A 72,089-nucleotide genomic window follows, 5' to 3' on the forward strand; every position below is an offset into this window, starting at 1 on the left:
TTAAAGCATGATCAATACCACAGTGCCTCTGCAGTGTAATTTGTCCAATTCTACATTCTAAAATACTTGGTTGATCCTGCCTGTTCCTATGCCCCCCTATGTTTCCCCCCTATGACCCCTGTAATCATGGCTGCTGATCCATGATATAACGGTCAGTTTACATCCCTTCGTCCCTGCCTGTCATTTCCTAGTCTGTTTGTGAGAACCAATGTCCAAACCTGCTCCTCCCCTCCTGCTGCTATTCACCTGCGGCTGTAAAGCGAGATTTATAAATAACTGGCATCCCCCTATTGTAGCAAGATATAAATTACTTTTGGTCAGTTTTTTTCTTAATTACAACCCTAAATACTTTTTTTGCACAGTGCTTGTGATCATGTGACTTTCCTCTGCTGGCTGTCATACATCAGAGGGGAATCTCAGCCCCTCCTGCTGCTTTCCTTAGACTGGGGAAGGAGGACGAAGGGAGGTCACGTGACCGCACAGCAGCTCTGTGTAAGAAGGTATTTAGGATTATAATTTAAAAGAAACTGACATACAGTACTTTACAGTACATTTGGCTACAACAGAAAGAATGCCAGTTATTTATAAATCTGATTTTACAACCACTTTAACTGAAGCTCTGATGAATATGGAGTTTTTCCTGGTCCTCAAATCTTGTTGGATGTCTTTTAGTGTAAATATATTAATTTGGACTGTGCTACCATTTGGTCTGGCGCTTCTTCTATTGGTAAATGTTTTTTTCTTGCAGAGCTTGGGCTTCCTGGTGATTGTGGTTTAAATGGTATTTCATTGTTGGAAAAGTTCCTCTGTATAATTTCCCAGTCATCCATATCTCAAAACATGTCTAAATGTAGAGGGCTATTTCAGCTTTGCTTACCCTAGGCCTTACAGTTTTTTCTTTCCGCAGTCAAAACCTTCAGTGGTTTCGCCAAAGTGAGAAGATTCCTGCATCCTTCCTTGAGCTTACTTCTCCACAGAGCAAAAGCCCAGGAGGAAAGAAAGTGAACAGCATGTAGCTTAGATATTTATTAGTTCTCCCAGCATACATTAGTAAGTTTCCTAGGTCCACTAATTGGCTAGGCTATCAGATCTTAATAACACAGAAACATATCTCTCTAGCACACCCTGCTGAAGCAATCTTAAACAATATGTGGCAGAGCAAATACACTCTGTGCTTAGAGAAACACTCCTGTTGAGGTACAGTTAGGCTGCTTTCAGCCCACTGCTGAATCCAAAATTTTTAAGAATACCAGACGGAATTTAGTAAATATACCACATCTTTAGTTACATGTTTTACAATATCGTAAGTAATCCGACTCTCAGCACTAACATATTACTGCAGCACCCAGTCTTAGAGTATACCTTTTAGGGCCTCATTTAAAAGCATTCACATGACCTTTCCATGACCATACTTCTGCTAAAAAAAACACACACTCAACCAACAAATTAAATTCAAGTTACTAACCATAGCCTACAAAGCCATCCATAACTTGGCGCCCAGCTACATCACTAATCTGGTCTCAAAATACCAACCAACTCGTTCTCTTCGTTCCACCCAGGACCTCCTGCTCTCTAGCTCCCTTGTAACCACTTCCCATTCTCGCCTCCAGGACTTCTCCCGAGCTTCTCCCATCCTCTGGAATAATCTACCCCCGTCTGTCCAACTATCTCCAACTTTGTCTACTTTCAGACAATCCCTGAAAACACATCTCTTCAGAGAAACCTATCTGGCAACCACCTAACAATTGTACTCTAATTATCTCCATCAGCCCATCCCCGACAGTTATTACCTCTTGTATCTCTTGACCGTCCCTCTTAGATTGTAAGCTCTAACGAGCATGGTCCTCTGATTCCTACTGTATTAAAGTGTATTGTATTTGTACTGTCTACCCTCAAGTTGTAAAGCGCTGCATAAATTGTCGGCGCTATATAAATACTATATAATAATAATAATAATAATATAATACATACTGTAGATGTGCTGTACAAAGATGTGTTGAAGTCTTAAAGCAAGTGCAGCACCAATTATAACAATGATGAAGAAAAAAGCACAGGGAAGAGGAAAGTCCAGTCACCTAACTTGTCAAAGTCATGTGAGCAGCCTCTCCTCTAATCAGAGAAGGCCTTGCAATCAAATAAAAATACAAACCTTTATGTAAATGCCTAAGGAGAACTCACTCCGCCTGACTTGATTTTGTCCTGGCAACCGGACTGGATGTCCCTGTACTGTTGCATAACACAGCATTGTATTCTGTATGTAGCCTGATATGGGCACATTTCTTAGTAATGAAAATACGTAATTTAGAGGAGCTTACTCCAAATTAACTATTTAAAGCAAATAAAACCTGGAGTTAGGCTTTAAATAGGACAGGGAAATATAGACTTTGGTATAGAGCAGGCCCGGATTGGCTAATCGGGAGCACCGGGAGAATTTCCGGTGGGCTGGTCGATTTTTTGGCCGCGAGGGCCGTTGTCATGGCACTGGAACAATATTCTTTCCAGTGGCAGATCACTGAGTACAGGGACACCGGAGCTCTGATCCCAGCTGGGGGCGGGCTCTGGGGCATGGTCATGTAACCTCGCCTATTCCGCTCCTCCCCCTGCACTGCTTGTTTGATAATGTGCTTGTGGTCCCTGCACCCCCTTGGCTGGCTGGGCGGAGTTAGTGCTGTGACATCCAATAGCGCTGCCAGTGACTGTGTCAGACCGGTACAGTAGGGCGGTGTCTCGGTCAGGTCCGCCATTGGCTGTGATCTGAGGCTTCGTGTCAATGGGGGACTCCGGAGTTTCTCTGCTGGTGGGTGACACAGGGGAGACAGTAGGTGCCGGTGCATGGAGTATCCCTCCGGAGTTTCCTGCTGGTGGGTGACACAGGGGAGACAGTAGGTGCCGGTGCATGGAGTATCCCCGCTGTAATGACAGAGGGATGGGGGAGGTGTGGTCCGTATCTGTATATAAACTAAAATATGTGTAAGTACCTGCGCTTATGATTTTGTGCTGTACAATATCAACATATATACTACTATTTTTATGTGGGAGTGAGCTGCTGCTGAGAAAAAAAGGGGGCTTCCTTTTTGTGATGTAAAATATGTAGTTGTATCAGCGTTGCTCATAAAATTTTTCCATAACATGTGCTGTAAAAATATTGCTCAATATTCCAAGTGCTACTATTATGACAAAATATTCTATTCACCTATCTAAATATAATAATTATTAAATAAATGTGCAATCATATAATAATGTGAACAACTCTCTGTATAAATATCAATATATCAATAGGTGCTAAGTGCCAATCATATAAAGTGTCAAGTGATGTAAACCAATATATTATATTATATAAGTGACCATAAATAAATAAATAATGTCCCACAGGGATTTATCCCATAAATACAAAAAGTGCACCGTGCTCAGTATTCCAAAAATTGATGATAGCAGTTCCACATAAAGTCTCTGTGCACACACAACCAGTGCTCTGTGCCAGGTGCTAACCCTCTCGGTCCCTCACTCAGTGGGTCATAATTATATGAGCGCCTGTAGATATAAAATCCTTGAGCTGTACAGGGCTCCTCTGCAGATAGACTCCGGGTATATGTGGGGTGGGCTCACACAATATTCCTAACAGGTAACATAGCTTCCAGATTCTCTGGTTATATAATGCTCCCCAATAGGAATGCCATAAAAGAGAGAAGATCCTCCATAGTGTAATATGTCTAGTAAAGCTTTATTCAATATAAGTAATCCACTTACATAAAACCAAGTAAAGAAATCACTCTTCTTCCGCGTGGTGGAAGCTCCTCTCACCACTCTCACTGTACCAGAGAGTTGTTCACATTATTATATGATTGTACATTTATTTAATAATTATAATATTTAAATAGGTGAATAGAATATTTTGTCATAATAGTAGCACTTGGAATATTGAGCAATATTTTTACAGCACATGTTATGACAATTTTTTATGAGCAGCGCTGATACAACTACATATTTTCCGTATCTGTATATGGCGTTATATCTCATAGACTGCTATATACACATCAGTTGTGTCACCCACACATAGATAGCGGTCCAGGGGAGCTCAGTGTTCAGGGAGCAGAGGAAGATCAATACTACCCCGTCCTGAGATAGGCTACTAATCCCCTGATTTCTACCCCCCCCCCCATTGCCTGCTATTGGTACAGTCCTTATCTCTTTAGTTATGTGTAAATTATAAGCTGCACTGGATATGTGGGAGGCCAGAGGCCTCCAATCAATAGGCTGCATTCACGTCTCTGTGAAAATTACAGACACTGAGGTGGCACCATTGCAAACTTATATTCTGAGGTTTTAATTACATTATTTTAATATAGTCAGACGTGAACTAAAGTGGGCCGGTCTAAGGCATGAAACTCCAGGGCTAAAAATGAGTCCCACTCCGGCCTTGGTATAGAGTAACATTGCAATTCCCAGTAGATAACAGTGTCTGTTCTCCATTATAAATAGGAGCCTTAGGCCAGCCGTACATGGATCAAAATTTGGTCGTTTCAGCAGGGACCAGACTCATTTCGATCCATGTATGGGCAGGCTCATTGTACCCAAGTTGATCCATTGGTTGACTATGACTATAACCGCTAGCAGTAACCATTTTATTCTACCAGCCTGGAAGGCTCCCAATGTCCCCCCACTGCCAGAGTACAACAGCACTGCGGGAAGCATTTCCCCATCAACACCTATGGTATAAGGAAAGAAAACCAAGTAATCTATGGCCTGCCTTTGTGATCATTGTCTAATTGAAAAAAGGCCTACCTCTTTTTTTTTTACTCTTGGATTGCTATCATTTAGTATTGTTGGAAAGATTTGGCTTCAATTGAGGCTGATTAATTATTGATTTTGTGTTTTATTATTTTTGTTTGCTGCATTTCCTGACACAGGCAGGGTAATTTTTTTTTTACAAAAGTATCACTACCACTAAGCACAAGTGCCTCTCTTTGTAAAGTACAGCATTTTTTGGTTATTATTTTTCTTATGGTTATAATTTTTAAAAGGATTTCAGCAAAGGCAGTCTCCCTATTTCTCTTGTGATATTTTCCTTTTAAAATGGTGTTGCTTATTAAAAGCAGTTGATGTTTAGAGCACCCACATTTTAGCTTGATTGTGCAGAAAGGAAAAAAATATTTTAAAGGTTGCTATCCAAAGCTTTACAACACACTTTCAGTGTTGTCATTTACAGGGTGCAATAGAGGTTATAAACACTATGCGTTAATGCACACTGGATCTCAAAGAAGCTGCTCCTACAGGCTTTTAAGCTTTTTGGAGCTCTCATTTTTTTTTGCCTAGAAACTCCCCTCCAGGTTAGCCAATGTGTCCAGGCACACTTTGGCTTTTTTAGGAGTTCATAGGAATATGCTCTCACAAACAGAAAAACCCCCACCAAACTCTTGTTTTTGAGAGGAGCTTTCGAGCAGAAAAACACCTAAGTGCCAAAAAACGCACAAAAAAGCGTGAAAAGGCATGAAAAAGCATGAAAGAGCTCAACAAAAAGCTCAAAAACACACACAGAAAAATAGGAAAAATGAGCTGAAGGGAGGCTCCTGGCCCCCATTCCTGGCTGAAGCTCCACTTTGGGTACTCTCTACTCACCGGCCGAATCCGGGGTTCCCAACCTAGCCAGCAGAGGGCAGTTGGGGGGAGCTAGGGCAGCTCGGTTGGGGCTGCCTGGGGGAGGCGAGCATCCAGCGGGGCATGGAACTGGCCTCTTCTCAGACACAGTGTACACCATCCATGCTGGGGGGGGGAGGTCTGCGCTCTGTCCTTGTCTTCATCCTGCACTCAGTAGGTCAGCAGTGGGGACTTTTTACTTCTCTCCACCAGGAATCCTTTAGGCATGTCTGTGGCATAAGCGGTTCAGCCTTTTTAAGGGAGCATCAGAGCAGCCGGGGGGGGCATTTGCCCCCCTGACCCCTGGCCCAGTCCTCCCCTGACTGTGTACTGTTAACAAAATATTTACATTAAAAGTTATTTTTTACATTGACTGGAAGTTTTCATATCATTTCTCTTGGTGCTGTATTGATAGCATTATGATGAGCAGGAGCTGAGGTTTCCTATTTATGAGAATCTCAACCATCATGCACTGAATAATATACATGTGCGAAGATCTTCTAAAGGTATCATCTTCCCTAATTAACAGAGGTGCTTGTATATGTGTACCTTTCCCGACTCATGAAATGTAGTTACATAACGCTATTCCTGCATTGTTTATTGTACATCTCTAACCATATAAAAGAGCTCTTGCCACGGAGATATATAGTTAGTTAAGCAGTTATTGGTCAGGGATTTCAGTCCCCTCTGCTGCGGTGTATATTTCATTATCTGTAGATTGTGGCTTGGTTCATTGCATTATCTCTATTTCTTTACTATTGATTACTGCTGTCTTCTTCATAAAATTCATGTCAGTGTCCTTTTTATCACACATTTTTAGTTACTCTCCTCTGTGTCCCATGGCAATGATGCTGCTGCCACAGTCCCATTGATCTTAGTGCTGCTGGTCACCACGCTTTGGATTATCACTGGAATAATGTCATTATTGGCAGCACACACTGTGCTGTCACATGACTGTGTCCTGGATGTCATCTCTCTCCAACAGAGCCTAGCATCGCAGGCTTGCATTGATCTCCACGCCACCCACATGCTGACAATAACTGTGCTAAATAATTTAACAATGGTGGGCGTCCCAGCTGGGCAAACGGAACAGTGAAAAGAAGGACAAGGACCAAAAAACACCTATACAATTGATAGAATTAGTGTAAGCTGTAACACCATGTACACTGATGTCTAGCTGAATTACTGTGGGTTAAACCAGCTGGTAAAGATGTGTGTGCTTCAAATCCCACATGCGAGCCTGTAGCAAAACATTCATTTCAAGAGCCGTTGGATTTTATGATTGTTGCTGATTTTTTATCTAATATGGCTCTGTTTTTTGGCTCTGTTTTGTAGCAATTAAACTATGCTTATTTCTGAGAAAGCATGCAGAAACCAAAATTGTTGCAGACAAAGTAGATTTTTTAATATACTGTATATACATACATACATGTACACACAGCATATTGACATGCATTATATGTTAAAGCTCCACTCAAGGATAGTCTTTTTGCCCCCCTACCTTGTGAAGCCAGAAAAGAAAACCCCATTGTGGCCCCTTGCTGCTGCCAATTCTGGTGCAGGGACCACAAAACAAGTGCTGCCATGACTTTCCACAATCCACCCATCACTTACACCTGAAATTACATCAGTCTACTTCTCTCTCCTGAGTGGAACCCACCTCCGATTGGAGGTGTCACTGCCTGCATGACGTGGACACCCAAAGAAGGACTCCAAGCAGGAAGTAAACAAAAGAGAAGAAGACTTGGGGCTGAAATGTCATGTCGATAAAGTCGGCAACCAAGTGAAGATAAATAATATTTCTCTTTATTTCGTCCAAGGAGTACATGTTTTCCAAATAAAGCCAACAGATCTCTGTTTGAAACATGTTTACTCCTAGGATGAAATAAAGAGAAATTCTCACCTGGTTGCTGACTTTATCTACATTGAAGGACTATTATGTTGCAGGGCGAAGACCACGAGTCAGGCACGATGAGTGGAAACTGAGAGCTCTTGCCAGCACTGATTGCATCTCAGATAGCAAGCAGTTGTGCTGTAAGTTTGAAAATGACTTGCTAAGCTATTGCTAGACTTTCCAAGCCTCACAGGCTTATTGCACAAGTCCGCATTGCATGACTTCAGATCAACTTTTCATGCAAACATTCTGCAAGTCTGCTGCAAGCTCAGGTTTCAGCTATGTTGTGCAATAGTCATCCCACCTCAGGGGTCACTGTGGTGGAATTTTCATACAGAGCTTATGTTGTAGACACAGCACTGCAACTTTGCTCCTGCTAAAGACTTACCATGCAAATTTGCTACAAATTGGAAACGTGCTCGGCAAGTGTACAACTTGCCAGTGAAAATGTGCAGCACGTTAATAGACTTACAATTCAACACTGCCACACATGTGTGGCAAGTTATCTCTGCTATCTGGGATTATTGGGCTGCAGTGCCATTATCTTGCATATGTGTTTGAAATGCAATGTAACTGCTGGGGCATTTAGATTATTTTTATCACATCAATCACCTTAAGGAGGGAAGAGACATAGAAAGATATAGGTCAAGGGACAAATTTAAATCAGTCTTAAGTACCTGAATTGAAACTACAGGCAAAAAAAATAAATACATTTCCGGACCTCAGTATACAATATATACCTCACTTATTATTTACCTTAAAATGGACCTGAACTGAGAATTTAAAGATTTGCACTGTTATCGTGCACAACTTACATAAAAGAACATAATTGTACAATGACAAATATACTTTTGTTTTGAATTCCTGTAAGGGTGCCTATGCTCTCCTGTGCCTATATAGCTATATAGCTGCTATTTTTGAGGCACTGCCATCTGAGACTGTTAGTAGGGATGATCGAACTTTTCAAAAGTTCGGTTCGACCAGAACACCTGAACTTCCCGAAAGTTCGGCCCGGATTTCAGAACCCCATTAAAATCAATGGAACCCGAACTTCGGTATTCAAAAAATACCATTTTGAAGCCCTAAAACCCAATAAATGCCCCTAAAAAGTGCCTAGGGTTCTGGGTCATGCCCCAGGGACTATTAATCACACAAAAAAAGTTCTTAAAAATTGTCATTTTTGATAGAGAGCCAATTATTTAAAAAATTATTGAAAAAAAATTAGATTCCTTTGGATTTAGTGTCTGGGGGGTCAAAAAAGTGTACCTGTGAAGTTTCAGCTCTGTAGCATGTCCAGAACCAGAAAAAAAAAGTTTGTTTGTATTAGAATTGCAATAGAACAGGATAGTGGTTCCGCTATTTTCACACCTTGCCGGTTTTATAGCAGGCGTTTTTTTGGGCATTTTTTGGGGGTCTTTGGAGGCAGGCATAACATCAGAACTTCTGTGTAGGGGTATATATACACACACACATGTATGTATATATACACATACACATATATAGGTGTGAAAGTAGCAGAAACCTATGCTTGCGCTAATGAAATAATTAACACCCATAGGGCTTCTCTGCTATAACACCTACATGTGTGTATATGTATAAATACATATAAGTGTTTGTGTATATATATACCCCTATACAGAATTTCAGATGTTTTGCCTGCCTCCAAAGACCCCCAAAAAATGCCCAAAAAAAACGCCTGCTGCAAAAACACACCTGGGCGTTTTTGTAGCTGGCGTTTTTTTTGGGCATTTTTTGGGCATCTTTGGAGGCAGGCATAACATCTGTAGTTCTGTGTAGGGGTATATATACACACACACATGTATGTATATATACACATACACATATATTGGTGTGAAAGTAGCAGAAACCTATGCTTGCGCTAATGAAATAATTAACAGGCATATGTCTCCGCTCCGATAAAACCTATATGTGTGTATGTACATAAATACATATATACACACACTCTTATATGTATTTATACAAATACACATATATAGGTGTTATAGCAGAGAAGCCATATGGGTGTTAATTATTTCATTAGCGCATGCATAGGTTTCTGCTACTTTCACACCTATATATGTGTATGTGTACATATACATACATGTTTGTGTGTATATATACCCCTACACAGAAGTACAGATGTTATGCCTGCCTCCAAAGACGCCCAAAAAATGCCCAAAAAAACACCAGCTACAAAAACGCCTAGGTGTGTTTTTGAAGCAGGCGTTTTTTTGGGGCATTTTTTGGGGGTCTTTGGAGGCAGGCAAAACATCTGAAATTCTGTATAGGGGTATATATACACACACACTTATATGTATTTATACAAATACACATATATAGGTGTTATAGCAGAAAAGCCATATGGGTGTTAATTATTTCATTAGCGCAAGCATAAGTTTCTGCTACTTTCACACCTATATATGTGTATGTGTATATATACATACATGTGTGTGTGTATATATACCCCTACACAGAAGTTCAGATGTCATGCCTGACTCCAAACATGTCCTCAAAAAAGCCCTATAAATGCCTGCAACAAAAATCAGGGTGACAGGGGCGAATAAGTGTTCTAAGAGAAACGATCTTTTCTCTATAGCGGTTACCCTGACATGGAAGGGTTTTGTCACCCTGCCATAGCAGTCAGAGTCAGTTAACCCTACACTACACTACGGTCCCCTTACACTTAACACTTTCCCTACAGAAACTAGATTATTAAATCTAACTATAGTGGAAAATAGTACCCTAACTGCACTAGATATCCCTTTCCTCACACTAATAATTGCTAAATGACACTTTGAAGCAGAAGTAACAGAACTGCTTCCACTCTCTTCCACAGCCCTGTATTAAAATGGTAGAGATTTGGCGGGGCTATCTTATATACTGGGGGGCGTATTCACTAATGATTGGCCTCTGGACCCCCTAGTCACTCCAATCACATTCCTAGCATTCTTCTGCCCCTCAATTGGCTTTTACTGATGGTTTTGGTCCAATCACAGGCTTTTAAAGCCCAGTTCCTGTCCCATTGCATTTTGGTCGGTTCTGGTTGCCGAATTCCAAACTTTTTTAGCAAAAAGTTCGGAATTCGCCGAACATCGAACAGTCAATGTTCGGGTCGAACCAATGGTCGACCCGAACCGTTCAATCATCCCTAACTGTTAGGCTGGCCATACACGGTATGAATCTCAGCCGGAAGCCTTCAGCCGGAAGGCTTCCCCCTGCTGACCCACCCCAATCACCCCCCCCCCCCCCCCCCGCCAGGAGCAGACAATGGCCCAGCAGGAGAGATTACCGCATCAACTTTGTCTGTGTTGATGGGAAATAAAGATAATTTCTTTCCTGCGACCGGTGGTTGCAGGATGGAAATTTGCTCCATGTATAGCCAGTCTTAGTCTCATGAAGTTTGGAGTAAAATCTGGTGATGTCTTTACTGTGCTGCTGTGCTTGCTGGAAAGGAACCTCTGCACTGTATGACAATCCCTTTGTGGAACTGTGCTTCCTACATCTATCCTACTGCTTCTTGAATTTACCTCTCCAGTTATCAGATCAATTGTCAGAGGACTAGCTTTGACACAAGAAAAAAAAAAAAACTGCCTCTACCTAATGACCAATTCCACACTCCAAAATGTAGTAGTATCAAAAATGCGTCAAAAATACAACCACATTGCATTACAAAATCACACTGAAAATTAGGTTAAATTGCTGTTGCACTAGTGTGAACCTAGCCTAGCTGACATAATTGTAAAAACCAATAAAATCCTTAATTGTTTCATTGTGTTGACCCACCCTCAGTGTTATTGGAACAAAGCTAATAAAAAGACAATGTCAGTTTTTTTTTTTTTATTATTATTAAAATAAAATTATTATGTGCTGTCAAGTCTCCCCAAATTCATGTGACCACATAGGTAGTGTCTTTCCAGAATGACCTGTCTTCTGTTTGGGTCATTGGTCTTCACAACAGCATGTTCATTCATCTTTTTGCTGGCTCTCCTCTTCTTCTTTTCCTTTTAATTTTTCAAGTATAGTTGTCCTTTTCAGTGGTCCAGTAGGCAGCTTCAGCCTAGTCATTTGGGCTTCTATTGAAAGGTGGGGCTTGATTTTTTGAAGATCCAATTTGCTTGTTCTCCTTGCTGTTCACGGTGTCAATAGAATTCTTTACCGACACCAAAGTTCAAAGGCATTAATACTCTCCTTGTTCTGATTGTTCATTGTACAGCTTTCACATCCATAGATAGTGACAAAAAATACCCTAGCATGGACCATTAAGATCCTTGTACTTATAGACACATTAGTACTTTTAATGATCTTTTCTAGGACATTCATCCTTGCTCTTCTATGGACCAGTCTGTATGTTATCCCTTTACTGTTTAAAAACTTAATTGAAAATTACAGTTCCAAAGAGGGAAAACTGTCTATGTTTTCCATGTCTTCACCATCAACAGCTCTTTCATTTTGTCATAAAGGTAAAAATTCATGGAATCCTCATACCATTCAAAAACTCAATCAATATTGAGGATGGTTTTCCTAATAATACTATTACCGTTCGGTCAATTTAGATCGGGAGCCTCAGTGACTATTACAATTATAGAAATAATTCAAAAAACAGAGTCCTGCATAGGCAGAGCTCCAGCAGAAAAGTTGCAACCGAGGATCAACACCGGATTTAATATGCAAAAAAGTTTTATTGAAAAATAGACTGGCACATTAAATACAACTGCTAAAAAATATTTCCAGCAAGCAAAACCCTATGGCACCCAGTGCAAACACACATTAAACCCAGTCAAACAACACAGCACATAAAACGGGCCTCACGCATCCATTCATACATTCCAATCAGAACCTTTTAACTCTATGCAAATATAAATATATAGGTGACCATGATCCAAATTATTCCAAAGGTTAGCTAAATAGCATAATCAGATATGAGGTGTGTCACTCAAGTATTGCAATAGAGGGCTCATGGCACATAAAAAGCTCAAAACAATATTAAACCTTCGGATATTATACTTTTGCACTAATGAGGATAAATATAAATCAAGCAGTGGAGAACAAATCCATGTTCCTTTTAAGGCTTCTGTAGAGATAAAGCCACCTCTAGATGGCACAGTCATATAGTCAATTCAGCCTTCAGTATCCAAAAGAGCATAGTGTTCAAGTCAAAAGCAAAACCTTGAACAGAAAAAGAGAGTAATCCACAATAAAAGTCAGGGTAATACTAATGAAATCCTACCCTAGGATATTCAGGGTGCAGTAAGACAATTTGTGTGGTCAAGATTTCAAATAGACCATTAATGATGGTTTCAGACTGTAACCCAGTGATCTGGGAGTCTTAGCATACAGTCCTATATTTGAAGACCCCTATGTATACTGTCTTTTAAAGCCCATTGGGTAGAATAAAAGTCCTCCAACAAAATAAGTTTCATAGGTGCTTAACTGAGATGGTACCGCTATGTTCCTGCAAGTAGGGCAGTCATTCTTAACTGGACAGTTTTTGAGGGTCAGAGTATCAGATGCTTATACATAGGCGGTATCAGAGGGAATTCACCCGTTTAGCAGTACAGCCTCTCAATTCCTCTGAACTGGACCCCTTACCCCTACCCACAAAGCACGTCAGGTTCCAGGTAGAGATCATCCATTCTGGTCAAGGAAGCACCTTTACAGCCGGAGGTAAACTGTTCAATTCATGGTTGCGGTGTCCGGAAACAGGAAACAAAACCGGAAGTTCAGAGAGCTGTAGCGTGGAACGCAGATTGGAGCACAGGTCCTTCGCACCAATGACGTCAACGCATTTTGCGTTCTTCACGTACACTTCGTCAGGACGTACTGATGCTGTCTGCTTCCATGTTTTATACTCACAGTCATTAACACCTGATTTTAGTTACTCACTCCCTGAAGTGATCACAGAGGCTATGTGATCCTGCTATATGGGATCGCATGTCTCTGTGATTACTTCACAAGCCATGCCCCCTAACAGTTAGAATCACACCCCTAGGGACACATTTAACCCACTGATCACCTGTAATGTTAACCCCTTCCCTGCCAGTGTCATTTTTACAGTGACAGTGCATATTTTTTGCACTGATTACTGTAGTAATGTCACTGGTACCCCCCAAAAGTGTCAAAAATGTTAGTTAGGGGTCCGATCTGTCCGCCGCAATGTCGCAGTCCCGCAAAAAAATTGCGGATCGCCGCCATTACTAGTAAAAAACAATAGAAATGACATAAATCTTTCCCGTAGTTAGTAAACACAATAACTTTTGCGCAAACCAATCAAAATACGCTTATTGCGATTTTTTACCAAAAATATGTAGCAGAAAACAAATTGGCCTAAAATGTTAAAAAATGTTGATTGTTACATTTTTTTTGAGAATTTCATATAAAAGAATGTGAAAAATATTGTAATTTTTTCAAAATTGTCGCTCTTTTTTTGTTTATAGCGCAAAAAATAAAAATCGCACAGGTGATCAAATACCACCAAAAGAAAGCTCTATTTGTGGGGAAAAAAGGACATCAATTTCCTTTGGGTACAGTGCCGAATCACTAAATAGGGCCTGGTCATTGAGCAGCCAAATCCTCCAGGGCTAAAGTGGTTAAATTGACAACATGACAAGCCAAGAGAAATTGGACAAGAGAAAATTGAAGAAGAGAGGATAAAGATGAATATATAGCCAAATAAGTCAAAGCATAAGAAAAGGGAACAGAGGACATTCAAGGCACAACTTGAATCTCATAGTGACATGTCCACATCAGATTAAGGTTCCAGAAATACTTTCAAGCTCATTTCATTATTTAGCCCTCTTGGGGCAAGAGTATTAAGCCTAAATATCCATAATTTTTCTTTCATCAGTAGCACCCTATAAAAATCTCCTCTTCAAGGGGACAATTGTAACGCCAATAAGCCTTTAATCTTCAGACCCTTGGGGTTCCCATCGTGTTTTTCAGGGGAATGTAGGCCAAGGGGAGTTTCTTCCTTTAGTCTAATGCTTTCAAAATGTTCCTCGAATCTCACTCTTAACTGCCGTTTGGTCTTCCCGATGTAAAGTTTCTTACACAAGCATTCTATGATATACAGGGTCATAGTCGTGGCACAGTTAATAAACTGTCTAATTTCATAGTTGACAGTAGAATCTGAAAAGCCACTGGATCTGTCAACATAGCCACACATGCTACAGTGACCACACGCATACATCCCTTTAAGGGCCGGGAAGACGGTCAGCCAGTACCTACTTGTTTTCTTTTGGAACTCGGAGTGTACCAACATATCTCTTAAGTTGTTTGACCGTCTGGCCACCATCAGGGGTTTAGGCCCCACGATTACTTTCAACCTCTCTGACCTTGTCAGAATATGCCAGTGGTCACTCAGCACTTTACAAACTTCCTCCCACTGTGTCCCAAACTTAGTAATGATTCTTAGCAGAACATTAGATTCATCAACTCCAGCTATTTTGGGGGTAAGAAGATCTAGTCTTGTTCTTTTTCCTGCCAGACTTTATGCCCTTTTTTATGGTCCTGTGGGAATACCCCCCTTTCCCTGAAGCGTTTATAAAGATTTTCTGCCTCACCCAGATATTCACCATGGCTGGAGCAGTTCAGTTTTATTCTCATAAACTGCCCCACCGGTATCCCCCTTTTTAGGGACTTAGGATGGTGACTATCCACGTGAAGCAATGTATTGACAACTGTCCTCTTCCTATACGTAGCCATCGACAAACCGCCATCTTTAAGTCTTACATAGGGATTCAAAAACTGAATCTCCTCTGCATCTACTACGTACGTCAAATGGATAGTTTTACTATTTTGGTTAAGTTCATTGATAAATGACTCAAGTTCGGCAACAGTGCCACCCCATACCAGCCGTATGTCGTAAATGTACCTCAGCCATGTCTTAGCATGGCTGAGGTACATCAAGGAAGCATACACTACTTCTTCCTCCCACCACCCTAAACTACTTACTGCACCCTGAATACCCTAGGGTAGAATTGCATGAGTATTACCCTGGCTTCTGTTGTGGATTACTCTATTTTTCTGTTCATGGTTCTGCTTTTGACTTGAACACTATGCTCTTTTGGATACTGAAGGCTGAATTGACTATATGACTGTGCCATCTATAGGTGGCTTTATCTCTACAGAAGCCTTAAAAGGAACATGGATTTGATCTCCACTGCTTGACATATATATATCCTCATCAGTGCTAGCAAAAATATAATATCCGGAGGTTTAATATTGTTTTGAGCTGTTTACCTGCCATGAGCCCTCTATTGCAATACTTGAGTGACACACCTCATATCTGATTTTGTTATTTAGCTAACCTTTGGAATAATTTGGATCATGGTCACCTATATATATATTTGCATAGAGTTAAAAGGTTCTGATTGGAATGTATGAATGGATGCATGGGGCCTGTTTTATATGTTGTTTTGTTTGACTGGGTTTAATGTGTGTTTGCACGGGGTGCAATAGGGTTTTGCTTGCTGGAAATATTATTTAGCAGTTGTATTTAATGTGCCAGTCTATTTTTCAATAAAACTTTTTTGCATATTAAATCCGGTGTTGATCATTGGTTGCAACTTTTCTGCTGGAGCTCTGCCTATGCAGGACTCAGTTTTTGGAATTATTTCTTTCATTTTGTCATACCCTAAGTTTTTAGATCCGTAGCTGAAGCCATATCCTTTTATTCTTTTTTTTCTCTGGAAGGAACTTAAGCTCCTCTACATTTGTAGCTGTGAGCATAGTAGCATCAGCATATCAAAGCTTGTTGACGTTTCTTCTAGCAGTTGTGAAACCTCTATAATCTTTCTTCATGCTTGCTTCTCTCAATATACCGTATGTTCAGCATAAAAGTATGCAGCCCAGTCTAATTTTTTTGCTGTTCGATTGCACGATTCTGTGTTTTCATTTTCTGTCATGTCTGGCTTTTTGATCAGTATAGAGGCTCTCCATAAAACAGTGATATGTTCCAGTACACCCATTTTCCTGAAGACAATCTTTAACCACTTAAGCCCCAGAGGATTTGGCTGCTAAAAGACCAGGGGGTATTTTGCGATTCGGCACTGCGTGACTTTAACGGACAATTGCGCGGTCGTGCGACGCTGTACCTAAACGAATTTGACGTCCTTTTTTTCCCACAAACAGAGCTTTCTTTTGGTGGTATTTGATCACCTGTGCGATTTTTGATCACGCGCTATAAACAAAAAAAGAGAGTCAATTTTGCAAAAATAACAATATTTTTCACATTTTTTTATATGAAATTCCCCCCCAAAAAAAGTAAAAATCAAAATTTTTTAACATTTTCGGCCAATTTGTTTTATGCTACATATGTTTGGTAAAAAAAATTGCAAAAAGCGTATTTTGATTGGTTTGCACAAAAGTTATCGCGTTTACTAACAAAGGGAAAGATTTTTGTCGTTTTTGTTGTTTTTTTAACGCGTAATCGCGGCGATCTGCGATTTTTTTTGCGGTACTGCGACATTGGGGCGGACAGATCGGACCCTTGACTGACATTTTTGACACTTTTGGGGTTACCAGTGACATTTCTACAGTAATCAGTGCTATATATATGCACTGTTAGTGTAAAATTACACTGGCAGTGAAGGGGTTAACTTTATTTGAGAGGGAGGGGCTGTGTGTGTCCCTAGGGGCGTGATTCTAACTGTGATTGGCTGTGGCTTGAGCTGTAGGAACACTGATCAACGGTCCTACATAGTAGAACCGTATGATCAGTGTTTCTACACAGGAGAGAATGACAGGCGGCTTGTTTACATCAGCCGCCTGCCTTTCTCCCTCTCCCCCGACGATTGCAGAGTGACCGGCGGACATCGGGTACGCCGGTCACACGCGGGGGGGTCCGTGACCGCGCGGGAGCGTGCCGCCGGCGGCGCGCGCCCGCTCCCCAGAGCCTCACAGGCTAGTGACGTACAGATACGTCACTCTGCCTGTGAGGGGCTGACCGCCGCAGTATATGTACTTGCGGCGGTCGGCAAGCGGTTAAAGTGTATCTCAACTCAAAAACAAAAACTGTATTTATTGCAGCCAACCAATCCTTAGATGTAGTGACTACACTTTTCTTTCCCCCCTTATTTTTTACCTGGTTATCCAGCCAGTAACACACTTCTTGTCTAAGGGTGGCTATATGCGTTTTACTGTATCTAACATGGAGCAATATAGCCACCCTTTGACAACAGTATTGTCATCCTTTGGAGAGAGTATTGTCAGATAGAATACTAGATTTAGATGGACTTTACATAAGTGACTAAAAAGCCTAACTCCAGATAATACTTTTTAAGCAGTTACAGAAAACATTTTTTTTTTTATCCTTTTAGGATAAAGTTTTTAACTAAATGCATTGAAGCTGACCACTGTAAGCACCACCTCTTTGTTAGATGGTTTGTCTCAACCCTCTAACTGCTTTTTTTTCTGGACTGCTTGGTCTGTTAACCACTAGCTTGACATTTTTTCATATACATGTTAAAATCTGCATCTTTTTGCAAGAAAATTCTTTAGAATCCCATAATATTATTTTTTTCAGTATGTAGAGGCCCTGGAGAAAAAATGATGGCTGTTGCAATTTTTTATGTTGCATGATAATTGTGCAGCCATTAGTGAAACGCAAATTTTAACGAAAAAAATACACTTAAATGAACTTTAGTGCACTCAAAATATAATACCCCATTTTGGGTAAAATATAAAATATGATAATGTGTCAAGTAAATAGATACCAAACATGTCAAGATTTAAAATTGAACATGTATGTGAAATGGCGACTAACTATGGTACCTAAAATTGTCCAATAGGGATATTTAAAAGCCTTTACAGGTTATTAGTTCAGAATTAAACAAGGCTATGACACTAGAACTATTGCTCTCACACCGATGTTCACAGTGATACCTCCCATGTGTGATAAAATCACTGTTTAAGTATAAGTGCCAGACCTATGTGTGAGTTTGTAGTTTCTCATAAGCATGGGGGATGGGGTGCTTACATTTTTTTAAATATTTGTATTTATTTAATTTTTTTTATTTAATTTTTTTACACTTTTTTTAACTTCATTGCTATCACAGGTGGTGAACAAGCCCCTTTACCAGTGACAGGTACTTTTCATGGAGACATCAGGGGTTTATTATGCCCCTGATGTTTCCCCTACCCTCCAAGGCAGATGATCAAACACAGAACATTTTTGATCAACTGCTTCCATGGCTGGGGGAAATGACAACACTGAAATCATAAGTGACAAAATCCTCATTGCTTCCAGGATCATTCATCACAGAGGAGATTGGGAAATGGATGTTCCTCCATCTCCTCTGTGGACAGCCGGCCCAACTTCTTAGGAACCACTGAAAACAGTGGTGGGAGGGGGGCCCTTCCGAGTACTGTAAAAGTGACCTCTTTTACAAGAAACTCGATCGCAGCTACAGCCTTGATTCTGATATAACCACTTACTCTCCAAAATGTATATATACAAACATTGGATGGCAAGTGGTTAAAGGAATTTTATGAAAAAAAAAAAGCAGACTTACTGGCAGGATCAACAGGTAATAAATCTATGTGTGTAACAATATTGCTGCGCTAAAACACGTACATTTCTATAGATAAATAATTAAAGTCCCAAAAGCTCAGCTGAATATGACAGTCCTTGATTGTCCACTTCAAAGATGTATGTAAATTAAGTTGCGCTAATATGATCTATGGAGGTATAAAGTCCACAAAGTCCCAATGTTGATAAAAAATGGAAAGTATCCTTGGTAGGGTCCTGAGCTTCGCTCGCCCGCACTCTCTAGATCGCTGTTGGATGACGTCAGTACGCCGTGCCCTGGCGACGTTTCCTCACAGATGACGTTTTCAAAGGTGCGGACGGCGTACTGACGCCATCTATTTATGCAGAACGATGGATCCAAAAACCGGAAGCAAGCGAGCACCGCTCCGCCATTTTAAGTGGGGGAATCCAGATCCAAGCGGTAACAAGCGTGCAACCGGAGATTGACACCCAAAAACTTATTATAAACCAATCTGGGAGTTATGATACCCCACAGGTGGCTAAACATATATAATAGTAAAAAAACAACAAAATAACAATAAACATGACCACTATTGGGGCATTCGATAGATCACCATCTAGTGGCCAGAAAACAATATGGCAGTGATATAAACTTTGAAAATCCCAACAGAACAACAACTTATTTGACATGCCAAATTAGTAGAAAACCATATTCAAATAAGTATTGTGAAGGATTAGCTCGGTGGTAGGCGTATGGGTGACCCCTTTGGGGGTGCGTTTTTGCAGAGAGATAGCCGAGCAGAGGTTGAAAACAAGACTGATTTATTCATGCAATTTACTTCACATAATTGCAAGCGTCAAAACAGCCAAAATAAAATAAAAGACAAAATAAATCCTTGCCTCTGTGGGCGGCTACCTTCTCACGCGGGAACCTACCTAAGAAGTCTTCCCAACCTACTGTTGGGCCGACACTGCTGATCCTACAGCAGACACTCAAATGTCCATTTGTTTGCTTTTCACACAGCACAAACATTGTCCATTGAACATGTCCCTTTGTTTTCTTTCACACAGCACATGTTCATTTATAACAGGATCCTTTACTCTTCAGATTCTTCACATTGAACACAGTTCATTTAACAGGTCCCTTTACTCTTCACACTCTTCACATGGAACACTTTGTCTTCTCACCTTTGAGACGTCTTCACTCGTGGTTACCCTCCTTAGCTTCACATCGCTGTAGGGGGTCTTCTCCCATGCTCACCAGCTTGTCGGGAGGCACACATCCGACTGTCCCCCTCTCCCAGCCCACACGGCGACAGGAGGCAGCAGTCCTTCTCCCATGCCCACACGGCGTCGGGAGGTACACGTATGTCTGCCTTCCTCTCCCAGCCCACACGGCGACAGGAGGCAGCAGTCAATAGATTTTCTCTGGACAAATTATAGAGGCCTTGATCTCCTCATTCTGAACAGCTGAATGGTTTTCAACTTCCTGCTGGCTCTTTTTGCAGCCAACACCCTATAGTATCAGTGAACTTTTCAAAGCAGGTGGGAATGGGTCTCCTCTCAGTGACTACATTCCCAGATTTACCTGACTTCCTGTCACATACCCCCCCTCTTGTTTCAACCCTAGGGTTGGGACACATATTTCCAGGCACGCATGTGTCAGGCACTGCTGACTCACTGATAAGCCTCCTATTATCCTCAAGCTTCCGGATGAAACTGTTTCTGTCATCTTCACTGACAGATTTCTCATAAATGCCACACAGTTTGTCTCTCATCTCATATACACATTCTTCAACTGCATTTTTGGCATAATTTTGCTCCTTCTCGTTTCTGTCATCTTCATTGACAGCTTTCTCATAAATGTCAGACAGCTTGTCCCTCATAACCGTCTGTCCAATCCACCATGGAGGACCGTGATCCATAGGCAACTCAATTGGGCTAGTCTTAATGTCTTCAACATTCTTAAGACGCCTCTCTCTGCAATCCATAAATGTTTTCCACAAAACTTTGAGAACCTTTGCTTCACTAAGCTTTGTTCCAAGTAGGGACTCTTGACATCCCTCTGTGACTTGAGTTGCCTCTCCATACAGCTGTACACAATCATTGACTTTTTGTTGTAAAAGGGAATGATCTTCCTTCTTGAGCTTTGCTTGCTCTAAGATGCTGTGCAGAGGATTTTCCAATTGAGACAACAGGCTGTCACACATTTCTTCAAAGTGACCCCTGTTCCTTTTCCCAGAGATATCAATATCATTCAAACATTTCATATTCATAGGCAGATCTGAAGCATTTGCACTCATCAACTTCTTAAACTTTTCGCCCTCCTGAGCGAGTCGCAGTAAAGGCCTACTATTTGATTTGATATTCAGTTTATATTTCTTGCCAAACTCTTCACAGAAGTAGCCAACCAGAACATCATCAACTTTCCTTCCACCAACATAGGGGTTAAAGGCAACAACACAGTTGAACCCAGCGATCTGGGTGGTATCCATTATAGACCTCCTCTCTGCATCAGTGAAGAAGCATGGAACTGCAACACATTCTTTTACAGGTTTCTTCAATGCACTTTCTGCTGAACTATTTGACCGCTCAAGGTCACCTAGTTCCTTTTCTCTATCTGAATTCCACATGGAATGTATCTCAAGATCACGATCAAATTTCTGCCACCTGTCTTTCACCAGTTCCATTTTGGAAATATTCCCTGAAAGGCACTTGAACTTAATTTGCTTCACGTTTTCATCAACAGCCTTAGTTTTCTCCACTAGGTGGCGTTTGCTTTTTTCTCCCAGATTTATATCACTTGCTTTAGTTTTCTCCGCTTTAGTTTTCTCCACTAGGTTTTCAGCCTGAACTGAGAAAACATCACATTTCTTACACAGCTCCTTTGTTTGCTGAAGTTTTTGAAGGAACGGTTTATTCCACAGGGGTGATTCAAGCCACATGTCACCACATTTCTGAGGCTCACTCAGGACAGACCCCAAAACTCTGATCCTTTTAAAAACTGCATCAGGCACACTATCCCCTCTTTGGGACAGATCCTCTGTTGCCTGGAATTCCTCTTCCAGTTCCTGCAACGGAATCTTCATCTCTTCTACTTGCTGTTCTAAGGCTCGCTTAGACTTTTCTAGCTCCTGAACTCTTTTCACAACATCATCCTTGGAGCTGACCAATTCTTCCATTTCTGTACGCAGCTGTTTGTTAACACTTTCTAGTTCAGCCTTACACTCTAGAGCTTCCTCCAAAGAGCGAGCCAAGAACAGGGCTTTGCTCTCGTTATCACGCGCCTCCGCTTCTGCACGTGCGCGTTCTTCTGCATATTTTGCAGACACATTCTTCTCTTCACCAAGCATCTGATCAAACTTCTTTTTCACATCTTCAACACACTGTAATGAACCAACGCTTTCTTCCATGCGTTTTTTCATAACCGCTATCTGAGCTTGCAATGTTGCGACTTGCTCTGATAGGTTTTTCTTTGCTTCCGCCTCCTCTTTTAATTGTTCCAGGAAGCCATTTTTCTCATCTTCCATTTGTTTGAGCTTTGTGCTAAAACTCAGCCTTTGACACCTCTCTTCCTGTAAGAGTTCCTGCGTGTCTTGCAGCTGCGATTCCAAGATAGAAAAATCTTCCGCAATTTCTCTAGATTTGCTGTCTGCTTGAGAAAGCTGATTTGTAACATTGTCCAACTCAACCTGCAGTCGGTTTGCCTTCTCTGACAGCTTAGCACACAATCGGTCACCTTCTGACACCTTGACTTGCGATTCCAGAAGCTGTGCCTCTACTTTTTCCCTCTTATGTTCACAATCTTCTTTTCCCTGCATAAGAGCCTTCACCTCATTGGCTAGTTTCTGGGAATGAGACTGTAATTCTGCCACACAGGCTTCTTTCTCCTTTAACTGCTGCTGGAAACGTTGGGCTTCAGCTTTCCAACTTTCACAGTCTGCACGTAATTCGTCTACCACATTGCTCAAAGTGGTGAGCTCATACACAGTACTCAGTAATTTAGCCTCTCTTTCACTTTTCTCGTTGTCGCTGAGAGACAATGTCGTTTTCAGAGCGACATTCTGTTCCTGCGACTCCTGCAGGTCTATTTTTGTAACTTCCAAACACTGAAGACTTTTTTCCAGCTGATTACGCAACTCCAACATTTCACACATACTTTGCTTCTGCAAAGTCTGAATTTCAATTTCCTTTTCCATGAGGATGGTATCTTTCTCCTTTATAGTGTCTTGACATTTTTGCAACTCGACCAAAAGAAGAGCAGTGGATTCTTCCCACTGTAACACATGAGACTTGAGTAGTTCATTCATTTCCTGCAAGTTTCTATGCTCCATTTTAAGCAATTCCAAGGCTTGTTCCTTTTCTTCCATTTTCCGTTGCAAGGCATCCAACTCAGCCCTGCACACATACTCGGTTTCCTCCAAACCGATGGCCTCCATTTTGAGCTTACTTTTCATCTGAGCACACTGCGTCTCCATAGCAGTTTCATCAGTGTTGCTAGGGACAACAACCTTCCTCTTTAGTAGACTCTCTTTAGGCATGGATGGGGCTGGTTCAGACGGTAACATCCCCTCCATCCATAGAATCCGGTCTCTCATTTCATCTATCTTTGCATTTTTCAGGCGTTTTGAACGCCCCATCTTCAATAACTCCACAAATTTTTTCACAGTCCAGCAAAAAATTTTCAGACCACTGTCTCTTTAACACATGTAGTTTTTCTCTCTCTTGCAAGATCTCTTTTCCTGCACACACAGTTTGTGCAGTCACTTGCACCAGACACAACAAAGTTCATCAAATAATTTTGAGACCGCTGTCTCTTTAAAACACTTTTTTTTTTCTGTCAGGATCTTCTCTCCTGCACACATAGATTGTGCAATCTCATGCACCAGATAAAGTTCATCAAACATTTGCACTTCCTTGCAGGGATCTCTGCTTATGCCCACTGCATACCTCCACCATATGTGAAGGATTAGCTCGGTGGTAGGCGTATGGGTGACCCCTTTGGGGGTGCGTTTTTGCAGAGAGATAGCCGAGCAGAGGTTGAAAACAAGACTGATTTATTCATGCAATTTACTTCACATAATTGCAAGCGTCAAAACAGCCAAAATAAAATAAAAGACAAAATAAATCCTTGCCTCTGTGGGCGGCTACCTTCTCACGCGGGAACCTACCTAAGAAGTCTTCCCAACCTACTGTTGGGCCGACACTGCTGATCCTACAGCAGACACTCAAATGTCCATTTGTTTGCTTTTCACACAGCACAAACATTGTCCATTGAACATGTCCCTTTGTTTTCTTTCACACAGCACATGTTCATTTATAACAGGATCCTTTACTCTTCAGATTCTTCACATTGAACACAGTTCATTTAACAGGTCCCTTTACTCTTCACACTCTTCACATGGAACACTTTGTCTTCTCACCTTTGAGACGTCTTCACTCGTGGTTACCCTCCTTAGCTTCACATCGCTGTAGGGGGTCTTCTCCCATGCTCACCAGCTTGTCGGGAGGCACACATCCGACTGTCCCCCTCTCCCAGCCCACACGGCGACAGGAGGCAGCAGTCCTTCTCCCATGCCCACACGGCGTCGGGAGGTACACGTATGTCTGCCTTCCTCTCCCAGCCCACACGGCGACAGGAGGCAGCAGTCAATAGATTTTCTCTGGACAAATTATAGAGGCCTTGATCTCCTCATTCTGAACAGCTGAATGGTTTTCAACTTCCTGCTGGCTCTTTTTGCAGCCAACACCCTATAGTATCAGTGAACTTTTCAAAGCAGGTGGGAATGGGTCTCCTCTCAGTGACTACATTCCCAGATTTACCTGACTTCCTGTCACAGTATGAATTACATATGTAGCTAATTTTGTATTGAACCAGTTAAACATACTTCAGTAATTAATGAACACATAAGTATCCAGTGAAGTGAATCTAAACCCATATGATATCATTAGGGTCCTATAGAGTAAAGGCGCATATAGATCGACTAAATGCGATTGTGGTTGTTCTGTAGTGATATAAGTATATTGTAAACAGTAAACATTAAAATAAATAAAAAATATAATAAATTAAAACTGGGAACCCAAAACAAACTAAATATAGTCAAGCATTATCTATAAACGCATTTAATTTGATGTCTACATTGAGTCCAAACGGTACATATGTTTTGACTCGATGTATCCAGGTCATCTCCAGCTTTGAGATACCTCTGACTAGAGGTTCACCTCTCCAGTGGGGTACAAATTTGTCTATCCCTAGGAATAAAGTATTCCTGGGATTTTTGTCATGGACAAGGGCATAATGTCTAGACACTGAGTGCTTAGGGAAACCTTTAAGTATATTGGATATATGTTCATTGAGTCTCACCTGTAATGGTCTTTTGGTTCGTCCAATATATTGAAGCCCGCATGGGCACTGGAGCAAATAAACAATACCAGTGCTCATGCAGGATATGAATGGCTTGATAGCATGTGCTCTACCTGTACTTGTAGATGTAAATTCTTTTACTGTCCTACATTTATTAGAACTAAAAGAACAGACCCGGCATCTCTTGCATTTATAGAATCCTGTTAACTGGCTCAAAAAAGTGGGTTTCGGGCCAGGGGGTTCTAAAACATTGGGTGCCACTTTATCTCTCAAAGTGGGAGCCCCTTTGAATACCACACGTGGTTTAACAGGCAGGGAACTACCCAAAACTGGGTCATTACCCAGAATGTGCCAATGACGACTTACAATATTTTTTACACTCATGTGTTGGGTTGAGAAAGGGGTAACAAAAGGTAAATTATATGAGGAGTCTTGATTAGCAACTTTTGGCCTATTAGATAGTAAATGAGTTCTATCCAATCTACTAACTTCCATAAGTGTTTCCTCAAGAAATTGCTTATTGTATCCCTTGTCGAGAAATCTCTCGGTAAGGATACAGGCCTGAGATTGAAACTCCTGGAAGTTATTACAATTACGCCTAATACGAAGGTATTGGCCTTTGGGTATAGCCCTAAGCCATGGTGCGTAATGACAACTATCGACAGGAATATATGAATTCCTGTCGGTTGTCTTAAAGTATGTACAAGTGGAGAAGTGGCCATCCTTAATGCTGATGGTGAGGTCAAGAAAGTTAATAGATGACTGGCTGCACTCATAATTTAGCTGGATACCCCGATCATCTACACAAAATCTAAAAAGGATATAAGGTCACTGTGGTGGCCATCCCAGAGGAGGAGCACGTCATCTATATATCTAGCCCAGAGCAGTATCTGCGGCCTGCGGTGGGAATAGATGACGTCCTCCTCCCACTGGGCCATGAACAAGTTGGCCAGTGACGGGGCATATTTAGCGCCCATGGCCACCCCAGTGATCTGTCGATAAAATTGTCCATTGTACCAAAAATAATTATGGTGAGTTGCAAACTCCAGTAGCTCCATGATAAAGGATATCTGAATAGTTGGTAAGTCGGAATCCCTATTAAGATACATGTTGACCGCCTGTAGCCCCACATTATGTGGAATAATTGTGTAAAGGGAGGAGACATCGGCTGTAACCATCCATAGTTGATCAGTGGGAGTTAAACCTGTTAGGAGGTTGATAACCTGTCTCGTGTCCTTAATATAGGAAGGTGTGGTTTGCACCAATGGCTGTAAATAAGAGTCTATGTACTTCCCCACCCGGGACGTCACAGAGTCGATACCACTGACAATGGGACGACCCGGGGGGGAAGTCAGACTCTTGTGCAATTTTGGTAGATAGTAAATGACGGGAGTGTGGGGGCACTTAGGGATCAAGAATGATTTCTCTTTTTTATTTAATATATTTTGATTGTATCCTCTCTCTACAATAACCTCCAAAGTTTTTTTGTAAGAAACCTTGGGGTCTCTGGATATGGGAACATATGTTTGATTGTCACCCAGGATACGTTGCATTTCTTGATGGTAATCACTGCGGTCAAGCACAACTATCCCTCCCCCCTTGTCTGCCGGTCTAATGACCAAATCCTTATTATCACACAAGGAATCTAGTCCTTTTTGTAGGCCAGTAGACAAGGAGGTACTATGCGGTTTGATCTTATCAAGATCTCTCAGTACCACGTCCCTAAAGACTTTCAATGATGGAGCTAGGGATCCAGGAGGATTAAAAAGTGAAGCATTTGAGAGCCCGGAGTGTTGAATTTCAGAGCTGATCAAACGGTTCTCTTTAACTGGATTGCTTAATATATAGCGTTTGATATTAAGCTTCCGCACTAATTTATGGACATCCATGTAAGTATGGAACTTGTCCAAGCGTTTTGGGGGAGCATATTTCAAACCCTTATCTAATAAAAGTTTTTCAGGTTCAGTTAAAACTGCTTTGCTAAGATTGAAAACCCCCGCCCCAGCTATGTTTTTACTTTTTTTAAGTTGGATGCGCCTGCCTCCTCTGCTTCCTCTTGAGGTTCTGCGGGGCGCTTGGTTCCTTGAGTGGCCTTGTGAAAAACCCAACCAGGATAACTTTGGCCAGTGGAACATTGGGGGGTTGGGTTGTCTGATATTATCTCCCTAGGGGGCTGTGAGACGCCCTGGTTTGGAGGAGGTTGATTGTCATTGGGACCCTCATTATCTTTCAAAGGGTAAAATCTATTTTGCAATGGAACATTATATTGATAATGGTCCTGTCTAGTGTCAGATCTATTATGCCAGTTAGATTCTCTAATTGGACCCCTCCCGCGACCTCCAGGTGGATCATACCAGTGGACATCAGATCTGGAGGGACTATGGTCATAACCACCATAAGGAGGACGTTGATAGCCATACTCAGAATTATGTTCCCTAAAGTGATGGGGAGGTTCTGAATAATTATAAGGTCCCCTCCTCCACTGTGGAGTATTAGGGTAACCAGTTGGGTGGATATAATCTCCTTGATGGTGATTTGGAGCGTTAGATTGACTACGCCCACCCTGTTGCCAGTTCATGTTATAACCCTGATTATTATACATGTTGGCAGGTTTAGATTGGTTATGGGGTTGTTTACCCTTTTTAGGGTTCGGTCCCCTATGGGGTGATTTGTATGATAAGCGTCTACTATTCTGATTAGGACCCTTCTTTTGTGGTTTCTTGGTATTGTTTGCTGTTTGTGAAGGGACAGATACTGGTCTGTCCATTTGAGCTGAAGAAACCTCCATACATTCTTCCTCAGAACTCAACTCCGCCATCAAGCGTTTTTGCCACTCAAAAACGCCACCAGAGTGATAATCCTGGAGGTCTCTATTGAACTTCTTGCGTTTCTTAATTTTTTGATCTCTCTCTTCCTTTTCAAGATTTTTTAAGAGATCAGCTGAGGAAGATTTGTACTCTTTGCTTTCCTTATAGGGTGCTAATTTCTCTTTGACAAGTTTTATCTCGTCATCCAGTCTGGAAAGTTTGGCACTTTTTCTACCTGATAAGAAGCGCAAGAAGTTCACCCCTGCTTCATTAAAATATTTGTACCAGTCCTCCAACTCAACCTCTCCCTGTTGGGAACCTACCTCCCATCTGAGGCTCCTGGGGACCATAGTCTTCTTGATATATGTATCTAAGAAGGCTATGTCCCATTGAGTGTGGATTTCCGATACAAGTAGGTTCTTGAGTCTCATAAAAAGCCCACTTACATCAGTTTCCTCAGTGGAAAGGACCTCAAAGACTCCATCTGTATTGAGTAACCTGGAGGCTCGGTATTCGAAAATATCCATTATTATATGAATATACCTAAAGCAGCAGTTAAAAGGTCAAAAAAACAATGTGGAAAAATAGGGAAATTAACAGCGCTGAAGGAATAAAACAAACAAGCAGCAACTTCAAGTGTGACCACACCCTATAGAAATATGTAAATTAAGTTGCGCTAATATGATCTATGGAGGTATAAAGTCCACAAAGTCCCAATGTTGATAACAAATGGAAAGTATCCTTGGTAGGGTCCTGAGCCCGACTCCCTTAAGAGTGTATGCTTACCAGATTAAGGTAAAATTGAAGCGGATATGCTTAATCTTGTCAATTTGATAGAAGATCCAGGCCCGTGTAAGCAGTGAACTCGGAGGTCATTGGATCATGTAAAAATACAAATAAACGCTATAGCGTAAAACCCAACGACTAAATAGTATCACCCTGAGTGTGACTTAAATAGAAATTGGGAAAAGTGTAAAAAGCTACCACCAAGATAGCTAGAAAAAAAATTTTTTTGGAGTGTGAAACCGTACCAAAACAAATGTGAGATAAAGTGCAAAAAATATCCAGTTGGAGTTGCCTCTTACCAGACCAAATTATCTAATAAACCCAAGTGAATGATAACAATAGTGAAGATAAGTGCCTGGACCATTACCAGCTAGACAAGCCTCTTACCAAAATCAAGTAAAAGCAAGTGTGTATAAGTATCTCCAAGTGACACAGGATGCAATGTCAGAAAAACACCAGTAGGGGTCGCCTCTTACCAGACTTTAATTCAATCAAGTGTGTATGGAAATCACTAGTCAAGGTCCAACCAAGAATTCTGGGACAAATCCTCGCTTTCAACCATGCGAAAGGCCAATCAAAAAGGAAGAAAAGAGGCTCCCATAGCGTAAAACCATACAATTTATTAAAAGACAAAAGAATAACACTTACAGTGCAAACGAAAAATCAGGCAGGAAATGTGCAGCCGCCGGCCGGACGGCTTCGCTCGCCCGCACTCTCTAGATCGCTGTTGGATGACGTCAGTACGCCGTGCCCTGACGACGTTTCGTCACAGATGACGTTTTCAAAGGTGCGGACGGCGTACTGACGCCATCTATTTATGCAGAACGATGGATCCAAAAACCGGAAGCAAGCGAGCACCGCTCCGCCATTTTAAGTGGGGGAATCCAGATCCGAGCGGTAACAAGCGTGCAACCGGAGATTGACACCCAAAAACTTATTATAAACCAATCTGGGAGTTATGATACCCCACAGGTGGCTAAACATATATAATAGTAAAAAAACAACAAAATAACAATAAACATGACCACTATTGGGGCATTCGATAGATCACCATCTAGTGGCCAGAAAACAATATGGCAGTGATATAAACTTTGAAAATCACAACAGAACAACAACTTATTTGACATGCCAAATTAGTAGAAAACCATATTCAAATAAGTATGAATTACATATGTAGCTAATTTTGTATTGAACCAGTTAAACATACTTCAGTAATTAATGAACACATAAGTATCCAGTGAAGTGAATCTAAACCCATATGATATCATTAGGGTCCTATAGAGTAAAGGCGCATATAGATCGACTAAATGCGATTGTGGTTGTTCTGTAGTGATATAAGTATATTGTAAACAGTAAACATTAAAATAAATAAAAAATATAATAAATTAAAACTGGGAACCCAAAACAAACTAAATATAGTCAAGCATTATCTATAAACGCATTTAATTCGATGTCTACATTGAGTCCAAACGGTACATATGTTTTGACTCGATGTATCCAGGTCATCTCCAACTTTGAGATACCTCTGACTAGAGGTTCATTGCTGCGCTAAAACACATACATTTCTATAGATAAATAATTAAAGTCCCAAAAGCTCAGCTGAATATGACAGTCCTTGATTGTCCACTTCAAAGCAAAATGTGTAAAAAGCCGCTGGCCTGGAGAACCACCACCAGACACACTAATCACACCGCCTCTTACCAGAGATGGATGACCCTCATTACAAAGGTCTAATGAGCCAAATCATTGTAGTGCAGGAACGATCCTCCTCATAGATGGCACAGAGTTCGCAATTCAACCTCCATGAAACACAAAGTGAGACACTTCTCATAGTGCAAACTGCATAAAAGGTGTTTATTTTCCACGCACGGTCATAAAAACTTACATCAGTATAAATCAAAGCTGGCCATGTATGTTCCTCTCCATGCAGTTGTTTACTGCCCAAACCCACCAACAAAATGGCCGCCGCGTCTCCTCCACGTGTCGACGTGCGTCACCGTGAGCACCGCCCGATGTGTTTCGTCATCAGCTGACGTCGTCTAGGCCTAGACCTTTGTAATGAGGGTCATCCATCTCTGGTAACAGGCAGTGTGTCTGGTGGTGGTTCTCCAGGCCAGCGGCTTTTTACACCTTTTGCTTTGAAGTGGACACTCAAGGACTGTCATATTCAGCTGAACTTTTGGGACTTTTTTTATTTTTATGATTAGCGCCACATCAGCATTACAATAAATCTATGTGATGGGGTGAGGGGGAGCTCAAAAATACAGACTGCTTTGTTAAAGCTGTTGAGAGACTGCAACATTTATGTAATTTTTATTTAGCCCATAATTCCATTGTAATGTCACATGGTCAGCGTAGTTGAAAGCTTTGTTGTAATGAATGAAGCACATGTTGATTTATAAGACTTTATCCAGCATGCATCTGCAATAATGTCTCTAGTTCCTTTACCTTTACCTTTATAAATATTAATATTATCTAAATTTACTATATTATCTTTAGCATAATCTTAATAGTGTGTGATATCTGAGAAATTATTTGATAATTTGTGCAGTCTTTCAGGTCTCTTCTTTGGTATTGGAATTTAACCAATCTCTTCCACTTTGTTAGCCATTGAGTGTTTTTGCAGACATGTTGCCATAGGTTCATTAACACTTTGACTGATTCTCACTCAGTTGCTTTCAGTAATTCTGATGCAATGGTATCAGTTCTTGTGGTCTTCCTTTTTGACAGTGATCTCAGTGCCAGTATGACTCCATCTTCCATCACTGAAGGCTTTTCTGTGTAGCTGGCCTCAGAAAAAGTGACTTGGGTATTGATGCCTTTGCTAGGAATGTCACCCGTATATTTTTTTCATCAATGCTTGATCTCAGTTCCATCAGTGATAATTTCTCCATGGACTTCTACGAGCATCCATACTCGAGGATACAATTTCTATTTGATTTAATCTTCTAGAAATCTATCCTTGTTTTTCTATATTTGTTTCCATCTTCAGTCTCTTAAATGTTGTAATGTTGATCCTTACCATCCTGGCAGCTCTTTGGAAATTACTATTCATTTCTTTTACAAGACCTTTATTTTTTTTCAATTTTAGCTTCTCCTCCCTTTTGTGAAATGTTTACTTTATCTTCTTTCCATCTTTTACAATTTTAGGTTTTCTTCGCTTTTTACAATATACAAAAATATTGCTGCGCTAAAAAATGTGTAAAAGTAATAATAAATAAAAAGCGAAAAGCAGCTGACACAGATCTTGAATTAAAAAGCAGATCAACAGTAGACAATTATTATAGCTGTAGCGCTAATCTAACACATGGATGACAGGTGTACAGGTCCATGTAATAGGGGAGAATTCCACAATACATAGGTCTCCACTCCAAACAAGGTGTAAAGAAACGCAAGCCAGGAGAACCACCACCAAACCCAGAAGTCACACTGCCTCTTACCAGACGGTCAGGACCTTCATAACAAAGGTCATAAACAGCAATCAGACCGATGATGATATACTCCTTCAATCCTAAAGGGTGGCAGATAATTCCCTCTCCAGAAGTAGATGGCTCAAATAAAGATAAGAAAGGCACTCCTCATAGTGTATTACGTTTTAAGCGGTTTATTGCACATATAAAATCATAAGGCTTACATGGTCATGAAGTCAGGACAGCATTACAGTGGTTCCTCCGCCTGTAGTCCGCATCAATCGTTTCCCCACCAGAAAGATGACCGCCGCGTCTTCTCCTCATGGCAGCGTGTGTCGCCGTAAGCTCCACCTGACGTGTTTCGTCATAAGCTGACGTCGTCTCTTTTGTGCAATTTTCATTATGTCTTCTATCACCAACTGTGATTTATTGATCTTTTTTTTTTCCGGTTTTCGTTCTTGATGATTTTGTGGATTTCCAACCGAAATGTATCTGATTGTTTATCAACTATGTTTAACCGGTTGCCGACCGCTTACTGCATATTTACTGCGGCAGTGTGGCTCTCCCAGGCAAACTGACGTAGGGCTATGTCGGTTGCTTGGCGGCAACTAGGGGGCTGCGCTCCTGCCCCCGCTCATCAGCGGGAAGCCGATACAATGGGCAGGCGGCTCCGATTGCCGCCTGACATCTGAGACCATTCCCCGCTGAGAGAGAAAAATGGTCAGCTGTTGTAAACACAGCTGACCGTTCTTCTCCCTGGAATGATCATAGAGCCCCTGTGATCCTTCTGTATAGGATCACAGGTCTCTATGGTCATTCCACAAGCCATGCCCCCCCCCACAGTTAGAAACATGCCCCTAGGTACACATTTAACCCCTTGATCACCTATACTGTTAACTAGGGTTGAGCGAACCCGGACTGTATTGCACAGGATCCTACCGGACTTTTGGGTATTCGGTACCCGGACATGGACCCGAACATTTCACTGTGTGTTCGGGTACTGACCGTTGTTCAGTAACGTTATTTGATGTTTTGGCACGGTTTTAATGGCGTGGTTTCAACAGGTGAAAGGCAGCCAATCAGCAAGCATTTAACTAGTGTGTCCTTAGAAGCCATCACAGCCATGCCTACTAATGGCATGGCTGTGATTGGCCAGTGCAGCATGTGACCCAGAGTCTATATAAGCTGGAGTCACATAGCAACGCGCGTCACTCTGCTCAAACTATCCTAGGGAGAGGTTCCTGATGCTGCTAAAGGAAGAGATAGGGAGATTATTTCAGGGTCAGGCTGGAGATTGCTTTGAGGGAAAGCATAGGAAGAATCTTCTTTAATCAGACAGCGATCTACATTGATTTGATTGTGTGGGGGTGCAGTGCACAATCTTTTTGCCCGGAGGGAGAGATAGGAGATTATTGTAGGCGCAGGCTGGAGATTGCTTTGAGGGAAAGAATAGGAAGAAACTTCTTTATTCAGACAGAGATCTACATTGATTGTATTGTGTGGGGGTGCAGTGCACAATCTTTATGCCCTGACCTGAGCCCAGTGAGGAAGAGAAAGGAGAAAACAAATTTGTATCAGTCTGTTAGGTGGGCGGCGTGCGGTGCTGCACATTTAATGCAAGCTCACTGTATATGAGTCAGCTTAATATGCATTTAAAAAAGAAAAAAACTTTTTTCCTTCATATTTTACTTTGACATACAGTGTTTAGACAGACACTGCTTTTCTAACCTGCTCTTCAAAAAGCACCAATGCAAGGGGAAAATAATAATTTTTTAGTATTTAGGGAAAAAAAAAATATTTTTCAGTTTTTCATTCAAATGGGGTTTTTTTCTATTTAATAGCGGACTAGAACAACAACAGTATCCAACCTGTTAGTCGTGCGGTGTGTAGCGGCCATTTCATGCAAGCTGAGTGCATATGTGTCTGCTTAATCTGCATTTAAAAAAGAAAAAACTTTTTTCCTTTATATTTTACTCTGACGTACATTGTTTAGACAGACACTGCTTTTCTAACCTGCTCTTCCAGAAGCACCAATGTAAGGGGAAAATAATTATTTTTCAGTATTTAAGGAAAAAAAATATTTTTCAGTTTTTCATTCAAATGTTTTTTTTTATTCAATAGCGGATTAGAACAACAACAGTATCCAACCTGTTAGGCGTGCGGTGTGTAGCGGCCATTTCATGCAAGCTCAGTGCATATGTGTCTGCCTAATCTGCATTTAAAAAAGAAAAAAAAACATTTTCCTTCATATTTTACTGTGACTTGCAGCGTTTAGACACTGCATTTCAAATCTGCTATTCAACAAGCACCAATTAAGGGGACAATTATATTTCAGATTTTCATTCATACGTTACAGTGCGATACACCCATTGCATACTGTTGTTGTATTCAGCTTTCCAATAAAAACCCATTTAGGGGAAAATAAATAAATTGCAGCCTAGTCTGCATATGGTACAGTGAGATACACCCATTGCATACTGTTGTATTCCGCTTTGCAATAAAAACCCATTTAGGGGACAAAAAAGTTAATTGCGGCCTAGTCTGCATATGGTACAGTGAGATACACCCATTGCATACTGTTGTATTCCGCTTTGCAATAAAAACCCATTTAGGGGATAAAAAGTTAATTTCGGCCTAGTCTGCATATGTTACTGTGAGATGCACCCGTTGGATACTGTTGTTCTACTCTGCTATTCAATAAACACCCATTTAGGGAAAAAATATTGAATTGCGGCCTAGCCTGTATCTGTACGTGTGAGATACCCCCGTTGTATACTGTTGTTCTATTCCGCTATTTAATAAACACCCATTTAGGGAAAAAATATTAATTTGCGGCCTAGTCTGTATCTGTACGTGTGAGATACACCCGTTGTATACTGTTGTTCTATTCCACTATTCAATAAACACCCATTTAGGGAAAAAATATTACATTTTGGCCTAGTCTGTATCTGTACGTGTGAGATACACCCGTTGTATACTGTTGTTCTATTCCGCTATTCAATAAACCCCCATTAAGGGAAAAAATATTAAATTGCGGCCTAGTCTGTATCTGTACATGTGAGATACACCCGTTGTATACTGTTGTTCTATTCCTCTATTCAATAAACACCCATATAGAGAAAAAATATTAAATTGCGGCCTAGTCTGCATATGTTACTGTGAGATACACCCTTTGGATACTGTTGTTCTATTCTGCTATTCAATAAACACCCATTTAGGGGACAGAAAGATATTAAATTGCGGCTTAGTCTGTATCTGTACATGTGAGATACACCCTTTGGATACTGTTTTTCTATTCTGCTATTCAATAAACACCCATTTAGGGGACAGAAAGATATTAAATTGCGGCTTAGTCTGTATCTGTACGTGTGAGATACACATGTTGTTTACTGTTGTTCTATTCTGCTATGCAATAAACACCCATTTAGGGAAAAAATATTAAATTGTGGCCTAGTCTGTATCTGTACGTGTGAGATACACCCGTTGTATACTGTTGTTCTATTCCGCTATTCAATAAACACCCATTAAGGAAAAAAATATTAAATTGCGGCCTAGTCTGTATCTGTACATGTGAGATACACCCGTTGTATACTGTTGTTCTATCCCGCTATTCAATAAACACCCATATAGAGAAAAAATATTAAATTGCGGCCTAGTCTGCATATGTTACTGTGAGATACACCCTTTGGATACTGTTGTTCTATGCTGCTATTCAATAAACACCCATTTAGGGGACAGAAAGATATTAAATTGCGGCTTAGTCTGTATCTGTACGTGTGAGATACACCCTTTGGATACTGTTGTTCTATTCTGCTATTCAATAAACACCCATTTAGGGGACAGAAAGAAATTAAATTGCGGCTTAGTCTGTGTCTGTAGGTGTGAGATACACCCTTTGGATACTGTTGTTCTATTCTGCTATTCAATAAACACCCATTTAGGGGACAGAAAGAAATTAAATTGCGGCTTAGTCTGTATCTGTACGTGTGAGATACAGCCTTTGGATACTGTTGTTCTATTCTGCTATTCAATAAACACCCATTTAGGGGACAGAAAGAAATTAAATTGCGGCTTAGTCTGTATCTGTACGTGTGAGATACACCCTTTGGATACTGTTGTTCTATTCCGCTATTCAATAAACACCCATGTAGGTAAAAAATATTAAATTGCGGCCTAGTCTGTATCTGTACGCGTGAGATACACCCCGTTGTATACTGTTGTTCTATTCCGCTATTCAATAAACACCCATGTAGGGAAAAAATATTAAATTGCGGCCTAGTCTGTATCTGTACATGTGAGATACACCCGTTGTATACTGTTGTTCTATTCCGCTATTCAATAAACACCCATATAGGGAAAAAATATTAAATTCCGGCCTAGTCTGCATATGTTACTGTGAGATACACCCTTTGGATACTGTTGTTCTATTCTGCTATTCAATAAACACCCATTTAGGGGACAGAAAGATATTAAATTGCGGCTTAGTCTGTATCTGTATGTGTGAGATACACCCTTTGGATACTGTTGTTCTATTCTGCTATTCAGTAAACACCCATTTAGGGGACAGAAAGAAATTAAATTGCGGCTTAGTCTGTATCTGTATGTGTGAGATACACCCTTTGGATACTGTTGTTCTATTCTGCTATTCAAGAAACACCCATTTGGGGGAAAATTTATTATTTTTCAGCGTTTGCTGATTATATTACTGTGAGATACACCCTTTAAATTTGTTTGGCGCATCTCCTTCCACCACCGAGGATTGCAGGGCGCTTCAGTTTGCCTCCTGTTTTGCTAACTTCTATTCCGCGTCCTCATCCTCATCCTCATCCTCTACCGCCTCTGTATCCGGAGCAGTGATAATTTCCAAGGCTTTCAGGGCAGTCATTCACAAGTGTCTCCGAGGTTGGGTTCCTGCATCCACAAACGCCAGGTACAAAATTGTCCAGCAAGGGCACAGTTATGGAGAATGATTAGGTGGAGGATGAGGAGGAGGAGGAGGAGGAGATGTAGGAGGAACCATGTTCACAGCAGGGTGGCACCCAGATAACTGATAACAACAGATACTACACTTGATCTTAGCCAAAAGGTCGAGAAGCAATGCTGGTGGCATTCCCATCTGACAGTGGGGGCACAGTGGAAGCACAAGGCGAAGGCAGAGGAGGAGGTCGCCAATGCAGCCAGGGCACCGCCAGCACCTCATAAGGCAGGGTTAGCCCCCTTCAACTTCTGGGTCTCCAAATTGGGCACATGGCCTGAGCTTGCCCTTTATGCCTTGGAGGTGCTGGCCTGCCCTGTAGCCAGTGTATTACCTGAACGTGTATTTAGCACGGCTGGGGGCGTTATCACAGACAAGCGCAGCCGCCTGTCCAGAGCCAATATGAACAAGCTCACATTCATTAAAATGAACCAGGCATGGATCCCACAGGACTTGTCCGTACCTTGTGCAGAACAGACATGTATACTGGCCTTACCCAGTCATTGTTGTATTTTTGATCTTTCTCACTCTTTTGGGGTGTACCCCAATTTAAAAAGAAATAAAATTAAAAACAAAAACCAGTGTTGACTACCTTGTCCTCCTCCACCGCCGCTTCCACCTCCACCGCCACATCCACCGCCACCTCAACCTCCTATTCCATATGGGCCTCGTTTTCCTCCTCCACCACCGCCGCAGCTTCCACCTACACCGCCATATCCTCCGCCACCTCAACCTCCTACTCCATATGGGCCTCGTCCTCCTCCTACATCATTCAAGATGATTATTTTTCTGTTTTTTATGTTATTTAAATTTATTTCCCTCTCCACATTTGTTTGCAGAGCACTTGCCATGCTCTTAAGATGATTTTGCTGCCATTTGCAGCCCTCTAGCCCTTTCAATGTTTGTTTTAGAGCCATTTTAGTGCTCAAAAGTTCAGGTCTCCATTGACTTCAATGGGGTTCGGGATCAGGGTAAAGTTCGGGTTAAGTCCGGGTCACGAAACCGGACTTTTTTTTCAAGTTCGGCCGAACTCGCCGAACCCAGACATCCAGGTGTTCGCTCAACTCTACTGTTAACCCCTTCCCTGCCAGTGTCATTATTACAGTAACAGTACATATTTTTAGCTCTGATTACTGTAGTAATGTTGTCACTGGTCACCCCAAAAGTGTCAAAAATGTCAGTCAGGGGTCCGATCTGTCCGCCGCAATGTCGCAGTCTTGCAAAAATATCGCAGATTGCTGCCATTACTAGTAAATGTACTAACGTAGTTAGTAGACGCAAAAAAATTTGCACAAACCAATCAGAATTTTTTTTTCAGAATTGTCGCTCTTTTCTTGTTTATAGCGCAAAAAATAAAAATCGAAACAGGTGATCAAATACCACCAAAAGTAAGGGCTATTTGTGGGAAAAAAAGGACATCAATTTTATTTAGGTACAGCATCGTACGACCGTGCAATTGTCAGTTAAAGTAACGCAGTGCCGAATCTCAAAATATGGCCTGGTCATTAACCACTTCCGACCACCCGCCCCCTATTTACTGCGGCTGGGTGGCTCTCCTGCGCAAACCGACGTAGATTTACGTCGGTCACGTGTGAAAAGCTATGGGGCGAGCATGCACCGACCGTTCTTCTCCCTGCAATGACCATAGAACCCATGTGACCCTTCTATATAGGATCACATGTCTCTATGGTCATTTCAGAATCCACGCCCCCCCACAGTTAGAATCACTCCCCTAGGCTTACATTTACCCCTTGATCACCCACAGGGTTAACCCCTTCCCTGCCAGTGTCATTATTACAGAAACAGTGCATATTTTTAGCACTGATTACAATAGTAATGTCACTGGTACCCCCAAAAGTGTCAAAAATGTCAGTTATGTCGCAGTCCCGCAAAAATCGCAGATTGTCGCCATTACTAGTGTAGCACCCTACGAGGTAGGTGCTAGGTAAAGTATAGTGGGTCTTGTCTGCTTAACAGCAGGGCCATGATTTTCAACTGGGCTTTCATATCTCCCAGGTGTGGCTGTTGGGATTGGGGAGTCTCCCCACTGTACTTAATGAGAGGGTTCTCATTGGGCAATGGAGGAAACCCAGCCAATGGTGCACTCAGGCCTGTATCTACCCTAGCAAGGCAGATTCTGCCGCACATCATTCTGGGAGTGGGTATAAGTTTGAGGGGAGCACATGACGCAGGTCTTTGGCGGGAGTCCCAGGAGGGAGAGTGTGGATGTCTCTCCTCCTGTTAGAGGAATCAGGTGTTACAGGCTGCTTGCCTAGTGAGAGGGGACAGAAGGCTGGGTTGAGCTGCAGAAAGGATCCGATGCAGAGGACCAGCGGAGCTGAGAGGGATCCAGTTTCAGGAAAGCATTCCCAGTTCGTGAGTACTGCAAACTGCCCCCTGGGGGTCTGCCTAGTGAGAGGAAAGGTCAGAGGGAACCCGAGAGCTAGCTAGCCAAAGAAGCCAAAGAAGGAGCAAGAGTAAAGGGAGTGCCAGTGTTGACCCTGAAGAGTAAAGGGGGTGCCAGTGGTTGGGCCCTGAAGTATAGAGAGGGCGCCAGTGTGTGGACCCTGAAGTGTAGAGGGGGCGCCAGTGTGTGGGCCCTGAAGAGTTAAGTGTACAGTGTGCAGTGTACAGTGTTGAGAGTTGCAGCAGCAGAAGCAGTTTACAGAAGCTACCTCAGTCAGGTAGGACTGGATGGAGCAGTATTCAGGACTTTTGAGCTACCCAGAGTGTCAGAAGTCAGTTCTCAGTACAGTCCAGGACTTTTGAGCTAAACAGAGTGTCAGAGGTCAAGTTTCAAGTACAGTGCAGCAAGTCAGTGTTTTTGAAGCACCAGCAAGCGTTGGTCAGCCCCCAGCCGGCGTCAAGACAGCGCTAAAAGGCATTTTTCTGCAAGTGTCCCATTTTGTACCTAGTTGAGCCAGAGGAGTATCCCACTCATTCCCTTCTCCCATCCCCAATATAAAATAAACAAAACAAACCAAAGATGCCGGACTGGTCTTTGACTCAAATCTCACACTTGGGTATTCAGCTTAAATGGGCTGAAAGTGTTACCGGTTACCATGACAGACCCACATCAGGCCCAATGCCTGGAAAACCTGGTACACTAGTAAAAAAAAAAAAAAACAATAAAAATGACATAAATCTTTTCCGTAGTTAGTAGACTGGATAACTTTTGCGCAAACCAATCAAAATACGCTTATTGTGATTTTTTTTACCAAAAATATGTAGCAGAAAACAAATTGGCCTAAAATGTAAAAAGAATTTGAATTTTGAATTTTTTTTTGAGAATGTCATATAGCAGAATGTGAAAAATATTGTTTTTTTTTTTTTTTTCAAAATTGTTGCTCTTTTTTTGTTTAAAGCGCAAAAAATAAAAATCACACAGGTAATCAAATACCACCAAAAGAAAGCTCTATTCGTGGGGAAAAAAAAATTATCGATTTTATTTGGGTACAACGTCGCACGACCGCGCAATTGTCCGTTAAATTAACGCAGTGCTGAATTGCAAAATAGGGCCTGGTCTTTAAGGGGGCAAATCCGTCCGGTCTTAAAGTGGTTAAGGGAGAAAATCTTCCGGTCCAGAAGTGGTTAACAACTAATATCTGTTCTTAACTTTTACTTTAAAGATAATAGGTATGTTCTCTAGGTTGAATCCTGGAAGACTGATAGTTTTGTTTTTCTTTTTTAATTTCACTTGAAGCTTGCATATTACCTGTTTATGATCTATGCCACAATTCACTCTAGGTCATGCCTTTGCTATTACAATTCAGCTCTTCTATTGTTTGCAATTGCCACACATAATGTAATTTATTTGATTTTGATGGAGTGCATCTAGTGATTTTTAGTTGCATTGTCGATGTGGTTGCTTTTTAAAGTGGTATTAATGCTAAAAGCAAACATTATTATTTCTTAGATGTGATAACTTAATTCATTTTCTTTTTAGGCTTTTTTTCTTTTCTTTTTATCTGATGATCAAGCCACTAAGGGCTCTTTCACACGGATCCATGCTGCTCAGCGGGGGATTGATACACAGATCCCCGCTTAGCAGGAAGGTGACAGCTCCCTCTCCACTCTTTGTGAGGAGAGGGAGATGTCAGAGCCATGCATCTCTATAGGGGAATTGGATGAGAGCGGACCGCCTGTCTGCTCTCATCCGATCTGATCCACTGGACGGATGGAAAATAGGATTTCCATCCGTCCGGATTTCACGGACAGGATCGGATGTGGATGGCAGCAGGTGTCAGCGGACATGTCTCCGCTGACATCCGCTGCCCCATAGGGATGCATGGGGGATCCGATCAGATCCGTCTAAAAAACTGACAGGTGGATCTGATCGGATCGCTCGTGTGAAAGGGGCCTTAGTCTTCTGTTTTTTTTTAAAAGAAAAAGCATTTCAGCAGAAAATATCAGTTATTATAGGAAGAAGATGTCATTTGCCAAAACTTACAATATTTTTGCTTTGTAAATGTCTAACCTTTAAAAAAAATGGCTGCTGCTAGCCATATACAATTTTATAAAGATTTTAGGAATGGACATGTTCCCCAGGGCAGTATCCACCAACCCCGCACACCATTTTTGACACCCCCTTGCTTATTAGCCCATAAAGTCAGCTCTAATTTATTTTGGTGGGGTTCAGGTTAGGCATCCACACTTCTCTGAAGTTTAGAACTGAACCCAGTGCAGTTTGTCTATGAATGGCGGAGCTGGGCAGTAAGGGTGGGCATAGTCAGGCTCTCTTAATGAGTTGAGACAAAAAAGAAGGATGGCGCTCTTGTGTGCACATATAGTTAATCACTGTATGAGTAATGGACCAAAAATAGTCTCAAGATGAGCCATAAAGGTTTAATAAACATAAGTCAAATTAAATTAAAATAAATAATCTTCCAAACCAGTCCCTGAAGCCTGCAAGTCTCCTTGGGGTGCTGTAGGGATCCCTGGTGGTGAGTAGGGGAATCCAATGACATCGGGTAACCCAAGATGAGAAAAAGGTACTCCCAGATGATATGTCTCAGCCCCAGGGTGGTGAAGGCTCACTTGGTCCTGTGTGTGGCCGCTACACTGAACCGGAGCCGAGGCGGTCTCCGCAGCCGAGTCCTCCGTAAGGACCGGAAATGGCGCATAGGTGACGTCACCGGAAGTGACGACGAGGAGATAAACAGGAAGCCGGGCTGGATAGTGGAGATGTCACGAAAGCTTCTAATAGCTTCTGGTTGCCGCAACTACATGTTTCGCTTTACCAAGCTTTGTGAAGTTGCGGCAACTGGCAACCGGAAGCATTAAGAAGCCAAAAACGTGGGCGTAATTAGACCAAACGGCCAATAAAAACCACATTAATAATATAAGGGAGGAGAAAGCAAAAAAAGAGAAAAAAACAAGAAAAACAGGATTCCCAAAGCAACCCAGAGGTTATAGGAGATCCGATATGCTCCATGAATATATAAATAATGGTAATAAATGAAGCCCAATGGCCACCAATGTATCATATTAATATATTACAAAAACAATTAAAATTCCTAATATAAAATCTAAGTGATTAAAAAGAACACTGCATGGTCAATACCTATACATAACATGTTTAAATGGCATCGTGCTCCTATAGGTGACTCTTCAAAATAAATATAAAACCACTCTCTAAAATCCTTCATGTTAAATATAAAACCGTATAACAATATGATTATATATATACACTTAAATACAATCCATATATAAATGTTAATTTTAAATTTAAAGGTAAAAATTAGCAATAAAAGGAAAAAAGGGGAAGAGAATGCATTAAGACACCACTCCAATATTTCTGGTATATAGATCAAACCACACTGTTAACCTCCAATTCTTCATTCAAACCATTGGGCGCCAAACAACTGAATTTGTAAATCCAATATACTTCTCTTTTACACAAAAGGGAAAAGCGTTCGTTATTGGTTAAAGTACCCTTTGGGATGGTTTCAATGGCCATAACCTCAAGTTGTCTAAAGTTCTTATTGTGCATTTTTAGGAAATAGCGAGGAACGCTGTGTTTATCGCACACCTTTTGAATAAATCTGCGATGTTCCCCTATGCGTTTACGTACGCATAGTGCGCCCCACGTATATCAATCCACAGGGGCACCGCAGCACATAGATCACGTATTCCGTGGAGCATGTGATAAAGTGTTTGATAGAAAAGGTATCACCTTTAATCTCAAAGGAGGTGCATGCATGAACTACAGATTGACATGTCAGACACCCTTGTTTTTTACATTGGAAGATCCCTGTTCTGTTGTCAAAATAGGACCTGGTGTCATAAAGAGCCCGTGACTGTGTTTTTAGCTTACTAGGGGCTAGGATATTTTTAATTGTTCGTGCCCATTTAAAAGTGACTTGTGGGGTGAGGGGTAGCACCGGGGCCAATCTATTGTCAAGACAAAGAATATTGAAATGTTTTTTAATAATCTGGGAGATGGCCCTATATTGGTCATTAAAGCCAGTAATAAACCTCACTGTGTTGACATTGTCTATCCTGGTATGTTTATGAGTCTGTACAGGCTCCAAGTGTGCTTGGAATGCTCCTTTAACCAAAGATGAGGGATATCCCTTATCTGAGAAACATTTCATCATTTTGACACCCTGATTACAATAATCTACCAGGTTGGAGCAATTTCTCTGGAGCCTGTGAAATTGGCCTGCGGGGATGTTGCGTTTCCACGCCGGATGGTGACAACTAGTATAATGCAAATATGAATTACCACTAGTAGGTTTGATGTGATTATTACTTTTTGTCTCAACTGTTTTTAAACACCATCCCATGTTAAGGATAGGGCAGCCATGGTGCAATTGATGTACTTTTTCTACAGCACAACAACATCTGGGTTTATGACTAAGCAGGAACCTGCATCTCGGACTAGCGCTTGAACTTTTTTTGTGTTTTTCTCTTAATGAGTGCCTGTCTCAGCTTCATTAGTTCTATAAACCCCTGCTGCAACTGAAGATTATAGCACCTGCTGACTGTCCCTTGTTCTGTGTGTCTTGTCCCCTGTGCTGATTTTTTTTTTTTTTTCATTTTGACTGCACATTCAACACAACCAGTTGATGCCATAGATCATAAATGTGCAGTGCAAATACAGCGCAAAGATCAGTGAAAAAGCTATTTGTCAATATTAAATTTCTACAATGCAGCTGTTCATAAATTAAATTCACAAATGCAAAAGAAATAAATCACAGCGCAAACAATAGTATATATAAAAATATATAAAATAAATAAGGTTCTACTCAAAATAAAAACTCATAAAGTGCACCGTGCAAATATGTGCAAAAAAGGCTGGAGTGTAGAAACCATGTAAACATATGCAATAGTAAATAAAGTGCCAGTCCAGATAAAATAGTTCTTTAAGATCTCAGTAGATGGTAAGATATATACAGTCCCAAAAATGTATCCCACGAAAGTGCTGGAGTGCCAGGATGAAAGTGCACAAACATGCAATATTTTGCGGTGCTGTGAGCAAGTGCCGGTCCTCCCCCTTTGGGTGTTCACTTACCGGACAATGATGACCCCTATGCTGTATAGCTATAGAGATCGACAGGGCTTATGTCCTAGTAAGGAACCGACTGTCAAAAACTCCTCCAAGCCAGATGTATCTCCACAGATGTAAATACCCCGATACATGTATTGGAGAAAAGGATGCTCACATAGTGTAAATCCGATAAAAGAATGTTTATTTGTGCAGATAATAAAAACAAACTCACATTTCGTGGCTGTATTTAAGGCGTATATGGTAAAAAATCTCGTCCTTCCTGGTAGCTGGTGCCGCTAGAACGCCCCGTGGTTTCGGCGTGCGTTCCACCGCACCGGAAGTGACGTATCGCCAAGACGTAGACCGGAATTGCGTTGACGCGTTTCACCCTCCTCTTCCGGGCGTTTTCACAGACGTATTTCCGGTCTGCGGCGATGGGCAGTGTTTATGTATTGCTCCATCTAATTGGCAAATGACGAACTTCCTATTCCTGATGGGTGTATACAGCTTCATCTCCACCCAACAGGAAGTCATGGAGCCACCATATTTCTATTCCCTCATCGAAATGAACATATATAAACATAAAATCATTAGAAAATCAATAAAATCAATGAAATAAGGGCCAAAGTTTCGCAAATGTGCAACTTATATATACATCGGGACACCTATATCCCTATCAAAGAACATGGTATTGGTTTTTAGGGCAACAATCAACAATACATTATCAACATCCAAAAAAACATGAAGTGTGTTAATTTGTCAATCCTCATAACACACATTTCCATTTGTTAATAACCATTAAAAATATGTGGCAATTGAAGAAGAATGGAATATTATGTAGAAATTAATAGATAATAATATATTGCACTAATTAGATATTCCATTATGAATCCATATTAAAAATACATAAAATATATAAAAAATATATGAAATAGATATGCATTAAAAATTATGTGTTTAAAAAGTATTTTAAAAGGTAAAGGAGCGTGGGGAACTGACTGGAAATTTGTGTTACCAGTTTGACAGAAAACAGTTCAGGTCGAATTCCACATTTAATCCTTCAGGCTGCATAGTTTTTAATAAAAAATCAATTTGCCCTCATTCTGTGAAATTCCCTGTTTCATATTACCTCCCCTCCAATTGGGTTTTACTCTGTCAATTCCACAAAATTGACCGAACCCAGGGAAAATCGAGGAAGACGTTTAAGCTATGATGAAGAATATCTGACTCCCCATCCTGGGAGATATGGACCTGATACCCCTTACAATCCCACACCGAAACCTAGGGAAAGACTCCCTAGCACCCCCTACTACAGAATTCCGGTCCAAAACCGGTTTGCACCACTGAGGGAGGAGGCGCCACCCCCCTTCTATGGTAACAATGTCGGGAACCCCCATCCCCAGCAGAACAGAGGCAGGGGACGGGGAAGAGGTAGGGGTAGAGGAAAACCTCACTGGCAACAAAATGAATATCACAATAACCAATACTACCAGAATTACTGGCAACCCCAAGATCAACAACAGTATTATCAGAATGACCAGCCCCCATGGAATTACAACCAACCAAGAGGGGGTTTTCCCAAGAGGGGGTATGGAGGACCCCCGCGGAGAGGAAGAGGGAACAATCAAAATCGGGGGAGAGGAGGAACCCAAGGCAACAATCAGCCCCAGAGAGAAGAGCTTCGGACCCCATGGCAACACACCCTGGGCCAGAGTCAAGAACCAGAAAGAAGAAATACAGAACAAGAGGATGCCGAGGAGGCCAGGGGAAGAAAAAGACAGAGACCAGTAGGCCAAGGCATCTTCAACCTCAGTGACGCTATATTCAATGAGGAGGAAATGAAGGTTTTGGAGTTGGGGCTCAAATTTGCCCCGAACAAGAATATCAATAAGTTTGAGGTATATATAGACCTACAAAAGTTCATAAGAAAAATCAACATCAAAAAACACTATTTTAATAAGGAAGATTTTAAAACATGTGACACTAAATTTACATATACGCAATTGAGGAACAAATCCATTTTTAACCCTAAAGTACGGAATCCCCATTTTAGTGAAGTTTTTAAAGTTTTGGTAGAGCAGGAAATTGAACAGTTTAATGTTGGAAATGGGAGAAGACAAAAAGACATAGAATCTGGGATCAAACAACTAGAAAATAAAAAAGAAGTGGTTATCAGACCAGCAGACAAAGGGGGCGGTCTGGTGATTCTCAATAAAAAGGACTATTTAGATGAACTCAACAGGCTGGTTGGAGATCGGGAAACATACGAAAAGTTAAGGGGTAACCCTACCAACAAAAACAAAGCCAAGTTGAAACGACTGATTAAGAGAGCATGGAATGATGAATTGATTAATAAACGAGAAGCAAGATATCTGATCCCAGACGCCCCCCGTCTACCTGTAATTTACCAAATCCCTAAAGTACATAAGAACCAAGTCAAACCCCCGGGAAGGCCCATTGTAAGCGGGATTGACTCCCTGTTCAGTAGATTAGGGGAATACATTGATTGCTTTTTGCAACCCCTAGCAAAAAAATTCCTAGCCTACCTGCGAGATAGCAAGGAGGTAATACAGATCTTACAGGGAGTTAACACCAATCCCCAACAGATACTGGCCAGTGTGGATGTGGACTCATTGTATACGAACATTTGTCAGGAACATGCATTACAAGCCATTAGGTGGGCCTTGGAAGGCTCAGACATGGAGAAAGAACAAGTCAAATTTTTACTACAGGCATTGGAATTGGCCATGAGTGAAAACTTTTTTTGGCATAGTGGTGATTATTTCAGGCAGATCAAAGGGGTGGCGATGGGGGCAAAATATGCCCCCTCGGTGGCTAACATCTTCCTCAGCAAGTGGGAGGAAGAAGTAATTTTTAGCAAACCCAGACCAGAATTACGGTTATATAAACGCTACATTGACGATATTCTGATCATTTGGGATGGAAATATGGAGTCATTCCAAGAATTTATGTCTGAGATCAGAACAAATGAATACGATATCTCCTTCTCGGATCAGTGGAATAAGGAACATATAAATTTCCTGGATTTGGTGATATACAAAAAGGATACAAAACTGTGTACAAAAACCTATTTCAAGGAAGTGGATTGGAACGGATATATTCCGTTACACAGTTGTCACCATCCAAGATGGCTGAATACAGTTCCAAAAAGTCAGCTAATAAGAATTAGACGTAATTGTGATAACGATGAGGATTATGAAATCCAGGCTGACACGATCCTGAAGAGATTTGAAGAGAAGGGGTACAAGATGAAGGCCTTGAAAAAACTAAAAGAAGAAGTCAGGAAATCCAACAGACAACAAATGTTGGAAACCCGCCCAAAAAGCTCGGACAAACAGTACGGGACGGCTTTTATGACTGGTTTTTCTAGGCAACATAAACAACTAGAACACATAATCAAAAAACATTGGCATATTTTACAGAAAGACCCCATTCTTGAAAAAGTACTACCCAAAAAGCCTGTTTTTATCTACACAAAACCCACCACTTTGAGAAACAAACTAGCTAAGAACGTAGTAAACCCAACTAAAGCTATGCAAACATTTTTAGACCAAACTGTTTTTTTCACATGTGGGCGCTGTGTAATATGTAAAACATCAAAACACAGAACCCGCAAAACCACACAATTCACATCCACTAGTAGAGGAAAAAACTTCAAAATAGATAAATTCATTTCGTGCATGTCCACCCACGTAACATATTTATTGGAGTGTCCATGCAAACTCCAATATGTGGGTCGTACAACCCGTGAGTTAAGGACACGTTTAAGGGAACACGTAACAAATATAAAAACTGGTTTCAAAAAACATAGTTTGTCTAACCATTTTAGAATGGTACACAATAAAGACCCCTCAGTTTTAAAATTTTGTGGAATTGACAGAGTAAAACCCAATTGGAGGGGAGGTAATATGAAACAGGGAATTTCACAGAATGAGGGCAAATGGATTTTTTTATTAAAAACTATGCAGCCTGAAGGATTAAATGTGGAATTCGACCTGAACTGTTTTCTGTCAAACTAGTAACACAAATTTCCAGTCAGTTCCCCACGCTCCTTTACCTTTTAAAATACTTTTTAAACACATAATTTTTAATGCATATCTATTACATATATTTCATATATTTTTTATATATTTTATGTATTTTTAATATGGATTCATAATGGAATATCTAATTAGTGCAATATATTATTATCTATTAATTTCTACATAATATTCCATTCTTCTTCAATTGCCACATATTTTTAATGGTTATTAACAAATGGAAATGTGTGTTATGAGGATTGACAAATTAACACACTTCATGTTTTTTTGGATGTTGATAATGTATTGTTGATTGTTGCCCTAAAAACCAATACCATGTTCTTTGATAGGGATATAGGTGTCCCGATGTATATATTAGTTGCACATTTGCGAAACTTTGGCCCTTATTTCATTGATTTTATTGATTTTCTAATGATTTTATGTTTATATATGTTCATTTCGATGAGGGAATAGAAATATGGCGGCTCCATGACTTCCTGTTGGGTGGAGATGAAGCTGTATACACCCATCAGGAATAGGAAGTTCGTCATTTGCCAATTAGATGGAGCAATACATAAACACTGCCCATCGCCGCAGACCGGAAATACGTCTGTGAAAACGCCCGGAAGAGGAGGGTGAAACGCGTCAACGCAATTCCGGTCTACGTCTTGGCGATACGTCACTTCCGGTGCGGTGGAACGCACGCCGAAACCACGGGGCGTTCTAGCGGCACCAGCTACCAGGAAGGACGAGATTTTTTACAATATACACCTTAAATACAGCCACGAAATGTGAGTTTGTTTTTATTATCTGCACAAATAAACATTCTTTTATCGGATTTACACTATGTGAGCATCCTTTTCTCCAATACATGTATCGGGGTATTTACATCTGTGGAGATACATCTGGCTTGGAGGAGTTTTTGACAGTCAGTTCCTTACTAGGACATAAGCCCTGTCGATCTCTATAGCTATACAGCATAGGGGTCATCATTGTCCGGTAAGTGAACACCCAAAGGGGGAGGACCGGCACTTGCTCACAGCACCGCAAAATATTGCATGTTTGTGCACTTTCATCCTGGCACTCCAGCACTTTCGTGGGATACATTTTTGGGACTGTATATATCTTACCATCTACTGAGATCTTAAAGAACTATTTTATCTGGACTGGCACTTTATTTACTATTGCATATGTTTACATGGTTTCTACACTCCAGCCTTTTTTGCACACATTTGCACGGTGCACTTTATGAGTTTTTATTTTGAGTAGAACCTTATTTATTTTGTATATGATTCACTATTGTTTGCGCTGTGATTTATTTCTTTTGCATAGATCATAAATGCTACAGCATATAGTTTCATTAAACTTCAAAAAATATCCAAATTTATTTTCATATCATCTATAATTGTTGCAATTTCCATTTCCAATAGTGCATTAGTGTATCTTCATAACTGCACATCATCACTTTCTGAAGTTTAACAAAGGGGTTGATTTACTAACAGCAGATTGACTGTGCTCTTCCCAGAGCATAGTGAATGCGGTGAAACTTCACTTTGTAACCAATACCCGATCAGGTGCAAGGGAAATTAATAAAAATGTAATTTTTGGTTGCACATTCTATTTGTCATAAAAGAGAAATGAGTGCACATTCTATTTGTCATAAAAGAGAAATTTGGGTTTCTTAAAAAATAAAATTATACTAACCTAGATGGATGCCTCACCTGTCCCCTGCTGCTGCTAAAACTGAGAACTGAGCAGTCAAAGATCGATTATCGCTCCCTTCTCAGTCTTCACTTAGTACAGAGCCAGTGACTGTCAGTCACTGATTCTCTGCCCTGCCCCTCCAGCACTCACTGGAGCACCAGCCTGTGGAGGGGGCGGGAGCTGCTGGCTTAGGCTCTCATCTGAGCAAGCTGCCAGTGCAGGCATCTGGGTGGATCCCATTTTAATGTCGGGATCCAAACACTGGACTAGCTAATTCAAATCAAATTCAAATTCTAAATCAACAGAACAAACTGCACTCCTGTGATCCACAAGAGAAATAGGGCCAAAAAACTTTGGCCCTACTTCTCCTTTATTTAAATAAACCCCCATATGAATCAAGACAGATACACCAATGACAGCATAGTATCACATTTTATGGCTCTGCCATTTCCAAGAGTGGATAATCGCCTCTGAAGTAAATTTGGATTGAATTCATGTGATTTGAAGCACATTTTAATTGGTTTGTGTTTCTCTATTATATATATATATATATATATATATATATATATATATATATATATATATATATGAAGGTGTGGTACAAACCTACCTTTGGAAACAAAATATTTTTCCTTTAAACTGTAAATTTGTCATTTTTTATACATGATTGCACAATATCTGTGTATCCATTAACCTAACCAAGGGCCTTGTGTCAGATAAATCAAACTTAAACAAAGTTGTGACATTTGATACAGATGCTAATGTATTTAATAATTAAAAGGCTGTGTGGTGCTAATCCAGCCTGCCATATGCAGTCCTTTTAGTTTTCTCAACACGTTTCTGATCCAAAGCTAATCACCTGAGCCCGGGGCAATGGCGTGACAGAAATAAGAGATTTTCCAGAGCAGAACATGAAACATACTCATAGTTTTCAATCCATAGCTAGACAGATATTCAATATTTTTATTTATCCCCATAAAAACAAATGCTAACATTATTCAGAATGGCAAATGACTATAATAATTTTTTAAACAAATAGATAACAATAAATAGATACAAAAAGAATAATGTCATGCATAAATGGCTATGTACAATTAAACTAGCCATACAATGAGTGAGTGGATGGATCAGCTCATCGATATCCAAATTTAGAATTGCTGGTGAATATTTGCTGTAAAATGTTGTCTAAAACCAATAATAAAATCCCAGATCCCTGGCATGTGACTGCATAATATACAGTATCTTGCACTCTTATTGCATAGTGACAACTGGGCAAAGCTGGAGTCCAGTAGAGCATCTTAGGGCGGATTTAACCAGACTAACAGGAAGGAGTAAGACATATGTTTTGAACCAAATTTATAATGTTAGTTTGTTGGGTACAGTAAATCATCATTATCATACATGATGGTATATCTTCCAGCTGGTCAAAATACAAGATCAAAAACCACAGGAGATCAAGACTGCCAAATGCTTGCTGTTCTTTTAGAGTTCTGCCTCAGATGTTCCCTCAGAACTGAGCTACTGATGAGGGGATTTTTGACCACACACCTAGACAGACAACTACTATATTGTGAATCAGATAAAGAAACAACAATGCATGCAGGGATACACAGGCAAACAACGCTCCCAGAAGTGTTGAATGGCAAGACACTTATTAATGCTTAAGCCCCGTACGCACGATCAGAATATCGTACAAAAATAACGCTTTCGATACAATCGTATGATAATCTGATCCTTAGTACGCGGCTTTATCTGAAATTTTACAAAGGGACAAACGCAAATGTTTTTCTCGTACGATACCAGATCAACATTTGTTTAACCAGTACAGTTTTCGCCCGAAAATACAATGCAAATACATTACATCACTTCCAAATTTTTATTCTGTCGTACTTTTGATGGACAATTGTCATACTTTAGTAACCTATTCGTTTTTGATATAAAGACTAGCATGCAAAAAAAAAATGGACCATCATTCGTCCGATAATCTAATCGTGTGTACCTGGCTTTATGCTCTGGAACAAAGGAAAAGCAAGGCTCAAGGGCCATCAGATAAGTGAGCATACTATTTCTTATTTTGGAAGGAACTAGGGATCTAACAGGGTTATGTTAATTATTTTTTTCTTTTTGTGTATTTCATTCTTTTGACCTGCTATTTCTTGCCTTTTGTTTCCTTTAAAGGCCCCTTTCACATGGGTGTTCCGTATGTCCGTATATCACCCCCATCCGTTTGCGGGTGATATACGGACATAATGCATGTCAATGGGATTGTGGATGTCAGCGGATGTTCATCCGCTGACATCCGATTTGCGTCCTTTCAGTTCTGTTCCGTCTTTTGGAACGGAACAGAACCCTTTTTTTTCTTCCGTTTAAAAAACGGAAAGGACGCAAAATCGGATGTCAGCGGTGTCATCCGCTGACATCCGCAATCACATAGACATGCATTATGTCGGTATATCATCTGCAAACAGATGGGATGATATGCGGACATACGGACCGGATGACACAAATGTCATCCGTGTCCGTGAATAAAAAAAAAAGTGCCGGAGCGGATCGCAATACGGTCCCCTCCGTGTGAAAGGAGCCTAACAGTCTTTTTTTAATGTTTCAAACTCTCTTCCCTTTGCACACCTTAGTGCTACTTTGCCCCGATTAATCAGTACTGGAGCATCATATAAGCTAAGTTTGTACTAACCTGTCATCCATTACACAAGCATAACCCCAACCCCCACCCCTGATCTTTGTGCTTTTTGACCTGATCTGTTTTGGCCTTTGGCCTCTGATCATGTCTTAATATCCAGACCTGGTATCTAGTATCCATTTGCCCATGAATATGACTGGTTTGCAGAAGTTTCCCTGAGCCTAGTATTCTCCTGAAGTCAAGCACATCCATACCTTGAATGCCCCTAGTCAAGACCATAAAATTGCAGAACCTTTGCCTTGGTGAGAAACATTTACCACTTACTGGTATCCCACCACTTACAGGGTATCCCTGCTTGTCTGCACTGATGCAGTACATACATTCTAATCTTTGGTTGTTTGCATTAATCTTGAACCTGCATTGCATTCTTACACCTCCTGTATTAGTGAGACACAACCCTGGAGGAATGAGGACAGGAGGCACAACAGAAAGCAGCATTGTCAGTCTTGGGGGGAGGGAAGTGTTAAATGTATTAGTTGATTTGGAACCACTAACAAATCGAAGCCACAATCCAGCTCACACTTTAAAATCAGTTACAGCAAAGAGTTTTTTTATTTTTTGCTTTTGGGATAAAGGAGTTGCATCAATGAATAAAAGCTGATCATTTTAATCACCTCTGACAGTGTTAAGTGGTTTGTCTCGTCCATGTAACCTGATACATTCTGCTGGAGAGTTTGTGTTGTGAAAAACAGCAGAGTTACTGGCTGGATTGCCAGATGAAAATGGAAGAAAAAAAGCCTAAAAAAGGAAACTAATGCTGGCCATACACTATACAAAAAATCGTTAGAAAATCTTTCATTTGTGCAGTTTGTTCATTTGTCGGCCAGTTAACCACTTGCCTACTGTGCACTTAAACACCCTTCCCATCCAGGCCAATTTTCAGCTTTCAGCGCTCTCACACTTTGAATGACAATTGCGCGGTCATGCTACACTGTACCCATATGAATTTTTTATCATTTTTTTCACACAAATAGAGCTTTCTTTTGGTGGTATGTAATCACCTCTGGGTTTTTTATTTTTTACAAAAAAAAAGAATAAAGACAGAAAATTTTGAAAAAAAAAAAAGGTTTTTCTTATTTTCTGCGAGTAAATTTTGAAAATAAATTTTTCTCCTTCACTGATGTGCGCTGATGAGGCGGCACTGATGGGCACTGATAGGCTGCACTGATGGGCACTGATGAGGTGGCACTTATGGGCACTGATGAGGTGGCACTTATGGGCACTGATGAGGAGGTACTAATATGCCGCACTGATGAGCACTGATAGGCGGCACTGATGAGGAGGTACTAATATGCCGCACTGATGAGCACTGATAGGCGGCACTGATGAGCACTGATAGGCGGCACTGCTGGGCACTGAGAGGTGGCACTGCTGGGCACTGAGAGGTGGCACTGCTGGGCACTGAGAGGCGGCACTGACGGGCGACACTGATGGGCACTGATAGGCAGCACTGATGGGCACTGGCGGATGGCACTGGACACTGACGGGTGGCACTGATGAGCGGCACTGATGGGCAGCACCATCAGTGCCCACAATCAGTGCCCATAGTGCTGCCAGTCAGTGCTAATCAGTGCCTAGATGAGCAGGCACTGATGGGCACTGACTAGCAGCACTATGGGCACTGATTGTGGGCATTGATGGGGGGCACTGATGGCGGGCACTGTGGGCACTGATGGGGGGGCACTGTGTGTGTGTTTTTACCTTTAGTAATCAGGGCACTGGTGATCAGTGCCCTGATTACATTCTCCTGTGTCCCCGGCGCTGTGAGGCTCCCCCTCCTTCCTCACACTGCCGTGTGAGGAAGGAGCGCCGGCGATGAGAGATGATCTCATATGTTTACATATGAGATCATCGCTCATTGGACGGCCCAATCACGTGGTGAATGGCCGCTGTGATTGGCCATTCACCACGATCTGTGATCGGCCGTGTCCAAGGGACACGGCCGACACAGATTTTCCCCGCAGCGCGCTCGCGGGAGCGCGCTGGGGGCGTGTCACTGGGAGGCCGTTTAAAAACAGCCTCCCGAAAATTCGAGTCCGCGCTGCAGCCGTATATAGGCTGTAGTGCGGATGGGAGGAAGTTAAAGAGCTCAAATCGGTCATTGACTGTGACATTTTTGAGCCAAAAAAACAAAGGACAAGTTTGGAAAATTTCTGCTGACCATTGATAAATTGAAAGGTTAAGGGGTTTCTCGTCTGAACTGTTTGCACTAGGTAACAATGTATGTGACAATAACGAATGAAAAACATAATAATTTATGTCCTTTGAAGGATTTATCAATCAAAATTCAGTCATTACATGATGGCACTATCGTTTGCTCTCACGGCCAAGTGCTCATTATTCGAAAATAAGTTAGAAGGATTTTTCGTATAGTGTATGGCCAGCATAATACAGCCATCACCTCTAAGAATGTGTAAGCTGCAATATAATAAATGTTCGCTTTTGGGTTTAATGCTGTTTTAAGATAAAAGCTCAAACAAGATAGTTACAAAATTCTTGCCACTGTAATGGGGAAAACCACTTAGTAAAAACCAGTGAAGCTACAAATTAAAGGCTTAAAGACTTTAAGTCTTTGGAAAACACTTTACTTCCTGGTTCACATATGTGCAATGACAGACATCGCATGTGATTCAGAGCGCACTGCTCTGAAAATCACATGCGATGTCTGTGCGATGCAAATGCAGCCATACAGATTGTATGGCTGAATCCGCATCGCATTTGGACACAACAGGCATAGGACCCTTTTTTGGGTCAGCACCAGAATCGGATTGCATGGGTGTTCACACCTATGCGATCTGATTCACGTCGGAACTGACAGTTCGCACTGCGATATGCAAACAGGTCTACATTGACAGCCCCAGCGATTCGCATATGGCAGTATGAACTGCATGGCAGTTGAATGCGATGCGGGAACCCGCAGTGGATTCGCAGGGTTCCCGCATTGCATATGTGGCCACATTTAAGAGCAGTGTGTAGTGACACTCCTACCCACACTAATCAGCTCTAATGTTATGACTAAAATTGCCTAAAAATACATTCAGATAATAGAGACGTGTTCATTTGCATAATATGTCTTGGAGAAGCAAGAAACACATTATTTGGGACAAAATAAAAATTAGGATTGAAAACATCACAATGAAAAAGCATTATCCCCCAAAGCCTTCCTGTGCATTTGATTAAAAGTTATGCATAATTCACTCTATACTGAGTGTGTGAAATTATGACATAACATATATATAAAAAAAAATAAAAAATGTAGCTAATAATATGGCATGCTGCACAAAAATAGACCATAGCTGCTGATTCCTCCTGCAAATACCCTGCCACACGGATACTTGAAAGCAAAGGGTTTACCTTTTATTTCCACTAATAACTCCTTTAGGATGTTAAAGAACCACAATTGTAAAAATAATATTGTATTTATTAATTGCAGGTGAGTAATACATTTCATAGTAGCATTTAATTCATGATTTTTTTTTTTTTTTTTTTTTTTAATTTCACATGCCATTGGTTCTATCAGCCTCCACATGCAGTTCAGGCTGCCCAGCATAACTGAGAGCAACAGGGGTTTGGACAAACTACTGTATACCATGGTAATGAGTGCTCAAAATTGTCATCTTTCATTACCATGTTTAAGGTTTCTTTCACACATGCAGACCATTCGTTTGATCAGTTAGTCACTTTTTTTAAAGAAAAATGGATGACGTTTACATCAGTTTTTCATCTTTTTGCCATTTGTTTTTCATTTGTTTTATTACATTTGCCAATTAGAGTTCTTAACCACTTGCGTCCCGGAGCCATTTTTTCATGCATTTCATCCATTTTTCATCCAATCCGTTTTTTTAACGGATAAAAAATAGGGCTTTCATCCGTTCAAAAAAACAGATGTTGACGGAAGCGGATGTAAAAGGATGTATATGGATGATCCATTTACATCTGTTTTTCTATTGAGATGCCTTGATGTCTGTTTTTCATCCATCAACCGATGGATGAAAAACAGGGAAATGGTTTGTATATGTGAAAGGGGCCTAAACATTTTTTTTTTTTTTTTTAATAAAATTAATTTGAAAAGGTACATTATTCCTTTTTTTTCCACCTTCTAACTTATTGCTAGTATTTGCTTTGGGGAATTTAAGAAAGCAGGTGGCTTTATGAAGGTTGGGGGCATGTAAATATAAGTTACTTATTGGGGGGGGGGGGGGTGTAATTTGTCATTATGCTGATTATTTAATAGAATGTGTGTACTGCATGGTACTGCAAATATTGTAATTGAATGGTATTAAAAATTACCTTTCCTTTTCAATCTGCAGCTCTGTAATTTTCTGAAATTGCAATGCAATATGGCTACCTGGAGTTGTCCTGAAACATCATTCCCTGCTTGTGTGATTGGCTCACCATTTCTCCCAAAAGTCTGCCCTAAGATACAAGTCAGATTTGAGGCATCCCCTGCAATAAAAATATAATTTTTTTGTTGAGATACTTCCAATAGGAAATCACATCTAAAGGGATGCAGGCCCTGCAGGTGCACAGCTGATTGATAGTTATGAAACCACTCCCATTAGACGCACTTTCCCACATGGATACAGAGAAACACACAGGGATTTCTTTAGAATAACAAAAGGTAGGAATCTGCAACAAAGTTTGTTAAATTCCTTGTACTGTACATAGATCATCTAGAGGAAAATGCTTTTTTCTTAACAGTGGAGTTACGCTTTAAGCTTCCTTCTCTACCTGCATCTAAATTTTCCCTACTGGGAGAACAGTCCATTTATTTACATATGTACCCAGGGCTGCTGTTAGAAATGATGGAGCCCCGTACAGCCTACCTGATGGGGCCCCCTTCAACCCCATCCCTGGCCCCACCTCAAAACAAAATGCAGGTTTGTCACCGTTTACGTATATATGTGTGGGACCAATGTGCATGTTTGCAATTACGCATGAGCAAGGGGGAATGGGGGCTTTAAAAAGGTTTTACATTTTATTTTATTTATGTTACTTTGTGCAAAGTTGCTGGGGCTATCATGCTGCAGGGATGACCAAGATATCACCCTTCCAATCCAGGGAGGTGCCAGTGTTCTGTCAGAATAGCGCTACCTATCAGATTCTGCTACTGGAAGTGACATACAGACTAGAACAACTTACTGCGCATGCGCCATACAATCCAACATGGCCGCTATGCGTTCCAATAGCTTTCTTAATGTGACAGAACATGAAGCAACAGCGGACATCTTCTTACACCCACGCAAGTCTTCAATTTTACATTTATTTTAGCAGTAAACTGACCTTATAGAATAAATCACAGTATTACATTTCTATTATTATTGTATTCTAGTAAATATAGCGAGAAACCTGCGGCCAGAAGGTGGTGACGGCCATCTTGGTACACCCCGCACTGCTCAGCGACAAACTGATTATATAGTGAAATGTTCCACTCTGCGGTGAAATAGTCTATTTCAGTATATAAGGTGAGTTTACTGATAAAATAAATGTAAAATTCAAGACTTGTGTTGATGTAAGATGTCTGCTGCTGCTTCCTGTTCTGTCACATTAGGAAACCTATTGGAACGCATAGCCGCCATGTTGGAACGTATGGCGCATGGGCAGTATGTTGTTCTAGTCCGTGCGTCACTTCTGCTAGCAGAATCTGATAGGTAGCGCTATTCTGACAGAACACCGATACATCAATGGGTGGGAAGAGGTTAAAGGGGAGTGGTTTGACTGCACATGTTTACTGTCCCCCAAACACAAGTTTAAAGTAGCATCTCACTGTGTCCTATGATCAGCAGCATGAAAATAACACAGGCTGCAGGTGCCCTGTCACATGGATGATGGGGCTGCTGACTTTGTTATGCAGTAACACTCAGTACAGCCATAGCTTAAAGTCAGCATCCCCAGCATCCATGTGACACTGTGACAGGGCACCTGTAGCCTGTGTGATTTTTCATACTGGTGATCATAGGACACAGTGAGGACTCTATCCTCTGTTCTTCACTCACTGTGTCCAATCCAGCCACGCTGTCTTCCTGCTGCTCCCTGTCAGCTGCTGAGTCGTCTGCCTCCTAACATGATCACAGTCGGCACCTGAGTAAGGGGAGGCGGGGCTGAGCAGAGAATTATTGTATCACTCCGCCGGGGAAGGCAGTGGACAGCAGCAGCCAGGACTTTATGGCAGCAAATCAATGTGGAACTACATTCCATGTATACATGCTCCCCCAAAAATGAAAAAAAAGTCCCGCCACTGCACTCACCTCCTGGGCCCTTTTGTTGACATTATAGGGCCCAGGAAAATGTAATTACACCCCCAAGAATGTACAAATTAAGAAAAAGTTTAGAAAAAACGATTTTTTTTTTAACATGCAAAAATTTACTGTGATGCTGCCTGGGCCCCTTGTAGAGCTGATGGAGCCCGGGCTCGGTACAACAGGGCTGGTTGAACTGCCCTATCAGCGGCCCTGTATGTACCTATATATGTACCTATTACCTGGCAGTTTTCCAACAGTATAATTTGAGGTACCCATATATACAGATATATATTTCTGACATTTAGCTCTACCCCCCTCCCCCATTAGGAACTAGTATTAGCCAAATGGGCAACCGTTTTGTGATTTACTCCCATCCCTACTGAATTTTCAGGGTTTTGCATATGACAGTGGTCTTCATGTGGGAGGATGGAAGTTTCTGTCTTGACATGTTAGTTACTTGGTACTCATTTTCACCCAAGGTGATTCTTTTAAGTTAGATAAGAGTTTATCATTATTGTTTGTTTTTTGTTGTTTTGGCTTTATGTCACTAAATGTTAATTGTACTTGTTAAAGCGTACTTACCTGCTATTTCCTTAAAATTATTATACACCTATTGAAGATTTCTCCACACCAACCTCCTAAGGAAGCTGCGTTAGCTGCGAAACGCGGAAACTACCATCTCTTAATTACTGTTGACGGTCGTCTGAGAATTGTATATGTTGTCATAGACAATACCATTATTTTGTAATGTGAGTATGGCAGATATTATGGAAGGGTAAAATAAATAAGTTGGAATACATGTATTTACATATTTTCTATACTGTAAAAAAAATGTATAATGAAATTGCAATAACATTTTGGAATTTTTTTAGCCACTTAAGCCCCGGAAGATTTTACCCCCTTCCTGACCAGGGCCTATTTTGCGATTAGGCACTGCATGACTTTAACGGACAATTAAGCAGTCGTGCAATGCTGTACCTAAACAAATTTGACGTCCTTTTTTTCCCACAAATAGATCTTTCTTTTGGTGGTATTTGATCACCTGTGCGATTTTGTGATCATGCGATATAAACAAAAAAAGAGCGACAATTTTGCAAAAATAACAATATTTTTCACATTTTTTTATATGAAATTCCCCCCCCCCAAAAAAAAATGTAAAAATCAAAATTTTTTAACATTTTAGGCCAATTTGTTTTCTGCTACATATGTTTGGTAAAAAAAATCGCAATAAGCGTATTTTGATTGGTTTGCGCAAAAGTTATTGCGTTTACTAACTAAGGGAAGATTCTTGTCATTTTTATTGTTTTTTTTTTAACAAGTAATGGCGGTGATCTGCATTTTTTTTGCGGGACTGCGACATTGCGGTGGACAGATCGGACCCCTGACTGACATTTTTGACACTTTTGGGTGTACCAGTAACATTACTACAGTAATCAGTGCTATACATATGCACTGTTACTGTAAAAATGACACTGGCAGGGAAGGGGTTAACTTTATTGGAGAAGGAGGGGTTAAGTGTGTCCCTAGGGGCGTGATTCTAACTGTTATGGGATGTGGCTGTTTGTGTAACTACAGAGATATATGATCCTACATCCTACACCCCTGATGATGTCATACCTTTGACGAAACCGGTCGGGTGAAGCCAATCGTGACCCTACCACGCCCCCAATAGCCGGCTACCAAGGATCTCCATACTGCAAGAGATGTTTGCTCGCTCTTAGCTGTTTTTCCACATGCCTTGATGCTCTACTAAAAACGTGAGTGCACTGTTTGCTTTTACTTGGAATAAAACATTTTAAAATGGAGTTACGCTATGTCCCTGCATATATTTTTTTATCTTTTGACTTTATGATGTGGATATCGTGTGTGAGTGCATAGAGAGACACCTTGTGGCTTATTGCGGTATTACCAACAAATTCCATTGCCTGGATATAGAGGATAGATGCTGTATCTGGATCCATAAGGAAATATCCAGTGACTATCCCTGGTTTTACACATAAGCAGACTTGTATAAAGTACTCTAAATTTCTACTTGAGTAAAAGTACAAGTGCTCGATCAAAAAGTGACTTGAGTAGAAGTGGAAGTGCTCGCAGAAAAAGTTACTTAAGTAGAAGTACTAAAGTATTCAACATTTTTTTTACTTAAGTATTGCAAGTAGTTTTTTCAAAAAATGTGCTACTTAAGTACTAAAAGTAAAAAGTACCAGTAGTTTTGTAAAATAATTTCTACTCAAGTACTGAAAGTAAAAGTACAAGTACTGTGTTATGTAGTTATTAAAGAAAGAAGTCAAAAGTTTGAACATCATATTGTTTTTTATTATTTCAAATTATTTATTCAAATGATTAACCTGTGTTTGTTAGTAGTTTCTTGATGCACTTTAAGCGCTGTAGCACCATTTATTTGTTTGTTTCATATTTTCTTTTTATTGGAAAGATTTGGTATAGCAGCTTTTATTATACACAGCCTTTATTTTCATATGCGCTGATTTACAAATTACATTATACACATTTTTTTGAGCTTTATGAAACCTGCCATCTACTGTTCTGGCAGTGGTCATTTTTTTAAAAGTAACGAGTAACTATGCAGCACAAAAAAAAAAAATACTTGAGTAGAAGTATCGAAATCATCGAAAAAATGTAGTGAAGTAAAAGTAGAAGTAGGAGAAAAAAATTCTACTCTAGGAAAGTAAAGATACCGCATTTCGGTACTTAAGTACAGTACTTAAGTAGTTCTACTTCGTTACTATACATCTCTGCACATAAGCTCGTTTTGGTCAGCTCATTAGGTTGAGAGACCATATAGCTCTGGTAAGCAGCCATCTTGTTTTTTTGTATCTGGTGATCTGCACGTCGGTGTCTCCCCTATCTTCTTAAAAAGTGTCATCTGGATTCAGCCTCTGGGACCTTTTTTTTGGTTGATTTCTTCTGAACACCATTTTCACGTTCTAAAGCTACGGACTTTATTGGGACTTAAAACACCCTTTTTTCTTCACACTGATAATTCATAATTTGTGTGCACATTTTTGCTTTTCATTCTAGATTGTATCATATATTAAGTATTTGATAGATCAGCACTTTTCCATTTATTTGGGAGATTTCTTTTGTAGCGCAGCACATTTTTTGATTGCATATTTTGTCGGTACTTCTATGTTTCCTTTGTCCAGCAGCTCACTATAATAATTTCCATCACATTTTCTTGATTAGCGCAGAAAATCCCACCACTTTACATAGCAGGACCGTATGATCTCTGCACTTACACCAGGGAAAATGACAGGCGGCTGTGTTTACATTAGCCGCCTGCCTTTCTCCCTCTGTACCGGACGATCGCGAGTGACTGGCGGACATCGGGTCCGCCAGTCACAGGCGCGGACATGTTAGGGAGCGAGCGGGGGCGGGAGCGCGCCTCCGGCGGCGCGCGCTCGCCCCCTACAGGCTCACAGGCTAGTGAAGTAGTGCTACATCACTTTGCCTGTGAGGGGCTGACTGCCGCCGTAAATAGTCGTGCGGCAGTCGGCAAGTGGTTAATGAAAAATAATTGTGTAAGTTTATATGGGTGGTGTCCTTGTTTCATGGTATGGAAGTATCTAAGGACTTAAATGATAAAATAATCAAAAAAAGCAGAGGATGAGCTTAAAGTGGTTGTAAAGATAAAAGTTTTTTTACCTCAATGCATTCTTTGCATTAAAGTGATTGTAAAGTCTAATTGTTTTCTCATAAAATAACAAACATATTATACTTACCTCCTCTGTGCAGTAGTTTTTCACATGGCAGCCCAGATCCTCCTCTTCTCGGGTCCCTGGCTGGAGCTCCTGGCCCCATCCTCTTGTTGAGTGCCCCCACAGCAAGCAGCTTGCTATGGTGGCACCCAAGCCAAGCTGCAGCTCCATTTATCCATTCAGATACAAAGCTACTGTTCGGCCCAGTCCCCTCTCTCTTGATTGGCTAACTGAGTTGGATTGACAGCAGCGAGATCCAATGGCTCGACTGCTGTGTCTCAGCCAATCAGGACGGCTGAGACACTTGTGGACATCACTGGATAGAGAGGGGGCACAGGTAAGTATTATGGGTGCTGCTGCACACAAAAGGCTTTTTATCTTAATGCATAGAATGCATTAAGATAAAAAAACCTTCTGATTTTACAACCCCTTTAAGGTAAATGCACCTGAGCCCAATCTCAATCCAGCGCTGTGCAAGTTTACAGCAGTTCTTCCCCCATCTCACGTGTCCACAGGCTTGGCTGAGAGCAGTGGGAGCCACACAGACCATAGTTAGTGTCAGATAGACTTTCCTCAACAGACCCTCTACCACCCAGAGCACAGGCAGTGAGTAGTGAGGTCACCCAACGCCTGTGTTCTTCCTGAAAAGGGAAAGCCAAGAGAACTGCCTAGGTTTTACAGATTCCAGCAGTAAGTGCAGTGCAAAACAGCTCTGAAGGGGGTCTGGACTATCCCTATGTCCGTCCTGACATCAGGTACATCATTAAGGACTCCCAAGGAGAATTGGAGGATGACTTGGTGTGGGAGTATATGCATGTTCCCAAGCCTCTGCGTGTTCCGGATCGTGACCAAGCCTGGGTCCAGTTCCAGGACATTCATCAAGAGTGAACGCTGGAGAGAGCTATTTACAGAGACAGGATGGAGGTTGTGAAAGCAGGACAGCCCACTAGGAGGCACTCTGTTGCTGTTAGAGGATCTGATGGCAAACTGAAGAGACAGTTAATGGCATTCACAGCACAAGGCAGATATATATGTTGGTTTGTTGCAGAGTGCAAGGTCCTTGTAGGTTATTATGGGGCACAAATGTTTGTATATACAATTTGTAGTTGTCCCTGAGTCAGTGGTCCTGAGACTGGAGGACTATCTTTGAGTTGGATACAAGCACTCTTATTTTGATGTCTACAAGGACTTTGGAGCTTCATTCATACTGGATCCAATACATGAGCTTCATTCATGTATTTAATGTTAACTGTTTTTTTTATGTGGTATTTATAAAATGTGTAAACAAAGGGTTGCTATACCCATAAAACTTCAAAGTTGTTGTCATTTATGGTTATATAGGTGTGGTCAAGGGGATGGAGTGATGGTCAAAAAAGACTGCAGACAAGCCATATTTATTACCCTAGTCATGCATATTTTCATCACAGGTGTAGAGTTGCTTCCACCTCTGTGAGTGTGCCTTCTGGCCAACATTCTGCTGTCATGGCTTTTCTCATCTTCATGATTTTGCAGCCTTGTGTTATGTAACTGCTTCCTACCTGATTCCTGCTCTCATGCCTTCTTCCATTTTTCAGGTCCATTGATAGTACATTTACACTTTCTTCCACTTGTATACAGCAGTACGCATCTACCTGTGGGGTCTCTGATTCCATAACACAATCTCTTTAAAATTCAGTGTACAGATTCAACAATGCACTTTTGTACACACTTTAAATCAATGTTTGTGGAAGATTCTTTTGCATGCAGTATTACAAAATGTTGTATATCAGAAAAGCAAATTGTTTGATAAATTGCCTAGCACTGCCATGCAATTTTCAAAGAAAAGCTGAGTATTTTCACAAACATCAAGATAAAAACTAGAGGAAAAGAGATTGAAGGTGTTTTGAAAAAGCATCTGATACGATTACAGCTGTAAATTTGCTAAAGCTGATCAAAATGCTATAGCGTTAGCCATGTTCTTCGGGGGGGGGTTTGACAGCCAAATGTGACTGACTGCCATATGGATTCAAAACTTGTACTGGAACCCCAATCTAACTTGCTTTCAAACAAAAGAGGCTGTAAATAAAAAAAATATTACAGCATGTATACAGCTGAAAGAAAAAGTATGTGAACCCATTGGAATGATATGGATTTCTGCACAAATTGGTCATAAAATGTGATCTGATAATCATCTAAGTCACAACAATAGACAATCAAACTGCTTAAACTCATTAACACACAAAGAATGATATGTTGCCATGTTTTTATTGAACACACCATGTAAACATTCACAGTGCAGGTAGAAAAAGTATGTGAACCCCTAGACTAATGACATCTCCAAGAACTAATTGGAGTGAGATGTCAGCCAACTGGAGTCCAATCAATGAGATGAGATTGGAGGTGTTGGTTACAGCTGCCCTGCCCTATAAAAAACACACACCAATTCTGGGTTTGCTTTTCACAAGAAGCATTGCCTGATGTGAATGATGCCTCACACAAAAGAGTTCTCAGAAGACCTACGATTAAGAATTGTTGACTTGCATAAAGCTGGAAAGGGTTATAAAAGTATCTCCAAAAGCCTTGCTGTTCATCAGTCCACGGTAAGACAAATTGTCTATATATGGAGAAAGTTCAGCACTGCTGCTACTCTCCCTAGGAGTGCCCGTACTGTAAAGATGACTGCAAGAGCACAGTGCAGACTGCCCAATGAGGTGAAGAAGAATCCTAGAGTGTCAGCTAAAGACTTACAAAAGTCACTGGCAAATGCTAACATCCCTGTTAGCGAATCTACAATATGTAAAACACTAATAAAAAACTGGATTTCATGGGAGGATACCACAGAGGAAGTCACTGCTGTCCAAACAAAACATTGCTGCACATTTACAGTTTGCACAAGAGCACCTGGATGTTCCACAGCAGTACTGGCAAAATATTCTGTGGACAGATGAAACCAAAGTTGAGTTGTTTGGAAGAAACACACAACACTATGTGTGGCGAAAAAGAGGCACACCAACATCAAAACCTCATCCCGACTGTAAAGTATGGTGGTGGGGGCATCATGGTTTGGGGCTGCTTTGCTGCGTCAGGGCCTGGACGGATTGCGAAGTTTATCAAGAAATTTTGCAGGAGAACTTAATGCCATCTGTCTACCAGCTGAAGCTCAACAGACGATGTGCATTGCAACAGGACAATGACCCAAAGCATAGAAGTAAATCAACAACAGAATGGCTTAAACAGAAGAAAATAAGTCTTCTGAAGTGGCCCAGTCAGAGTCCTGACCTCAACCCGATTGAGATGCTGTGGCATGACCTCAAGAAAGCGATTCACACCAGACATCCCAAGAATATTGCTGAACTGAAACAGTTCTGTAAAGAGGAATTTTAAAGAATTACTCCTGACCGTTGTGCACGTCTGATCTGCAACTACAGGAAACGTTTGGTTGAAGTTATTGCTGCCAAAGGAGGTTCAACCAGTTATTAAATCCAAGGGTTCACATACTTTTCCCACCTGCACTGTAAATGTTTACATGCTATGTTCAATAAAAACATGGCAACATATCATTCTTTGTGTGTTATTAGTTTAAGCAGACTGTGATTGTCTATTGTTGTGACTTAGATGATGATCAGATCACATTTTATGACCAATTTGTGCAGAAATCCATATCATTCCAAAGGGTTCACATACTTTTTCTTGCAGCTGTATATGGTAAAAAAAAATAAAAAATAGTGTGATTTTTACAAATGCTTGTCATATCAAGGCTTTTTCCACAAGATCCCCATACCCTGATAACTTTCATGTCATGTCATTAGCTGCAGAAGATAATCTCAAAGATATGCAAATGTTATTTATGCATCTGAGTGCACTGAACCAAGATAAATGAATGTCTCTTCCATTGCCATGCTGCATAGACAATCCAGGCTGAGCCAGTGGCAAAAACAATAGTGTTACGCTAAAAAAAAAAAATGACTAACTCATTGAATATAGTCAATTTACATCAATAAAGCATCACCAGCTTGTGGCTGAGCTTTTATTAAATAAAAATGCACAGCACAGAAGGTTTCAATAGACATTAAATTAGCTTTAGAAAAAACTTATCTTTGCACTTGATAATATCCCTATTTGATCTGATAAATGCAAGTAGGAACAAAAATCTCCCAGTTTATGCCCTATAGTTTCCACCAACCAATTAAGTGTTCCTTGGTTTTTCATTTTAGTGTTATTGGTGGTTGAATCCCCACCAATAAAAAGTGGTTGGGGATGTAAGTGAAGTTCAATCTGCAAGTGAATTTTCCCTAGAGCTTAGAGAATGTGGTGAAGCTTCACTGTGCAAAGATTACATGTAAGGAAAAAAAGCAGCATTTCTGCTTGCGCATGATTACATGATGGAAGTCAACAGAGCTTCTCTTCATTCACTAAGCTCTGGAAATAATTATCTTGCAGAGTGCAACTGCACTTGCAAAGTGAACAGTCTATCTGCCTTTGGTAAATCAACCCCAATGTGTTCATATAATATTTGTGTAGCAGCCTCATAGGTAGGTGCTAGTGAGAGAGTATAGTTTTTGGCTCTGTCTGCCTATCAGAGGAGCAACAGGCAAATCTATATTGTTTTCTGCCTACCAGAGAGCAGGATCTGTGAGCTAGGTCTGCTCAGTGTGCTCAGTGTGTGATTCAATGGGTCTAGATAGTGTTTCACACTGTTCCAATAGGGAAGCATATTGGACAGTGAGAGCAAACCTGACCAATGGGTGCACAGGCTTTGATACAGTCCCGGTGATTGGCAGAGACCGGCTGTCTCAGTGCATTATGGGATACTGTATAAAAGCCAGGAGCACATGTGCTGCAGGGTCTTTGGCTGGGGAGCAGAGTCCCAGAAGGAGGGTGGCGGCTGCCTCCTCCTCTGTAGTGGTGGCTTGTGGTCACAGGCGGTCGGCCTGGGGACCAGAGGAAAGGAATTGAACCCAGAGGTCCAGGAGAGCTGGCTGGAGAGGTAGAGACAATGGAGACCCTCGAAAAACAGTATTGTGAGTACAGGGGATCGTGTCTAGGGGCCTGACCTGAGGGGGGCCACCCCGGTGTAGGATAGTCAGAGGACAGGTGTCAGTCTGTTGAGTGAAAGGGGATACTACGAGTGTATCCTGAAGATAATCTACCCAAACAAGTTATCTCTACAGAGACTTAAGCCAAAATTAATCTAGTGGCAAGGTGAATCTGCAGCCTGGCTGCATCATCAGTGAGAGTCCTCATCCATTGTAAATAGTTTATTTGGGAGTATCCCACTCTTCCCTTTTTCCATCCCTAATTAAATAAAACAACCAAAAAAAAACTACATCCCTAGACTGTTCATTGAGTGAGCCAAGGAGAAAAGTGTCAAATTGCGCATGCTGCAGTTGCTAATGGTAACCCAGGGGGATCCGAAGTCGAAGAATTCAGCATACCTTAAGGGGGCAGTGCTAAATTTTTAGCCGGCTGTGCACAACTAGGGCCCATATCAAGGGCTTGAACACCTGCAGCTATTTAACCTTTATAGACTATAGCAAATTTTACATTTTAGATAGGTCTATTAGTAGAGTGACTGTCAGTAAACTGGGTGGTTTGGAGAACTTTAAATTAGAAGTGCCTGTGTATTGCAAAATTGTATATAAATCTATGGGATTAATGGTATTTCTGTCAGGAAATCCACAAAGTTTAGATTTAAGAAAGTAATAAATGATGGTGTATTATAGTGTGTGTGTGTGTGTGTGTGACATTTTTTATTTTATTATTTTTTTTTAGTTGCTGTTAATTAAAGTTTAAAGGCAATTCTTTTTCATTTTAGACAGAATACTAAATGGTTACAACCCTTGCCAGTTTATTGCTGGATGGGTTTCCTTTCACTTCCTGACATAGAGATTCAATAGGAAATAGTATGTATTATCTACAAAATTAGGAGAAATCTCCTCTTAAACCAGTAAAACTAGTACAAATAGCTTCATTGGAAAATTTCCCATCCCTTTCTTTATTGGAGGAGGGGGAGGGGGAGGGGGAGGGGAGGGCGGTGGGTGGTTTTGTTATTTCTAACATTTTTTATTTCCCTTCATTTTCTGTTCCAGTGGCATATGTTACCGGTACAATTAGAGGGTAAATCTTCCAAAATTAGAAAAAAAGTTGGCCATACATACCTTCTGAAACTCAAGTTGTGAAGTTAATAATAGCTTTATAAAAACTGAATTTTTGTAAAATCTTACCTGTAAAATTCCTTTCTCTGAGTCCTCCGACAGTCGCCGCCTCTTCATATTCGTCACAATGGGGGTTATTGACCTTTGCTCCGTAGGAGTAGCTAGGCAACAGAATATGTTAATATCAAAGCTTTTAGCATACCCCACCCCTAGGGGGTGGTCCCCTCAGTCAATACCCTCCTGCTTCCTGCATTCCTACCTCAGTTTCAGTAGTATAGCAGTAGAGTACATAAACAAACCTCAAAAGAGGGGCGGGGGCGGCGACTGTCGGAGGACTCAGAGAAAGGAATTTTACAGGTAAGATTTTACAAAAATTCAGTTTTCTCTTACGTCCTCCGACAGTCGCCGCCTCTTCATATTCGTCACAATGGGGACATCCCAAAGCAGTGTAGACATGAGGGGTGGGAAAACAGCAGCCGCGCCTAAAGCAACGCAATACCCACATCAGAGAAAGGAACCTTACCAAAAGGAAGGAAACCAACTGGGCAACATGAAAAAATTTGCTCAACAGGAGCAACAACCCAGGAAAACAAATAACCTAGGGATAAAAACATCCCAACAGCCAAGGGTCCAAGAAAAAACAAGGAACCCTAAGGCACTGCCGCACAAAGAACCTTGCGGCCAAAGGAAGCATCTGCCGATGCCTGAACATCCACTTTGTAGAATTTGGAGAAGGTGTGAACGGACGACCAAGTCGCCGCCTTACACACCTGGGCCACAGAAGCCCGATGATGACAGGCCCAAGACGTACTCAGAGATCTTGTAGAGTGCGCCTTCACAGGCATGGGGGGAACTTTCCCCTTCAAAGCATAGGCCTGTTCAATGACCTGCCTGATCCATTTGGCGATGGTAGAAGCCGACGCCGCCATGCCCTTTCGAGGCCCCTCTGGAAGGACAAATAGAGAATCCGTCTTGCGAAAGGATTCAGTCGATGACAGGTAAACCCTGATCGCCCGAACAACATCCAAGGAATGCAAAGCCACTTCCTTCGGATGTTTAGGCTTTGCGCAAAGCGAAGGCAAGACAATGTCCTCATTGAGGTGAAATTCCGAAATCCTTTTCGGAAGGAAAGATGGGTTAGGTCGCAAGACCACCTTATCCAAGTGAACCACCAAATACGGAGATCTGCAGGACAAAGCAGCCAGCTCCGACACCCTACGAGCCGAGGTGATTGCCACCAAAAAGGCGACCTTCTTGGACAACATAGACAACCAGATCTCCCTGATTTTTTCAAAGGGAGCATGTTGCAACACGGACAGAACAAGATTCAAGTCCCATGGAGGCAAAGGCTCCTTCCTAGGAGGGACCAGATGCCGTACCCCTTGAACAAAGGTGCCAACCAAAGAATTAGACGCCACAGGGCGTTGAAAGAGAACGGCCAGAGCAGAAATCTGACCCTTAATCGTGGCCAACGCCAAACGCTGGTCCACGCCCGTTTGAAGAAAAGCCAACACTCTTGATACCGAGTATGAGCGAGGGGAATACCCCCTGGACTCACACCAAGCAAAATAGGCCTTCCAAGTACGGTAGTAAACCTTTCCCGAAGAGGACTTTCTAGCCTTGATCAAAAGTGTGAATGACCTCAGGGGAGAGACCCCTATCCTTCAGGATCTCGGTTTCAACAGCCAGGCCGTCAAAGCCAGCGACTGTAAAGCAGGAAGGAATATCGGCCCTTGAGACAGGAGATCTTCTCGAAGAGGCAGACGCCACGGAGCGTCGACCGCCAGATTCACGAGGTCTGCGTACCAAGACCGGCGAGGCCAGTCTGGTGCCACCAGAATCACCGTTTTCGGTTCCGATGCACACCTGCGAAGGAACCTGGACAGCAGCTGAATCGGTGGAAAGGCATACAACAGGCGATACTGATGCCAGGGCGTCACCAACGCGTCCGAGGCGTCTGCCCGAGGATCGCGCGTCCTTGCCACGAACCTTTCCACCTTGTTGTTCAGACGAGACGCGAACAGGTCCACATCTGGGGACCCCCACTTCTCGCACAACATCAGGAAGACATCCGGGTGAAGGGACCATTCTCCCTGGTCCAGGGTCTGGCGGCTCAGATAATCCGCCTGCCAGTTCTCCACCCCCGGAATGTGAACAGCAGATATCGCCGGGACGTGCGTCTCGGCCCAAGATATAATGTCGGCTACTTCCCGAGCCGCTCGGGCACTCCTGGTGCCCCCTTGGTGGTTGATGTAGGCCACCGCTGTGGCATTGTCCGTCTGCACCTGAACCAGACGGCCCTGCAGCCTGTCCGACCAACGCAGAAGGCAGAGATTTATCGCTCGCAATTCCAGAATGTTGATCGGAAGGGAGGATTCCTCCTCCGACCAAGTTCCCTGGGCGGACAGAACGCCCAGAACACCACCCCAGCCCGACAGGCTGGCATCCGTGGTGATCACTGTCCACGAGAAAGGGCGAAAGGACTTGCCCCCCGACACCGCCGGGGACTGGAGCCACCACAGAAGGTCCCTTCTGGTGCGATGACTCAACGAAATCTGGAGATCCAGCGACTGCGGTCGTCCATCCCACCTGGCCAGAATCTCCCTTTGGAGACCTCGCGTGTGAAACTGGGCAAAAGGTATCGCCTCGAAAGCCGAGACCATCAATCCCAGACACCTCATGCACGTCCGGAGGGACGAGCTTTG

This window comes from Pelophylax lessonae, assembly GCF_965119305.1.
Source record: "Pelophylax lessonae genome assembly, chromosome: 2".
NCBI lineage: Eukaryota > Metazoa > Chordata > Amphibia > Anura > Ranidae > Pelophylax > Pelophylax lessonae.